Here is a 72089-nt window from a genome sequence, read left to right on the forward strand (position 1 = left end):
ATATCTTAGATATTCCTATTTAAAATTTTTAACAGGGCAAAACAGGTATTTTAAAAGAAAGGAATTTCTAGGGTGTTACATGCGCGCGGCATCCCAGCGCAAGTAATTTAGTTGCGCTTCTATGGGTAGCGCAACTAGATGTCTTGTGCGCGGCATTATTGTAATATTTGATTTTATATTTTTATAAAATTCTGAATCTTCCACGAGCGCATTCTAGCAGTTGCCTTGGGTGTTGCGCACAACCGAATCAGTTGCGCAAGCAAGACCAGCGCGACTCATTGAGATGCGCGTGGCTTTTTCTGTGGCAGCATTAAATTTAACTTAGGGGCCTCTAAATCCGTTATAATTGGGTCTTAAACATGGGCTTAAGCCTAATTATGATCGGGTTTAGTTAATTGGACCTTGTTTTGTATTTGTTTTTTAGTTAGGCTAGTCTTTTTGTGTCTTTGCGGTTTATCCAGTCATCCATAAGTATTCTTCACTTTGATCCAACACGAAGATGGTTTTATTTATCGTCATTGCACTTCCTGTTGGGACAGAAGGCCAAAAGTAGATGTCTACAACTCCCACAGGAGGCGCAGACCGTTATGATCGCGGAAGTAAGTGTCGTACAGGGAGTCGATGGTCGTGTTGCCAGAACTATGGCTACAAACTCTCCCACGACTGTGAATACCTCGCCGAACGCGCTCCGAAATATGAAAGTCGGGTGCAAAATACAGAGTGCGCTCGTCCCACTCTGGGAACCTCCCTAGTGAAGAGGTCCCTACACCGGCGTCAACGGGATTGTCCTCCCGATGAGCCTCCCTAGAACAAGAACTGGAACCTCGTCATCTAGCCATGCTATCTTATGGAAAATAACTGAAAATTAAGGTTCTATAGTTTCTAAGGTTTGCCTAGCCACATGATACTATGTTCGCAAAAAACAAAGTACTAAGTACTAAAACAGAGCATGATTTCAATTCAAGCATAAGTAGAAATTTTCAACAAACAAACAATTTCTTGCAATACTATGACAAATATTGTGACAAATTGGACAAGAATGGCTAGCAAAAATACGAAGAACAAGTCACATTGTTCTCACGAACTCAAGGGGTTCAACAATGGAAATTTGTTCATTTCTTCACCAAATTGAGTAAAATAAGTCTCAAAATGCTCTAAAGATAATGTATAAACATAAGCAAGCAATTTCAAGGTATAAGATTCAACAAACGGAGTGAATTAAGCACAATTGGGTTTGAATTTTTCGAACGAAAACACGAACAGCAACAACAGCCACAGCCAAATGAGGAAGAAAGGGGTTTTATTTCGGAAAACGCGACATCAGCGCAGACGACAAGCTTGTCGCCAGGCGCTGACCTTTGTCGCCTGGCAACAGGGCGAAATCCTGGCGACGGCATGTTCCGGCGTGCTCTGGTGCGGCGACAGGATGTGTGGCCCCCATAAATGACTATTCGGACCTTATGCAGCAATTTTGGGTTCCTTGGTATGCCAATTAGCCCATATGAGAAATTTGACATGATTAAGTAATCGGCTCGATTACAATCACAATAAGTGATCGACTTAATAAATGATCGTCTCACTTAGCTTAAAGCGCCTAAACATTGGCTCATCGCAAAAAGCACCGACATAATGGTTCACAAGCAACAAAATGCACCAACGTACGGGCACCGTGGTAAAGCAAATATCATAGTAGCGAATTTCAAGCGAGCATTGAGGATCAACAAGCGGTGGTCTTCGGTAATTTTCTTCGGAATATTATCACAACAAAACTGAGGATCGTTACAAACAGAATGGTCTTTGATGACATTACCTAGCTTGCGGAGAGTTTTCACAAACAACTAAAGATGGTTGCAAGCGGAGTTATCTTCGACGGCGTGCCCTAGCTTGCGGAGGGTTGTCACAAACAACTGAAGATGGCTACAAGCGGAGTTATCTTCGATCATGTTCCTTAGCTTGCAGAAGATGGTCACAAAATGGCAGAAGATCGATACAAGCGGAGCAATCTTCTATGGTGTTCCCTAGCTTGCAGAAGACTATCACAGCGGAAATTGAAGACGGTTACAAGCAGAGCATTCTTCAGACGATATCCCCTAGCTTGAGGAGGATCGTCAAAGAAAATCAGTTACTTCAGAGACGTGTGCTCGACGGTGCAAGATACGTGTTTCTTAACTTTTTTATTTGTTTAACTAACGCTAGTTTGCAGGTATCGGCGTTACAAGAATTATTTAGGATTGCAGAACGTTCTGAATCATTCTCCATCCCTATCGCTACTTTGACTTTTGTTTCAAAACTTGCGTTTCTCCAAACTCAGTCAAAGTGGGGGCTTTTGTAGTCACCAAAATGTGTCTCCCCAAAACCAAACCCAGTGATGAATACCTTTCACGTCATTTGATTATCGAACGAAGTGAAAGTGTGAAAAGTCTAGTGATGAGGATGTTTTTATTAAAATACTTATTTTTCTGTTTTCAAAAATATTTCTTTTCTTACTCTATTTATGAAAATAGCCAGTGCAATTAGGTTTGGTCCATAATAAGGGTCCAATAATAGTGTAGTTGGATTGGGCTCAAAAAGAGCTTTCCAACGATATATTATAAGCCCAATTCCGATGAATAATGAGAAAGTTATGAATTAAATTAAATTAGGCCGAATGATGTAGAGGATGGCCTATTAATTATTATTCCTAAAGTGATTAGGATTGATTTTAATCTTCTAGGAATATCTAGAAGGTTCTTTTTAATTCTAATGAGATTAGGATTGATAATTATATTTTAAAAGATGTTTTATTTTGAATAAAATATATTATCTGTCACAAATATGATTTTAAATCTGCTTAGACGCGGAATTACCTGTTTAACCGGTTTAAAAGATGATTCCGCTGCAAAAGCGCGTTGTACTTTTGAATCAGCGCGAGACGACAAGTTGTCGCCTGCCGCTAACAGTTGTCGCCTGGCACTGACAGTTGTCGCTTGGTGCTGCTCTTGTCTTCTGGCGCTGACTCCTGTCGTTCGCGACAGGAGGTATTTTATTTCGAATATGACTTGCTTTGATCTTGTGCTATTTTTTCTATAAATAGGGGTCGTATTTCCCCGTTTTTAATCATTCACAACCATCATCTAATTCTCTTTCTCTCTCTAAACCTAGAAGCTTTCTCTCTCTATTCTTTTTCTAAACCTTCCCTCTCACAAAATTTTTCACTCATTAGTTCTAGACACACCTAGCCAAGTTCGAAGTTGCCTTCGCCTTAAACGTGAAAGGTTTGATATTTTTGAGATTTTGGTCCCAAATCTCTATTTCAATTATTTAATTTAATTGTTTTTTTGTTTATTTTCCTTGAAGTTACTAACATGTGTATTTTGTTATTAGAAAGAGGTACGAGGCATCAAAGTAAGTACTTTAATTGTTTTACTGATATTTTGATGTAGAAATCATGCTTTGATTATTTTAATTTCTAGTATCATGTTAGGATGTTTTATTGCTTCCAAATATCATGTTTAGGGATAACTAAAATTTCCAATATCATGTATTTTATTATGATGCTTCCTATTTCTTTCCTAATATCATGTTAGTGCTATATTAGGGCTAATTGATCTTTAATGTTTAGTGACATGCTAGGGTTTGTTATTAATCTTGTTTGTATCATGCCTTGGATCTTACTATTATTATTATGCTTTGATGAGAATATTATTATTATGATTATTATGATTATGATGATTGTTATTATCATGTTGCTTGATATATATTTATTATTGTTATTGCTTGATCACGCTCTTTATGCATGTTTAAAGGGAATTTGAACTTGTAATATAATCATGCTTAATAAGATAATTAATAATCTTGTTTAGGGTTAATATGATTATAATTCAAGTGATCGCCAATAATAGATTTATTTGTGCATTAATATTCAACCAACATAGATTAAACAGGTTTAGGGTTAATCTATTGATTGTATGTTAGTAAAAAAACGCACATGAATACGAGAAGAATAAAGTAGAGGCCTATTTTTAAGGCAAGTTCAACCTCTTTTAGGTTGGATTTGTACCTTCATCCCCGAACTTCCAGTCATGGTTCCAGACCTATTGGAGTTAACGATCTCCTTGATCTTTAAGGGGTGTAACCTTCACCTTGTAATGGTCTACAAGTTCCTAAAACTTGTTGGCGACTCTTTTACTCTAGCTTCCTTCTCTTTGGACGTCACCATGCTTAAGTGTATGATCACAATGGGGCTCAGGTGTGGGATGCTTGAAATATTCCCTGCAATAGGCAAGGATGGAACTTCCAAAGGATGAATTTAGACATCAAAGGGGTGATTGAATTATAAAGAAGTTGATTAAATCACCATAAACAACCACTTTAATGGGAGGTTACAAGAGAATCCAAGAGATGAAGGGAGAATGCCAAAAGATGAATGAATGTTGACATCAAAAAGTCCACTCCACAACCCACTTGTGGTCAATCGTTGTTGGCCACAACCTGCTTGATTTTCTTATAAAGAAGACATAAAAAGCCTACTCCACAACCCACTTGTGGTCAAACGTTGTAAGCCACGACCTCCTTGTGGAGTGAACTGATGAACACTCAAATAGCATGATTTTTCTCTTTTTAATCCAATATTTTACACTAAATTCTCTTTCCAATAATAATATACACACAAGTTAACTAGTCGAAAAAGATTAGGTGAAAAACGGTTTGGTTTCGGTTAAAAGGCTTGAAAAACCAAAAACCGAAATCCAAAACCGAATTAATATGATTTGGTTTCGGTTAAAAGATTTGAAAAACCAAAAATCGAAATCCAAAACCGAATTAATATGGTTTGGTTTCAGTTAAAAGATTTGAAAAAATCAAAAACCGAAATCCAAACTGAATTATGAGTTTATGACCCATATCCAAATTAAACCTTAGCCCATTACTAATTTCTACCCTACACATATAAAGCCAAAAAATAATAAAACTTGTGTTTGAGCAAAAAGGAAGAGGATGAAAAATTTCGGTGTGGTTCGGTTTTCTTTTGAAAAACCGAAATTAAAACGGTGTGGTTTGGTTCGGTTTCAATATATAGTAATATGGTACGGTATGGTTTGAAAAAATCCTAAAACTGAATTAATGTGATTTGTTTTCATTTGAGCTATAAACCATATGGCAAACCGAACTTTCACCCCTATCTACTCATGGTATAGGATTTATGATATGATCAATACCTTTAGTCTAAATTTATCATATTAAGGGAACAAAAAATATATTTACCCTAAAATACGCCAAGTTACATTTTTGCTAAAACAAAATGCTAGCAACAATGTACTTATTCCAAATTATATGAATATATCACTTTGTTTTAGCGAGGATGGAGTTGTATTGCTAGAATCCAGATTTTTGTTAACATTCTCTAGGAATTATGGATTTATGGACCATTAGAAATGGAAGTATTATTAAGAATGACATGGAAGTAGCTTCATATGTTAAGTCAATTGAATCTATGCAAAGTTGGGGTTTTTTTAATAGTCTAGAAGAATGTTGTGATCTAGTATATGTACTTTGGCAATCATCAATGATGGTGCTCATATTGGATGGCATTGGCTCTTGGCATAGATAAATTGGTAATGAAGCTATGCAAGGCTAGTGGACTGGATAACTTCAGCTGGCCTAGGCACTGGTGTTGATTGAGGAGGGCAGTTTGTTGAGCACCGCGTTCGTTGTATGCATTTACACCATTTGATTGATATAATCCTTTAAATTTCAACATATTGTATCTGGAGTCAAAGATATTGTCACTCTAATTTAGTGAATGTATACAGAGATGTCAGATTCTTAGGCCCAATAAAGATTGGATTGTTGAATTTTTGCACTACTTCATCAAGAACGTCTTGCTAAAGGTGTTGGCCAAGCAATTAGAGTGATTAAATCTTTTATCACCCTGTGGAAATTAGTATAATCATGTAAGATAGTAAGAGTGGCAATTCTAGGATTTTTTTGAAAGGAGTTTATCATTATTTTACTAAAACATATTCTATACCCGTGCTAATACAAGGATATATAATTTGTGAAAGAAAATACTCATACAAATTACTAGTTTTTTTTTTTTTTTTTTTTTTTTTTTTTTTTTTTTTTTGGTGAGAACAAATTACTAGTATTAAATAATAGAGTCCCCTTGTTTCAAAAAAAAAAGAAAAAAAAAAAGTCCTTTGGGGAAAAAAAAATGGAAAAGTTAGTGGGATAGAATGATGGATAGTTTTTTTCCTTTTAAAAAAAATGCATAGAAGATGAGTGTGATTTTGGAGGGTTGTGTGAAATGTTTACTCTAGATTTATTATATAGATTTGAGGCCTTGCCCCTCCAATTTTTTTTTAAAACAAAAATAAATAAACATACCGTTTATACTTTACATCACAATTCTTCATTTGAATGCTCTCTCAGAACATCCAAAAAAATGCCCTCATTACATTGGTAAGTGCTTCATTTGTGGACAGTACTTGAGTACTTCCACTACTTTATACAATCTCACAACTCACCTCTCAAAGCTCCAACGATAAGGGCTCGGGGTGGTTTAATGTATGCATCCTTACCTAAGACCCAAAATTACATGAGGTTAACGGAGGGAAATTGATGTTAAATTATGTAGGATCAAAATTTGGCTGCTGAACCCCCAAAGAATACAAAAATCGGGGAAATAATGCTGTACAATGATTGGAATTTTGAAGGAAGAAATATGCATGGATCACTGCTTCATTTAGCATTGAAGATACGACAGCTTTCTGAAGCACTAATATCACCACTATAAGGAAGGGTCAGTCTTGGTGCAATAATCCAGGCTTCACAGACCCAAGTTTAGTTGGCAACATCACCAGCCATCTCAAGTAAAATTTGGAAGATTACGATGACTATCTGCAAATTCACGTACCAAACGTTTCAGTACCCTTCCACCTTTACCTTGCATATGGCCATGCCCATAATCTGTCTTTATTCCATTGCATGTTTTACTTTCTAGATAATCAGAGGCTGCAGCTGCTAGGGCCTTCAGCCAATTTGGGACTAAAGTATCCGCTTCACCTTGCTTCAAGTACTCAGCAGGCATCCCATGTACCTGGTGATTAAAAGCGGTTACAAAGACATTCACATCCAATATGTATGAAGAAATATTCCAATAAAAAAAATGTGTTCTAGTTCTTCTAGATGAGCAGCAATATCAATCTGCATGCTTTCTAAAATATGTCAGAATTTTTCTTACTGGAACATTATATCTCTACTTTATGATTCAACTTGAAAATCTAGGTAATCAATTGACCCACTTTATTTGAAATATTTTCATGTAAAAGAAATGGTACAAATGAATTATTTAGCCCCCAATTTTACTGGTGATCTAAATAAAATTAAGTATTTGTTTTCAGCTGTCTGTAAATGCCATGTCACTTAATCTCCATGTGGTACGTTAGAGATTAAACCATTCTTATACTCTTGACTAGTTTCAAGATACAAGAAGTTCTTATATAAGTTCTATATGGAAAATCAATACGATAATCCAAACTTTTCCTGGACACAAACCATTCCCACCTTTTAAAAAATAATGAATAATCCAATAGTCAGTCCGTACCTTCTCAAATTGATCCTTAACCTTTAGGTGAAAAGCACAGCAGGTAAAACGTGTAGTGTCCTCTCTTCATATTGACCAACCAGCTTTTCGAAAAAAAATTTTAAAGCATACATAATATATTATCCTATCTCCTCCTACTCAGCTCCCTATCTTTCCCCATCCTTCCCGCATCTCCTCACTGAATACAAATGCCCCAAAGTAATGATGACATAAATGATTTCTTTTTATAATAACAAGTTGATACAAATCCAAAGTTTGCTTCAATTGTAAAGTATTAGAGTAGAGATTTGTAAGGAGTCCTCCAAAATTCGATGAGTTGTTCAATTTTGTAATTATGAGGTCTAGCTGTCTATTTCCTCCATTGAAGTTGTTTTAGTTGTATGAAGCAACATTTGTGTGACATGGTTATATTGTGAATATTTATGAATGTAGGTACATGATGGTAGGATAGCGAAGGAAGTACAGGGACCTTAAAAGTATGGAGATGTTGTCATGTGCATTTTGGATGATGACAATTAGTCATTTGGACCCCAGAAATTCAGAAGGAAATTGAAATCAAACTTTGGGGAGTATTAGAGTCGTATAGGCAAAAAATGAGAGAGAAGAAGATTGAGATGGTTCAGTGGGTGGTAACAACTTAGCAGATATCAGGTGACAGTGCTAGAATTTGACCGGCAGTAAGCTTGTTTATTGGTGGTTGAGGGTAGGCTTGTGGTAGAGGATAGGGATCAAAAGAGGGGGAGGGATGATGAGAATGAAAGAACGAGAGGGTGTTCGTGGTTTGTGGACTTTAGGTTGCATTGACGGGGTGTTGGTGAGGTGGTGCCCGACTGAGGCATACATTAGTGGCATTGTGAGTGTATGGTTAACTTAAGATAGGGATGGGCAGTATTTTAGGCGTTTGGCAATAGCTTTTGATCAGCTTTTAGATGCTTTTAGTAGTTTGACATCAGTGGCTTGATCGTGCCAATTCACTACAATTAAAATTTGAGGGTTTTGGCAATGTAGTGGTGAGGGTACTTTTATCAAAAGCCAAAATTATTAGCTTTTGAAAATTAAAGGTAGCTGTCAGTATTTTTTTTTTCTACATCTTAGGAAGAACAATATTTATATGTGAAGATAACTCAGTAGTTGACAGCTGCTTTACCAAAAAACCGTACTTAATTATCTATCTTCAATTCTTCATATCTAATAGCATGTTGACAATTAATAATTACTCACACAACTAACAACTAATACCACAACTAACATCCACCTCTTCAACTAGATTCTTCCGAACAAGGCCTTGTTATGGTGGTCGTGGAAGGAGGTGGAATGGCTTAATGAGGTGGAAGAGTACAAAGACGAAAATAAATTACCTATTAATTACATTTAAGGTTACCAATCTATAATATTATTAGAACTCATGTGTCCGCGTTCCTTCAATATATTACATTAACAATTATAATATTATTTCACTTATAGGTATTGTTTGGGGGAAAAATTGCCCGCAATAATCCGACCTTTTGCTCGTCCGCTGAAAATAATCCCACCTTTGGATTATTTTTTAATAATCCCACCTTTACCCCTAATCTGCTTCCAATGGTCCCAGGTGACCAGTTACCTGTTAAAAAGGTAATTTTTTTTTTTTGGGTTTAAAATACACGTGTCAATAAACAATTTGTCCAAAATTTTTAATAAAAAAAGAAAAAAAACCCTCCACCCCAACCACACCAGCCCCAGCACCCCTAAGCCACACCACTTCAGCCACCACCATCCCTACCTGACCGTAACCCACCACCATCCCCACCTGAACGCAACCCACCAAACCGAAAAGCCACTCCCAACCGACGCCGACCGGAACCCTAGCCTAACCAACCCCAAAACTCCTTCGAAACCCACCAACCCCATGCCATTCGAAACCCCATAAACCAACCCACCAACTCCTTCAAAACCCACCGTGTTGGGGAGGGGGGTAGGGGCGACGCGGCTGGAATTCGGGAAAGGGGAAGCTCGACGCGGCCGGAATAGGGTGAAAGAGGGTGCAGGGGATGTCGGAAAATACATGGGGTGGTTGCGAGGCCGGAATAGGATGAAAGAGGGGGCAAGGGAAGTCGGAAAAGCCGGGATTGGTGGCTGGGAAGGTCAGCGCGCCGGGAACGGTGGCTGGGAAGGTCCGCGCGCCGGGAACGATGGCTGGGAAGGTCGCGGCACCAGGGAACAGTGGCTGGGAGGGAAGGTGGGAGGGAAGGTGGTTTGGCTGGTGGGTGGTTTTAATATTAATTAACTTTTTTTTTTTACTTTTTTCTTTTATTTTTTTTATATTTTATTATTTGGACTAATCGGGTGTCGACACGTGTCAAGTAACTTGCTAAAGCAAGTTAAGTGACCGGTTGGGACCAATAAAAATGATCGGGGGGTAAAGGTGGGATTATTAAAAAATAATCCTAAGGTGGGATTATTTTCAGCGGACAGGCAAAAGGTCGGATTATTGCGGGCAATTTTTCCATTGTTTGGGGGTAAAAATACCCCCTATATATGTGGACCAATGCCACCTCGACATGTGTTCGCAAGCTCAGCGCTCAATGAGCCAATTAGAGCATGACACGTGTCACTCAATGATAGAAGGGTGAAAATGGGCTCTAAGCCCACAACCCTAGAAACCGTAAAACTGTGGGAAGCCAATCTACTTAGGTTAAATAACCTAAGAGGCACATATCCCAATGCTCCACATTTACTCTCCCTTCTCTCTCTAAAATACATTATTTCGGTCACTGACTTGATCATCGGAGGCGGACCTCCGGCCCCCCCGGGGTCCGTTGTTTTGCAGGTGATCGGGCCGTTCGAGTGTTGCATTGCAGATCTGTCTCCCGAGGGACGTACACACCCTCCATTCGGGTACGTACAAAAAACCCCAAAACATTTGGCGCCGTCTGTGGGGAGACACATCTGTAATGGCACAACGGTAGTGGATCACCGACTCAAGAGGGGAGCCTCCTTTGGGAGGCAGCAGGCATCATGAGGCCGGATGTCAAGTACATCAGGCGTCGTGAGGTTGAATGTTGAGAGTCAGGCAGCCAAAAAGGCCTGTCAGACTAAGTCATGCATATTTGAAGGTTAAAGGGCAATGCCGTTTAATCTAAATTTTATTAGGGGAGAGACGGCTAAATTGGCCAACTCCACTATTTTAAACCAACTCATTCAATGAGTCGGCCACATGCTATTTATGATTGATAGTTTGATACTATCAACATCATGGCCGCATGCTATTCATGATTGATAGTTTGATACTATCAACATCATATATATTAACAAATATATATGTATATGAATGTTACTAATTGTATCATACATAATATAATACAATAAATTTTTAAGAGTAAACTCTTGTAATTAGTGGAAGTACATGCGGCAAGTGACATTCACTTCCATACTTCCAAGTTTTTGACAGCTAGCCTAGTCATTAATTTTATTCACTAAAGTTCACTAGCTCATTAACTAGTGGAGTGAGAGATTCATCATTTTTTCATTTTTAAAATTGAGCGGCTTGCTTTTTACTATGGTGGCCGACACTGTGCAAGTAACAAGTAACGGTTGGTTTTGCTTGCAATAGGACAACCAGCACTATATACCAAGCTACTCCGCTATTTCATTAATAAGCTTCTCCCTATTAACATAGGCGGCTTTTCTCCATTTGAGGTAATTTGTGAGCTCCATGATTAGCAATAACTCAGGCGGCATTTAAGTGGATGCCTGATTGATACAACCGGCCTTGCAACTAATATAGCAGCCGCACGAACCCCATAATGCATAGTCATCATGTAATGCAGGCGGCATAAGGTTAGCTTTGCTCCAATGGTGTCAGCCGGTGATCACTATCAATGGTGGCAGCAGGGGCATCTCTGCTCACCAATTATTTGGGCAGCTTTGCTCGTCAAATAAGCCGGTTGCAGGGCTGTTTTCTTTATCAAAAGCCGGCTCAAGTTAATTTTATTAAACTTGATAGTTTACATTTCAGTTATCATGTGTGGGAAAAATAGCCCAAGCGGCATATTAGAGTCAATTATAATGGTAATTGATGATGAAAAAACATTATGAGAAGTATAGCTTGAATTCTACACTTTGGTGAAATTGAATTATAAGCTTTGGTGGAGTGTAGTGTGGACCAACTACTCCACTACGCAAGGCTCTTGATCAACTCCATTAATTTCAGCTCCCATACCCGTCTGACATTGGAATTTTCATCAAGAAGGAGCTCAATCGGCATTCGAGAGTAGTTGCATTTCTTCATGCGACACTTCAAGGCCAAACTATTTTCTTGTGGTAACATACACAAGCGGCCAAGCTATTTTCTTGTGTTAACATACACAAGCGGCCAAGTCTTTTTCTTGCGTTAGCATACACAAACGGGGAGTATGCCAACTCTTATTATAACAGCCGGTCAGAGCTAGCAACGGTGGCAGCCGGTCAGATCAGAGCTATGAACGGCGCCTCAATTAAGCGGCTGCCATGGCTCAACTTCTCATCAATTTATCCCGGCTGTATGGGCAGCTTTGCTCACCAATTAAGTCCGCCTGCAGGGCTGCCTTGTGCCTCAATTGTACCCGGCTGTGTGATGCTTTGTTAATTCTCAAAGACCAGCCGTAGGGGCTGCTTGGTTCTTCATTTAGACTGGCTGTGTCATTGGCTCTTTGAGCTCGATGACAGGGGCTGCTTTGTTCATCAACACACCCGGCTGTGTTGATTCATCATTATCATTTTGGTGAAAAAAAAAAAAAAAAAGGGTGAAAAAAACGCCTAACTGATGTTCTACCAGTTTGTATGTATATACAACTTTGGTGGAAAAAAGGGAGAGCTACTCCATTGTTTATTCTTGCCTTAACAAGTCAGACTCGGCAATTATAGCCAACCAGCGTTGGTGGTTATCAAGGATGGCAGCCGGTCACCGTTATTAATGGTGCCAGCCGGTTACCATCATCAAGCATTTCCGCCGGTCAGCATTATCAATGGTGTCAGCCCGCCTGCGTTCGATTTTAATCTTGAACAAGCATCAAGAAGCGTTTGGTGTGTGCTTGGCCTCAAACGGCTGTGAGTATCAATAGGGTCAGTCGGTTACAATCATCAAGTTATTATTATTCCGGCTGCAGCATTGGCTCATTGAGCTCGAACTTACTCCAAGCCGTCGGGGTCGTAATCAATCAATTTATTATATTTGCACTCCATACCGCCTGGGTTGTAGACAACTAAATCCGGCTGTAGGAGTTGCTTTGTTCAACCTCAAAAACGGTTGTGATGTGAGCTTGCAATGGTAGATAAATTGCGATCATTATTATGATTACAAAAAAAAAAAAAAATATGAGCTTAGTCAAAGGGCAACTAAGCCAAATAAAGCTACAAACTGCTGCTTTGTTTCTTCATTAAAACCGGCTGCATGGCTGCTATGTTCATCATTGCTCAAGCCTATTGGGTTGTCAACAAAATTATCAATAAAATGCTTTGCATAATTGATAATACCAAGCGGTTGCTTTTGACAGCTAGCTTGTTCATTAATTCGCAAGGCTTAATCTACTACTATTTCATTAACTAGTGGAACAAGCTTGTCTATTTTTTATTCATCTTCCTTTTGCAACAGAGGAGCTGCTATGGATGATGGAAAAGCCGTATGTACAAGCTAGCATTATTTTTTCATCTCCCATCTACAAGCGGCATTCTCAATAATTTACGAGATCCGTCTGTATATGTGTCGAAGCCGCATGTATAAATAATTATCAAATCGGCAGACGGCACTTGATCATTGCTCATCAATGAAGCCCGGATGAGGGGCTGCTGCCTGCCTTGATTAAGTCCGGTTGTGGGGCTTTTTCTTGCCTCGATAAAGTCGGCTGCCATGGCTGTTTTGTTCAAGCTTAAAGGCGGCTGCCATGGCTGTTTTGTTCTTCAATCAAGGGCGGCTGAATGTGCTGTAGGGGCTGCTTTGTTCATCATTATTATGCAAAATAACCGCCTGTGTAATCAGTGATTAAAATCATTCTTCAAGCTCAGTTGCTTGACATCCCAAAGCCGGCCAACCTTGGAGAACTTGTGTTCAACCATGTATAAGCTAGCATAGGCGGCAAATTAAGTTCAAGGCAAGCGGCATGAAATGACAAATGCCGCATGGTACTACAATAAGGAGCTTGCGATATCTCCGGCTCCGATTCTTAAGCTTTCAAAGCAATTCAAAGCCGCACCAAGCGTTTGAATATGATACGATTTTATTCCCTCCAATAATATTATACATTAAGATAGTAATGATAGTCTTCATTATTATTGTTATTATTGATTCATTGATAGAATTTCAATATAATTTGACGGATCGTCCAAACTCCAATAATAAACTAAGTTTGAAACTTAGTAGCTAAATTAACGTCCAAGTGACGTGAGGCCAATGGCCGGATAATAAACTAAGTTTGAAACTTAGTAGCTAAATTATCGTCCAAGTGACGTGAGGCCAATGGCCAGATAATAAACTAAGTTTGAAACTTAGTAGCTAAATTAACGTCCAAGTGGCGTGAGGCCAATGGCCGGATAATAAACTAAGTTTGAAACTTAGTAACAAATTCAACGTCCAAGTGACATGCGGCCAATGGCCAGATAACTAAACTAGGCACAAAACCGCTTAGTGGCTATACAGTCGGTCTCAACCTAGACCAGAGGCCAATGGCCGGATGGTTGCTTTTTTCATAAAATCGTATGTCCCAACATGGACAATGGCGTCCGACGACACCCCTCCGGGTGCAATCGTCGCAGAGAGCGGTCTACTTGCTTGCTCTACGTACCTATGCAGACGACAAAGATTGAACGACCAAATTGGTTAACTCATAGCCGTCTGACCAGAACAGTCTAAAGAACGACTAAGTTTTCGGAACACCGGATGTCCAAAAGACATCAGCCGGTGATCGACCAAAGTTCTAACCTAGATTACCTTCCGAAATTATACAAGTCCTACCAATGGGGTAGAAAGACATTGAAAGTATAATTGGATTACAAACACCCCAGGCGGCCATTTGCCTCCTGGCGGCCATTTGCCTCCAGGCGGCCATTTGCCTCCTGCCTTGTGAAGAGTCAGGCGGTCATTTGCCTCCTGCCCCCAGGTGGCCATTTGCCTCCTGTGAATGCCTTGTGAAGAGTCAGGCGGCCATTTGCCTCTTGCCCTGTGAAGAGTCAGGCGGCCATTTGCCTCCTGCCCTATGAAGAGTCAAGCGGCCATTTGCCTCCTGTGAAGAGTCAGGCGGCCATTTGCCTCCTGCCCAGGCGGTCATTTGCCAGGCGGCCATTGCCTCCTTCCCTATGAAGAGTCAAGCGGTCATTTGCCTCCTGCCCCCAGGCGGCCATTTGCCTCCTTCCCTGTGAAGAGTCAGGCGGCCATTTGCCTCCTGCCCTATGAAGAGTCAGGCGGCCATTTGCCTCCTGCCCCCAGGCGGCATTTGCCTCCTTCCCTTTGAAGAGTCAGGCGGTCATTTGCCTCCTGCCCCCATGCGGCCATTTGCCTCCTGCCCCCAGGCAGCCATTCGCCTCCTGCCTTATGGGATGTCAAACGTCTCAAAAATATTCTAAGTCTCCCAAAGGTCATATGACCACCATAGTGGGGCTAAAAGAAATAAAAGTCGTCATCTGTCTAGTTCAGGCGGCAATCATTATTATGATTGATTAACTTAGAAAATATCATACCATTTAAGGTATCAGATTTTCCAAGTTAATCAAATCCCTCTTTTATTGAACTAGACATATGCCGCCCATAGAGCTTTCGAACAAGCGGAAAATAAAGCCTTGATTTCGAAAGGAGTAATTCCTCTTGAAAGAGAAATTACCCCTTCCGAGGGGCTAATGTTTGGGGGTAAAAATACCCCCTATATATGTGGACCAATGCCACCTCGACACGTGTCCGCAAGCTCAGCGCTCAATGAGCCAATTAGAGCATGACACGTGTCATTCAATGATAGAAGGGTGAAAATGGGCTCTAAGCCCACAACCCTAGAAACCGTAAAACGGTGGGAAGCCAATCTATTTAGGTTAAATAACCTAAGAGGCACATATCCCAATGCTCTATAAATACTGATCATTACATCAGTTTAAGGGGATCCAATTCTCTCTCCAAGGGCAATGCCCCCCACATTTACTCTCCCTTCTCTCTACTTTCTCTCTCTAAAATACACTATTTCGGTCACTGACTTGATCATCGGAGGCGGACCTCCGGCCCCCCCGGGGTCCGTTGTTTTGCAGGTGATCGGGCCGTTCGAGTGTTGCATTGCAGATCTGTCTCCCGAGGGACGTACACACCCTCCATTCGGGTACATACAAAAAACCCCAAAACAGGTATTTTAAACACTAACCTTTAAAATTTAATTTTGATCAAATTTACAAATTCATAGTGATCCGAGGCATCGCCCGAGCCAATAACTAGTTTGTCAATTAGTTACCATTAATTAAAAGGTGAAATTGTTTAGAAGAAATTGGACAATAATATAACTCATTGTTTTTAGTAACTCATACAAAAAAAAGTTATCAAGATATTGTTTATCCATCTCATGTCTTGTGCTTTATTATGTTAAATTCTATTCGTAATTCCACATTCCTCCAAAACTTATTTCTACATGCTCCACCACGGTCTGCAACCCCACATTCCTCCAAAACTTATCTTTATCTCTGCCACATAAATCACCACCACAAAGCGACAGTTATCACCAAGGAGTTATGTCTTCGATAAGTGCAATTACTATATCAAAGATCACTATTATGGAGATAATAAGTTCGTTTTTTGGGTCGTCATTATCTGTTGTTATACTATGATCAATGATCTTTGGGCTAGTCAAATAGTCCAAAGCCCACTAGAATGGATTCTATGAGGTCACACACAAAGGTATTGGGTTAAGCAAGTTAGAGGCCCATTTATAGGGCCTCATGAGCAAGTAACTAATCATGAATTGGATTAGGCTAGCATAGTTAGATTAGAGTTAGGTTTTGGGCTTTGTCATGGACTCTTATTTAGAGATGAGATCTATAAATAAGATCCATAGCTAGGGTTGTATGATACAAACATTAACAGTTAATTGTGAATAAAGCAACCAGAAATCCCAAAACCCTCTCACGCTCTCTCTAACCCATGACTCTCTCTCTCCTTCCCCTTGGATTCACGGCCGGTCACTCCTAGTGTCGCGTGTGGTTGTTCGTGGTGGTTCGTGGTTGGTTCGTTACTCGTTCTTCTCCTTAGAAGGTTAATTGAAGGGTTCAATTGCAAATAACTAGCATTAGTAGAGGTCTTAATCCGTGTCCGTGGACCAAGTAGAGGAATCACGTTTGAGGTTCTTTGTCTCCCTTGTTCTTGTTCGATCACACGTGGAATCACGCTACAAAGGTATTAATTCTACTTCTTTATGTGTTATGCATGATCTTAGGATTGGTGCTATATAAATATGATTCATGTTTTCCGCAATCGTACCTATAAACTCCTACACTACCTCCACTACAGCCTCCACTTTTCACAGCATTAGAAGTAGCAAAGGGTGGTTGTGGTTGTTCATGATGGTGGTTGTTCTTGTGGGTATGACAATCTCACTCTATCTTTTCTCCTCTCTTCCTGAATCGGTTGAGGTGCAGTTACGAGATTATTTTTTTTCAGGGGAGAAATGCAAAAGATTTATATTGCAATGATGGTGATAAGGAGTCAAGGGGGTTTAGATGTTATATTTGGTGGCTAGTAATGGGGCTTAAAGGCCAATTTTAGTGTTAGGGGTTGGGCTATGGTGACAGGTAAGTAGTGCTCATGATGGCAGTGGTGGATGGGGTCGGGTTATGGTGGCTAAGGTGGTGGCATGGGAGGAACTTGGCTAGGCTGGAGAGGAAGAGAGAGGTAGGGAAATATAAAAAGAGATGCAATAAAAAAAATTAATTGGTTCAATAGGTTATTGGTCAGTCACCCGGGATTATTTTGGGAAGGTGTCCCTTATAGTTTAAATAATAGTATAAAAACCTATAATTGGGATTAATACAGGAAGAGTGGTTATAATTTGGATTATTGTTTTTCATTCTAAATAATCCTCTCATAGGTTAAGGCTAAAACATTCTCAGTGGAAAAAAATAGGTAAGACTGCTACTAAAACTCCTCATTCATTTAACATAAAAGCCTCATTAGTCATAAGAAATTTAGAAGCATCTGGGTAATGGTACGAGAAGTCAGTTTAATGTTAATGTTAATTTAATTTGGAGAACAAAAAGGGAAAAGGAAAAAAAAAAAAAAAGAGTTCTCTGTATGCAGCCCAAGCAAGATAATGTGAGAGCATAACGGGAAAAGTTACCGCTGAATGAAGCCATCCATGCAGGGTTTCCCAACAAAGGACTGATGACAAAGATGTTCTCTCGCTTAAACAACAAACTGCAGCTAATTGTTGTAAAATTGTTGCAGATTTGTGAACCTATACCAAAAATGAAACGGATTACTAACCTTTGATTATGATGCAATAAGTTGTAAATCATGCAATATATGAAAAGAAATTTACATGTTAATCTTGACTTTTTCATCTTAAACCCTTTATTTTTCTTTATTTCCTTTTAGGGAGTCATTATGGCATGGGAGAGGAATTATCTGAGATATGATACTCTTAGTTACCAGACAATTTAACATGATCTACAAAATCAGCCTAATTCCCTTGGATGAATATGCTAGTCTATTATCAGGAGAACAAAACTCATCCTTCCCCAAAAATCCTACTTACTTCTATAGTATTTTCTATTACTTTAAGAGATGCATAAACAACCAAAATATACCCAGTTTCGAAATTATGAACCTAGCACCTAAATTTTTTTAATAAAAACAACTTTTATATTCCTAAACAACCACACCCCAGCAATTCTTACCTTAATACTAGGGGTGTCAAAAACTTACCCGACCCGAAAGGTTTACTTGAAACCGAACTGTTTTCGAACTGGTTGGACCCGGATATATTTTATCCGAATTCGATTTGGAGTCGACTCGACGTTATCTCAAAACCGACTCCACCTGGTAATTTATGATCCAAACCCAATTTGAAATCGACTCATATTAAAACCGAAACCAATAAGACCCGATAATATAAGATCTGAATTCGATCTAGCCCGAAATGAAATCTACCTCGAACCATTTAGACCCGAAAAAATACCACTTTTTACCCGACCTTTAATTATCCGATTTAAAACTTCCTATGACCCAATTAAAACCGACACGAAATTACTCATAATTCAATTAAACCCAGCTTGTTTTAAAACATATATAACTTTTTGTTCTATCTTGAAATCAAATTCTTTACCACTATACATTTGTGGTAGAGAATGGTTGATGGCTCAACCTTAGAATCATATATCCTTACATTTGAGTTACGTTGTTTGATGAAGTCTTTCTTAAGTCAACATTCAAGTTGTGAATTGTAGAATTTGTAGAGAGAACAAAGAAGGGAGTCATAGAAAAAAATGATAATTGATTAATTGATACGGAGTACTATAATAAAATGGTAAAAGAATAAATAAACAAATGAATAGTAACAATTGAGATACCACAAAAGTAACGCAAAGCAATAAGAATATGTTTGACTCGAGTCAACATTATAGGAATAGTACATTGATCGATATATTAGTGAATTAATCCATGATTTTAGCACTCTTAAGTCAAAAAAATCCTATATTATTATAATATACCATAAAATATACTTCCAAAAATGTGTAAAATTTGAAATTTATAATATAAATATATATGTATGATATATTAATGTAATTTGGTGTGTTATATTCACCTGATTTTGACGAATATGTATTTATTTCAGCTTAATTGAACTTCTAAATTTATATAAAACAATTCTAAATTTATTTGAATTTATATAAACGTATCTAAATTTATCTAAACTCATACTTTGAATCAATTTGAAACTATCTGAATTTATTGAAGTTAGCTGAAATTATTTGAATTTATAAGAAAATATCATAATTATATGAAATAATCAGAACATATATTAATTCATCTTAATGTATATGAAATTATTCGAACTTATCTGAATTTATTTAAACTAATGTGAATTTATCTGAACTAATATGAATTTGTATAAAATTATCTAAAATTATATGATATAATCGATATGAACTTAGGGCCTGTTCACTTCAGATTAATTTCAGCTCAGTTCAGTTCAGCTCTAATCAGTTCAGCTCCTAATTTCCCAAATTCAAATTATTCGACCCAAAACCGAAACTAAAGTATTATAACTGAGAATGAGCTAATAATCGAAGCAACCACATTCAAATTTTAATCGGAACTGAAGTGATTTGAACCAAGATCTAATCGAATTCGAAATAACCCGATCCAAAGTCAAATAAATTCACTTTGACCCAAATAAACCCAATAAAATCCGGATCCGAGTTCATCTTAACTCGATATGACTCGACTTGAATTTGACTCGACCTAATTCGATTTGTATCTGACCATACTTGAACTCAACTTTAACCCGAATCTGATGAAGCTCAACCCGATTTGATTTGGTTTGTAAGATTAAAATGACCCATCATTACCCGACCCAAACGTCCAGACCCATCGTGGGTCAACCCAAACTCCATCTGGGTACCCAATTTAACACCTCTGCTTAATACTACATCAAAGGTCAACTCACAAAATACCCAAGGTGGCATGATTTACCAATCTTATATCAATTAGTCTCTTACCCTTGACATTGCAGAGGTCCCAAGCAAAGCGTACAACACATTTGAGACAATTCCTTCACCACTATTGGATATAACTTGAATGGCCACACCACTGAAAGCTTCTTCAGACATATTTGTCATAGATTCTAACAATGAGGTCAAAGCAGCCTCCAATAAGCCTGTCGTACCATTGGAAAGGGTAAATAATAGAACAAATTAGAAAAAAATATATAAAAGCAAATGCAATGAAAATGAAATAAAGATTAGCTCAGTAAGGGTGCCAAAGATAAAATATACACTACAACGAATAGTTACTTTAGGGAGATAATTCCTAATTCAATAAATTCTTGCACAACAGATTCAAAAGATTCAACAACAAGTAGGCATCACAAAGTACATGCAGGTCAGTCTAGGGCCATTATAGCATAAACTGGAAGTATAAGTATATAACATAATTGTAGAGCGGTAAAAATTGACCTCACCAGGAACGATCCAACTAAACCCGAAGTGCCCCAAACTAGAATTCATTCCGCATGGACAAAGTGATTTAACATGGCTAAAATCCAATTACCAGACCCAATCAGAATGCGCTACACAACTATGTAAATATGTAATAGCCTAAACTCCATAAAATTTTTAATTTGAATTACACAGCCTCTACAGAACAGAGGTGATAAAAAAAAGTTACAATAACACAAACTTTTTATATGCAGTAACACAATAGTAGTAACAGAATCTTGGGCAAAGTTAAAGCAAAATTTAACTCACATGACATGTACGACATAGCAGCAAGAGCAGCACCACGATGCATGGCTGTGCAACATATTGCTGCTTTTTGTATGGATGCTTCTAGTAAGGAGCCAGATGCTGCCAATACCTTCTGCAGAATATATAAAATTTAATAACATTAACATTATTGTTTAGATTATTTTTGTTAGAAAAAACAAATAATAAGAAATGACATTTAAGAGAGAGAGAGAGAGAGAAGAAGACTGTACCTTAGGAGATACACGAACAAAACTAGATGTGAAACTAACAAAGGCCTCTACCAGATCGGGCTCCTGATCACATATGTAAGACGAATTAAGTGCAGTGACTGATGCTGCATTGGTGAATCTCTCAAATGTGCAGATGAATAGAGATCCATATTCCTCCCTATGACCAAATTCTTCAACAATGATGGAAGCTGGAAGATATGATACAGAACTTCAAGATAAAGGAATCAAGGGGCAACTCAGAACATATTTTAACTTGAAATCGAAGCACAGAATTTTAACAGCTTTCATCATCGGCAAAAGGTCACTTTCAGATGAAGCAAGCTTCAATTGTGTCTAAAAAAAAGGGGAGGAAACACCAGCTGCTTCCTAAAGCAAAGTAGACGATAAACAGCACTTGTATCTCTATGTACAGCAGAAGCACATTACTACATGTCCATGTTCACTTTAATGGCCAGTGTGGCTACAAAGCACGAAAATGTTGAGTATGACTTCCTACAGGTTCACGATGAACCGGATAAAGAATTCCATTGGGTGAAGTAGTAGGATTTGTGTTGCCTCAAGCATGTAGAAGGGCTTGGCATTATGACCATCTAAAGTAGAATAAAGTTTTTAGGAGGAAACAGGTTTGGAGGGTTGTAATTTAAAGTGAAGCATTGAGAATGAACATCATGAAGCTCAAATGCAGTGCATATACTGATATACCTCTTTAGTGAGCGAGATCTCTTCTTCTCATAATGTAAGCATAAGAAAATCCAATTGAGGAGGGGCCTTTGTTTTGGCCTGACATTTGGCATGGGGATCAATCTCTAAAAGCTCGATTATCAGATTTTACCAACCTTAAGGAGGCTACTAATTCATAAGTTTTAGAGCAGAATAGTAATCAGAAGCTTTGCAATGTTTCTTTTGGAGACTAACTAATGATGGAGATGTGTCTTCCTGTTGAAAAGGGTCAATTTACAGGGGGATGCAAGATGGTACGGCGAAAAAAAGGAATGACTCCATATTCTACTATGAACTTTTAAGTTGTCCCTAATAAAAAATATCCCATCCTTCTTTGCTATTGATATTTGGAATTATGAGTCAGTTAATCATGTTTTAATCTTCTGCACTTGAGTTCTTTCTCTTTGGCTCATATATTTAGCTTTGTTTGGGATGAGTTGAGTCCAGCCCTGTTTTGTGAAGGATGTGTTGTAGCTTGGAAAAGAAGGATGACGAAAGACTGGCTCGGTTTCAGAACATGGTACATTAGCAGTTTAACGGTGCATGTGGAGATAAAGAAACCAGTAGCCTTGCCAAGGCTTCAAGTTCAGTTAATAGGGCTTTTGTACAGCTGCAGTCATATACTGGAATCTTAGTGACTTTTCACATGTCTGGATATTATGGATAAATAGCTTTGTGATTGCCGGAAGGCATGCAGATTTAATCCTTATCACTCCTTTTGTATATGATGACACCCCTTGGTTAAACATTAAGCATCAGAAACAGAAGTAGCAACTGACAAAAACTGAAGTTCGCCATTATCCATAACACACTGCTGAAATTATTTATCATAGTCCATCATGATTACAGTCATCACATACGGAAATGAGGTAGCCCATGAATGTTTCATAAAAACTATGGAGGGCGTTTATAAATATAACCCAGTAACCCCAAGCTTGCAATAAGTTTATACTAAACAAGGGGACCACGATTACTTTTTGATGGCAATGTGGGTTATGCTTTGTTGTTTTTAATAGCAACAGTCTTGTATAGAGTACTATATTCTAAAATAGTTTTAAGAATCACACTATTCATTACTGCTTGCCGAGCAATTAATGCTGAGCTCTTTTGTTATTCAAATTCATCATCAACCACTAGTATCCATGATACTTGAAACTCAAACAATTACATGGACATTCATACTTCACAGGTTCACCATAGGGAAAAAAAAATGCATTTCATGAAGTGCGTACTCAACTCCATTTTACATTAACATTTCCCATGTTTGACACTTGCAAACAAGTCTGTGTAACACAATGATGCTCAAACAGGAACAGATAAACTCCATTACCAATTTCCCATGTCTTAGGTTGACGAAAGATAAAGGACAGATTACAATTGTGTACCCACTTATGGTTTGTAAATAAGAGTAGATATTATTTGGGTGACTTAAAAGTTGAAAGTACAAACAGCCTACATTACACATCAAAATTCAATTTTTCAAACTGGATTATGACACATAGTTTTAAATAAACTTTAATCAAACTATCAAATCAAGCCACTAAAAGCATTAGTCAAAACAAAATGGAAGTTTGACGTACTCACATAACTCTCTTTTACTATAATACAATGATCCAATTAGATGCACCAATTGTTACACTGTTGTAGACTGCACACAGATACTTCCCAATTCTAAACAAGCCATACACAAACAAACATATTTAATATTGAATACCTGTTCTGATATAACATTCATGATTCTGGAAAGAGATGAAGTTTGTAGATAAGCAGTCTAAAACTGTGGGCAACAGCGCCGTGAAATGTTCGCCTGGCAAAAGAAAGAAAGAGCGACTTTAGACAACAGGTGTGTCTCACTTTTAAAAAAGCTTCCCTTTTCCCCACTATGTTGGGGGGAAACATGGGAAGTTCCTTAAAAAGACAGTTACCTGATGAATGAATAGCTTGGGAAAGTGCTCGGCAAGCAGCTGCTGACAAGCTGCCATTTTCCATGTATTCTGATTTAAATAGTTTCTCAATCATTGGCCAAAATATGCTTAACATTACAAGAAGTGGATCATCTGCAGTAGAGCCAGCAGAAAGTGGTGCAGCCAGATGACTAAGCAGTGTTCCTATCCTGTTTGAATAGCACATATTAGAGGAATGCAGCATTGCAGAAAGTAAAGTTATCAAAATCGGGATTCTACTTTGAATCGGTGAGTGGGGTAGAATCGAATCGGCAAAATCGAATTGTAGAATCGTACAATTCTACCAAAATACAAAATTGGGCTTCAAAATGTAACAAATGACTACATACATAATTTTATATCAATGAGAATGATAATAATATATATTGTTAATAACATAATATTGACATACAAACATAAAATAGTTTTTCAAGTAATTTCGCATGCGCATAACTCAAACAATACACTATAAACTATAAAGTCGGATTATTGGTACACATTCTTAACCATGAGAGTACACAACAGTTGTTGTTAAATTATGAAAAAATAACGTTGTTGACTCGTAAAGTTGTTTTCCCTAGACCCATGCATAATACAAAAATAATCCAAAATGATAAACTAAGTGTCAAGTTAGTTCATTTAACGAGATAGCTAAAGAATGACAACTATAACAAACTCATGTTATAAAAGTGTTTTTTATATGCCCAAAGTTGAGTGCATGAGACTCATGAATACATTCTTATGCCCACAAAATTTAAATGGTTGGATAGAATCTTAAAAGTTATTTAAATTGATGTTTCATAAGCTTTATTATGATTTAGATTGAATAATATGTAAGTCATATACTAAAGTTAGGTTCAACTATGACACCCTTACACTCTATAACATAAATTATATAAATGATATAGGTACGAAACCAATTCTATTAGAAACTAGACTTCAAGAGCTTTCCAACGACATATTATAAGCCTAATTCCGACTTCGAAATCAAAATTTATGGGTTTCGAAAAATCAGGTTTTATGCAGGAGTAGAATCGGCATAGAATTGTAGAATTGGTACCAGGAGTAGAATCGGTATAGAATTGTAGAATCAGTACCGATTCCACCGATTCTAACCGATTCTACCGATTCTATGAGCGATTTTACGACATTACGATTCCACTAGCGATTTACATCGGTTAGGTGGATTCTAACCGATTTAATTCTACGATCTGAATCGCGATTTTAATAACATTGGCAGAAAGTAACAAGGTAAATTTGCACAGGCCTTTTTAAAACAAACCGGGATTAAAAAGGCTGGAGAGATAACATTAATGATAAGATGATAGAAAACTCTACGATTAAGCCAAGTGAGAATGTTCATGTCATGTCACAAGGAAGGTACGTGACATATAGGTACCACATAGAATCATTCAAAGTTTCCATTGCAAGTTATTAACCACTTCATCTCTGAATATGTGTAGTAACTTTAAGGTTTCCTTATTCTTCACTCTACCACACAAAAGTTTTCACTCCATAGTCTGTATCTAGCCATTAACTTTAAATTTAAAAGGAAATTTTGCAAAAAAACCAACTTTTTACAAGATTTTTTTTGCAAGAAACCACCTTATAATTTTTTTTTGCAATGACATACCTTAATCAATATTACTTTTGCAATGACACACCTTAATCAAATATTTTTTTGCAATGACACCTTTTGGCTGGAAAAGAGGGTTTGACCCTGTTTTCCAGCGTTGACTTGACCGCGTGCAAGGCACATGACCTCTTAAACCACTCTTCAACTACCCCAACCACCAAAACACCACCGAAACCATTCTCTCTGATGGCGTTCTGGTGGGTGGCAAAGTGGTTTTAAGAGGTCACGTGCCTCACACGTGGTTGGGTCAACGCCGGGAAACAGGTTCAAACCCTCTTTTCCAGTCAAAGGTATGGCATTGCCAAAAATAAAATAAAAAAAAATTGATTAAGGTGTGTTATTGCAAAAAATATATATCTATAAGGTGGTTTCTTGCAAAAAATCACTTATAAAAGGTGGTTTTTTTTTTTTTTTTTTTTTTTTTGCAAAATTTCCAATTTCAAATAATCAATGTTTAATGAAGAAAGTTATAAATCAAGCTTTTGCTATCATATGTGGAAAAGCTTTTTATAAGAATACTCCATTTTTTTCGAACATGAGAAATGATACAAAGTTGGGGGACTAGAATCCATAAGGCAAGAGAAAAAGGATTTGAATCATGTTGTATATCAAAAAAGGACACGTAAAAGAGAGCCCCACATGAGAATAAGCTCAAAGGAAAGCCAAATAAACCACTCGCTCCCATAAAGTAACTGCAGAAGATTCCAAATACAAAATTAACCACCAACAATATACCTCCACTCCCCTTTCATGAGAGTTACAAGAAAATAGACTCTAGGATTAAAGTTAGTCCCACAAATGAAAATTCCAAGAAAAGTTACCACCATCACAACAATAATTTTCATTTTAACTTCAATAATTCAAAACTGAAGATGAAACTTGGACCAAAACCTCATTAATCGATCTTGCCACTCTTCCTTCTCACCCACGAGAATAGAAAAAAAAGGACAATGATGTGCAATCAACAAACAATAAAGAGAGGAGCAAAAGCATACTAAATGGTTGCAGTGCTGCACCCCTGCCTAAAAATTATCCTAAAACACAATGCACTCTCTATGCACAAACATATAGAAGAATTTTATTAATCAATCAACTATGTATTACATGAAATATTTTAAAACTAAGCATAAACCATTTATACTAAAAGACAAAAGGCATGTTTGTTACTCCCTTGATTTTTTTTTTCTTTTCATTTTAAAAATCATGTTTATTATTGCCCATCTTTGACCATTAGTATCTTTATTGCCTAAAAGTACAAATTATAAAAAGTTGAAAATTTGATATTATACATTGAGACAAATCCAATGCATATCACAAAATAACATTTATTTTGATACATTAATAGGAGAATATGGTCAAAGTAAGACATGTCAATAATGCAGAAGCTAAAGAACGGTAAATAAAAATAAGGAGTAGGGAGCACATATCAATCCGTATAACAATAGATAGGATACACATTAAAGTTCATCTATTTATACCAAAACTACTCAACACAATAATGAGATCTATATCTGACTAATCATGTAACCAGTAATTAATATCTTAGATATTTAACAACAATAAGAACACCTATGGTCATTCCGTATTCTACCGACAGGCCATGTTTGCTAGTAGTATCTATTTAGAGTATAGACCATGTCAAAATTCTAATATATGAGAATTAGCAGTGTTTAGTACTGTATTGTTTGACGTATCTTCTAGCAGTATAGAAAGTGTTTGACAAACAATCTAAACTTTAATGTTCATAGTCTGGGGTAGCACTTCCAAAATCCTTCCAAAATTCTACCCAAATTATAAATCAATTTTCTTTTTCCAAGAACACGCTGCAGGCTTCTGCAAAATTCTCTCTCTTTCACGGTTCTTGGCATAAAACGGAAAAATTCTGTCTTTCAGAAAATAAATTAGGTAAAGTTACAAATGGGATTGATCTGTGGTTCCTCCGTGTCTCACACATTCTCTAATTTGCTGCTTTGAAGATTCAATATGAATAGAAGGTTTTAGCCCATGTGAGTTTGCTCCTTTTAATCATTTATAATGTTAGATTCCCATACTATTCTTTTATTCATCTTTTCTTGGTTCTTGTGGAAATAGAAATTGTCAATAATATTAACAAACAGCTAAATAATATGCGAGTCACATTTGTCTCTTTTTTGAATTCCAAACACTATTTCTACACACAAAAAAAATAAATTTTTTTTAAAAAAAAATTAAAAAAAAAAAAAAAAAAAACCTAATACCTCCAATGGCTACTTGGACAGCTAGCCATTAACAGCTACTAGTTGACAGAAAACCAATACCCCAATAGTTAATAACTACTAAAAAAACTAAAAGCTGACAGCTACATCTACCTTTCCTGAACAAACACAAACATCTATCCTCATATGATTTACCCATGAAGTCACATAAATCCTAATGAATCCATCTTTAAAGGAACTTGTTAAATGCTTCTAATCTTATCTATCCTACTCATCAGGTAACACAAAATACTTAATAAAAAACCTACTTATAATTAATTAGGATTTTAATTACAAATGGATCATGGCACTATAACTGACAAAATAATTTTGCCTTGCTGGTGCCCAGACACGAGGAAAGGTGTGTGCATCATGCACATGAGGCACACTTTTATATAGTTGCATGTTATGTTATCTTCTAGGAAAAATTAGCCGCAACAACACCAACTATGATAAAGGTGTGTGTAGCAGCACAACCTTTTAAGGATGCGGTCTACAGCACAAACTATGTAATTGGATGCACATATTAGCATAAATGACACTAATAACTAAGGCTCCATGGAAAAAAGTGGAATCTTTATTATGTTATATAATTGTTTAAATATTATTTAAACTTATTTGATTTTCCATCATGCGTGATTAAATTAGCCTTACCTTCTATTTATTTTTTCATTTAAGCATTTCTTAACCTCCACCATTATATCAAGCGGATTCTTTCAAAAAAAAATTGTGCTATTATCTTCCTTTGTTCGCTTCTCCAATTACTTTTTCAAATATCAATCTCACATGATTGACTTAGTTTCCTTTTCCTTTCCACTTAGTTAAATACTAAATTAATAATAAAAAAAAAAAATTTTAAAATCATTTGAATACCTTTATTCTACAAGATTTCAGGATACATAGGTAACTTTCTAATACCAAATCCCACAAAATGATTTTAAATACTTAATTCAAAATTAATTTTAGAATTGGATTTTTAGGATATGTCAAATTGATTTTTTTGTTTTTGATGTACAACACTTAAATTGTGGAGGTTAAGAGAGAATAATTTAAAGTGAAAAAATTAATTATAATGGAAGAGGAAACTAAGTCAATCATCACATGAGATGTAAAAAAAAGTAATTGAAGAAACAAATGACAGAAAATAATGGCGAAAACTTTTTGAAATAATTCAATTTAATGGTTACTTAATTACATGAGATGGAAAATGGAAAATTAAGTAAAATGGAATTAATCAAAAATATTTTTAAACAAAAAAGTATTAAAAATATTTAAGATTTCACTTTCGAAAGAAAGCTAAATTTTGCCAATGTCATTTATGTTGTTATGTGCACCCAAGTGCATAGTTTGTGATGTTGAGTGCACCATCGAAAGGTTGTGCTGCTATACGCACCTTTGTCATAGTTGGTGTTGTTGCGGCCAATTTTTCCTATCTTCTGAGGACAATTGAAACATATAGGACGGGGGACAAAGATGTTTATTAAGTTGAATATGTGCCTCCTATATGCCTCGGTGAGCAACATTGTCCTTAACGTGTGGAGGGTTGCTTAAGGCAATAAGGCTTGCTCTAAGCACTAAGGCACACTTTCAATCTATAATTTGGAGTATTGGACAAGGTAGCATACATTGAGATCTTCAGGACTTATGTTGTAAGGATTTATATTAGAATTTCACTTGTGTGATTCTTGTCATTGAAGAACTGGGTCAAAAGCAATATTGTGAGCTTATTTTCTTAGGGATAATCCATTCAAATAGGAAAAGTCCAATAAACAGGAACCACTCATATCTCACCCCCCCCCCCCCCCAAAAAAAATAAAAAAAAAGAGGTGGATTTCAAAATCATCTCAACAAAAAGGAGGGAAAAAGGGAAATATATATGATAGATGGAAAGAGCAAGTTTCAGCTCATACTATTCAATAATAATACAAAACCTCAATGGCCCAAAAACCTAATAACTAGTTGTGTTCCGAACTTTAAAATATTTCCATTCAACATGGCACTTTAATCCTAAATGGCAAGGACAAACCTATGCAATCCCCTGGAGGCAGAATTCAAGATTTGTGTATAAGCAGCTGGGTTCTGCCTCAATCCATGCTTCTCATCATTAACCTGAAAATTTTTCCCCACTCAGTTTTTGCATACATATAAATGATAGTAATTAAGAATGAAAACATAATATGCTGTCACGTAGGCATTGTGGGCCCCACTAACAGATTCCATCCATGAATCAGTTAAGTGGTGGTAAAAGCCAATTTTTTTAAAATTTTGTTGTTGTTAAAATAAAACTTTTATTTTTTATATTGTTAACATCCAATTTCGTGTTTTTTTGTGGTGTTAAAAATCAAATTTTCCTTAAAATAATGCATTGACAACCATTAAAGAAGAAGTGCTGCATTAAATTATTTCTCTTTCCCCATGGTCCCCACTCTTACCTTCATTATTATTTCTCTCATCTCACATCCTTATAAATTATTGTTTTAATTAAAAGGTTCAAAGGGAATACATATATGCTTATTAGCTCAATTTTTTTAATCCACGTTATAAACTGCAAGAGTAATAGTCTAAGAACCCTATGATTAAAATATTTAATGTTACTACTTATTTTATAGGCCAATAATAAAAAGTAATCATTTGTAGTATGGAGTTGTTTTTCTGCAAAACAGTGTCTTTAGGAAAATACATTAAGGTTGTTCCATTTTTAGGTTTTTTATCATAAGGTTATTGAATGAAACTTTAAGACTTATATAGACATTGAATAAAGAGGTAGTATATCATACAGAGAAAATGCAAGACTCAACTCATTATAAACTACTTTGCAACTCATTACAGATAGATGAGGAATATAAAGCTTACAAGTTTCCCGATGACATCATAGCAAGAAGAAAGTAATCTAGTCAACACGTTGTTCTTCAGCTCATTACTAGGAAGGAAGCCAACAACAAGAGCAATAGCACCAACAACTTCTTCCTCATCTTCGAGTGGTAAATGCTGCTTTTCCAGACCCTGATGCAATCGCATTATGGAAAATTGTGAACAAAAACTATACGGTGGATTAGGCAACTCAAAATGATACAGTGCACCTCAAAAAAAGAATGTAACATAATTATATAGGCAAGGTTTCCAGTAATATGTCCATAACTTTGCACCCAGCAAGAATGCAAGATGAATTATGTCATTTTCTAGCAACAGATTCTGCTCAAGAAAACTACCAAACTAATTTTCGCTATATTACCCCCTGGTTCCTACTACGTCAGGATATTTCTATGAATTTGACTCTAATCATTGATTCATATCCTACTATTAAATGGATCTGAATTGTTGCAATTCAACCAACTGAAAATTTTAAGAATAAAAGATAATGTTGATACATTGAAGTTAATCTCGACTTTTTCAGATGAAAGGGGGATGCACCATCTTGTGGGGCTGATAATTTTATACAACAAAGTTTTCGATGGTGGAGATGTAGAAGGCAGCAATGAAAAATCTGGATGATCTCTTTGGTTTTGTAGTAGTAAGTTTCCAGAGATGAGAAAGGTCTTGTGGTGAGTAACAAAGTAGCAACAAAGGTGGGGGGTAGTGGTGTCTACCGTGGCAATGGAGTATATGAAGGCGGGGTGAGGTTGAGGTGGCTGACTGGTTTTTAGTAGATGAAGGGTGAGGGAGTTGGGTAGGTAGGTATGGGTATTGTGGTCTTTTGTCAATGTATCTCACAACTCCTTAATGTGTGTGCCAAAAAGAAAAGTGTCATATGTATTGGAATGGAGGAAGTATATGAATAGCAAAAGTCAAATTCTAGTGATATTTTTTTTGAAAGACAGATTCTAGTGATTTAATAGAGAACAAAGTATTTTTCCAAAAATTAATACTTCGTATGTAGTTGTTGACAACTTTATCTAATAAATATTTAATCACATTGCATGATTATAAATATATCATCCTAATAAATATTGCAACACCAATCTGCACATACACACACACACACACCAAAAAATAAATAAATAAAAAGTAGTAAGCAATACAAGCAACCTTGAAAAGCATGATAACTCACCTCTCCAATCCAGATTAATATCTCCAAATTGGAAGGCTCAAACATTATTGCAGATGCATCTTCACATATTTTACGCAAGGCAGATGCACATGCACTAGCAGAGAGAGGCTGTGAAATCCCAGCTGCAAGAAACAATCTGAACAACGAGCACAAGTGCCAAAAAGATCAAAAACTTCATACATTCATAGTTATATATGCTTCTTCGAACAGAATCACACAACTATATACCCTATCAACATCATAAACTAGAAAAAGTTTTTGCATTTACTTTAATACTATGTATAAAAAATAAATTAAAAAAAAAAAAAAAGAGTATGCCTCTCCAATGTACTAGGATTCACAACTCTAATTGGTGACACAAGCTTAGAAGCACACACTATGTGTGTGCAACTTAAGAGCATATTTAATTGTTATAATTTATATCATATTAGATTACATTGATATAATTTGTTGGTTCTCTTAATATTCTGTTTTACAATAGATAGAGCCCGTTATTTGCATGAAATTAAAGTGAATGTCGAAGGAACTTTTACCTAGAAGCTTTTGATATGGTATTGGCATATGGATGCAGCCATGCATCGAAGAGGCTTACTGAAAGGAAATTTGGTTTGTTAGAGTTTTGTGTGACTGTTAGAATTGTGGGGAATGGCAATAGTGGTTTTGTGTTAGTAGACCCGAGGAAAAAATTTTGTGAGAAAGGAGATCTACTAAAAAGGGTTAAGAGATTAAACAGTATAAAAATGGAACACTAGGATTTTTTTTTCTCAAGCTAGGTGACATGAATTGGAGCGAGGGAACTAATTTTTAGTATCATTCCCCTCTATTCATTTAATACACATGTATTTTTTTTTATTTTTTTTTTTTTTTTTGGGAAGGTATGAAGTGTTTATACTATTATCTTAATTAAATTGTTCTAGTAGTTAACTAGTTAGCTCCTTATGGGAAGTCATATTTATTTCTTTTCCCTACTTCCATTGTATTTTCAGGTAATTATGAAATGACTCTTATCATAAGTGGTTAAATTTGATTTTCCTTATTTTCATGGCCTTTTATTTTTGGAAGTGATTTGCTATGAATTTTAATAATTAGTTATTTAGTGATAATGAACGGGGCTATTATACGGAAATGAAAATTTTAATGCCACGGGGTATCAGCATTAGATATGTATAACATAGATCTCCACAGCAATAAACATCAAACACACAGCAGTAGAATAAGGAAAAGAGCTCACAGAAGGGGTCTAGTATTTGTTTGAAGAGTGGATATCCACTTTGAATAGGATCCAATAACATCAGCAAGTGATCTGTACACCTATAACAGAAGATCACGAGTTAAAAAAATTATAATTATAAAAACAGACAGCCTCAGGACTCATCGTATCCCTTGAAAATTAAAAATTAAAGAGAGAGGATATTTGTACGCACAATACACATGAATCCTTTAGGTTCATTAGATGTCCTGTTGGATAGAATTGTCACCAAGTGCATAATAACAGAGAAATCGAACTTTACACTCTCCTGTATGACCACTTCAGCAACCTAGAAGAAGAAAAAAAAAAAGTAATTTTTATCACTTTGGAAAAAGTCAGGTATGATAGTCAGCATATAGGGATGCCTGAAAATGTAATGGAGCCAGCTCATGAGCATGAGAAACCAGAGGCTCGGCCTAGAAAATAATTTTCAATTATATACTTAAGCAATTTTCAAGACATAGATGAGATTAATCAAAGCAATATATGCTGTCATTGGCCATCACGTTTTGGATAAATAATTATGGTTCAATAAGACTCAAGCTTATCATTCCAATACAATAATCTATTCATCTAGCTAAATTAATGCGTTAAGAAGGGAAATTTAGGCAAGGAAACCTGAGTTAATGGACTCAGCTTAAGTATAATACATAGACGATACCCCTTTGGTGCCTATTTAATACGAAGTATATACTTTACTTTTTCAGAACTAAAATACCTTCATAGATTCATCTGTCACAATAGAAAATTCTCCAAAAAAAATTCCAACTTTCATTCTAACAAAACGCTCCACCACCACCCATCAAAACTTCATGAGATTTCAAAATCCAATAAGGGGGAATAAGTTCAAGACATAGTGATCTGGGAACAACATGATTCCTGGGTTTCACAATTTTGATTCTTTAGATGAATGGGCATCCACCTTAAAACAGTCTGGAATCCGTTTTATTATTGAGGTTAAACCTCTATAGAAGCTGTGTATTCCTCAAACATGATGAGCGAAACAGTTGTTATATAGAGAAAGTGGTGATGGAAGATGAAGATAGCCAGATAGGAGACAACATATATGAAGAGAAGCAGAGTGACAAGGAGAGTATTTGCTGGGTAGTAAAGCAATTAATAAATCCTTTCTACCCTCGCACTTAAAAGAGAGGGAAAAGAAAGGGCAAAGCCAACTTAAACTCACCTCAGGCTTAATTCAATAAGCAACTGTGTTGGTTATATGAGATTGGGATCCCAGTCCTACACAGAAACCTGTACTTCTGTCATACAGAATGCAAGCTAAGTTTTCCAAGCCTACTTTGACAGTGAATGTAGTGTGCTTCTGCTTTTCATTAGCAAAAATGGTACTTTAGGGTTGATACAAGTTTAGTGAGCAAACATATGCCAAATTATAATTTTGAAATAATCAGCAAAATAAAGAGCTATTTCAGACTTTTTGGCTTTCTATATCATGTGACTTGATAAAGCAGAAATATCATCAAAACAAAGGACTTTTTGGGACTTTTTTGCCTTCCTATCTTCAAGCGGACTTCTATGGGATAAAAATAGCACTTGGGACACTGCTTAACAATTTTTTCTTGAATGGAAAATGCCAATGACTTTGTGAGTGTAAATACATATTAGTACATACTCCCTTTCTCCCCTTTAATTTGCTCCATTGGGGTTGGATAACTTTTTTTCTTTTGGTTGAATAAAGTTGATAAGAGACAGAATTGGTGAGACCAAATAAAGTGAATGGAAGATTAAAGTGGAGGTCCCTAATAATCATAACATCATATTCAATTTTATGGGCAATCTTTAAGGACAGCCTAAAAAGGAAAATGAGAAGCAATCGCCAATTTCCATAACCAATTGCAAAAGCAATCTATAACACTAGCATAAAAAATTCTCTCCTCCGCATATTAATTCCCTTCCAAGTTCTCACACATGTCTTTTCTCGCTGCCATATCCTGAAATCTAACTGCCTTCTTTTCCAATCAATTTATCAAAATCTCTCTTCAAAAAATTAGGTAAAAATGATTTCGAGTGGGTTATGATGCTCGCTGCTAATTCATTGATGAAATAGATGTGAAAAGAAGCAGAACTTATGAATGACGCATGTAACCATTGATGTGGTGGTAAATAATACAAGTCGAGAGCAACCATTAATGGTGGTAAATAATTCAAGTCGGGAATAACAAATAGATGGGAGATGAAAGGTAGAAACTTGATAAAAGATTGACGAGTGACTAAATCATGCAACACGGGAGAGGTGAGAATTAATGACATGAACTCATTGTAACCCTCAGATTTGATAATATATGATTTAGAATTATTCTCATATAAATAATTGTTGACTCGTCTCAATTAAGTGCTGGATATAGGCATGGTATCTGTCTTCTTTCAATTAAGCACTGGATATCAGCATGCTAATTATCTCCTCACAATTAACCGCTGGATGCTAGCGTAATCCAAAATAGGGCACAGAGTCCCTCTCAATTGTTTTTTTTTTTTTGGAGGCTTCATATTAAGCTAATGTATGATACATAATGAAGTTTTCCTTTATTATTCTGCAAGACTAGTAAATTTTAATTTATTATTATATGTAAATGAATTTTTTTTTACTTTAATTTATTGGCTGAATATTTGGTCTGTTTTGTTTCAACTTTCCAGTACGGTTCTTGAATTATATTCTAGTTACCACAATTAAGCTAATTTGTTACTAATTCTCATTCTAGAATATTTTGGCTTGTTTTGCTTCACCTTTCCTTTATGGTTCTTGATAAATATTCTGGTTTCCATAACACCATTAAAGCAATATAAGGAATAAAAAGAGAAAGGTAAAAACCACAAAGAACATAAATGAAACACATGCAAGAATGTCAATATAATATTTGCTCACCGCATTAAGTGCGAACATTTTGGCTTCTATCTCCCTCCATGGTATGGGCATGTTTCCTGACATCCAACCACCGAGGAAAACCTATAATGACATTGGAAACAAATATAAAATAAAATATAAAATAAAAGATATGTATATTACACAAATAGGTGAAACCTGTAATAGGAATGAAACTGGTAAGAATGAATGAGTATGGCACTATGGCGTCAAATCCGTCAACGATGGTTTCACTCAGTCAGTAATTAAATGAAACCAAATCTATGACTTCCGCTCAAAATATAAAATGCAATAGCGTGATATCAGTATAAATCTTTTTATTCTATGTTTCACAATTTGGGAATGATGCAATTGCTGGGATATTTTTCCTATTTGCAATTGAAAATGGTCGATTCCATAGTTCAATTTCCCGGACTCTTCAAACAGTGGGTGTAATATGAAATTTTGAAATCCCAAATCGAAGTGTTTCCCAAACACAACATATAAAGTTGAATTTCTTAATTCCAATTCCCGGAATTGAAATTAATGAATTCAGATGAAATTAAGATTACCAAACACTACCTTAGGAAATTCCCATGAATTTGATTGTGGATTTAATTCCCATAAATTAGATTTTCATGGGAGTTTCTAGTTCCTATGTTAATCAAACGACTGCTAAGAGGACAACGTATACTCCTTTGAACAAGTAAGCCAGTCGTATTGGGCATCAAAAAGAAATTTTATTAAAAAGAGCTACCAGGTACCACAAACAAACCATATAAAAGTATACTAGTATAGTGCCTCCATCCATTTGCCTAATTACAAAGACGCAATCATGAATTACAGCTGAAGCACCCAAAGCATATCTGCACACATCAAAAGCACATTCTGATGGAACACATAAAACTAATTTCATAAAAACGAGCCTGAAATTTTTAACATGCATCCTTGCACATCAGCTTTGGCTAGAACCTTGTGCCTTGAAGCACTAGCACTTTGTAAAGTTTACAAGGCATATGACAACTATAATCTAAGGTAGGGCTGCAATTTCCCTGGGAATACACAGGCAAAATATACCTTATTTATTCGTCAATATGATACACTTCTTTAACTTTCAGCTAACTAGGGAAAAGACTTCCTTTTAACAATTGCATCTTACAAATGAGAGGAAAGTACACAATGTTTATACATAGTTGCATAACAGTGAAGGCGCAAATGAAGAGCCAAGATGATTTCGAGTACCTTTTGTATGTATGTAGCTGGTCTTAAAAAGTGACAAATTTCCATCAGAAGTTCAGCCAAGTTCATTCTGAAATTTGCAAGACCATCAGGCAACTCACTGCTTCCACCATCTCCATCATAAGTAGATTCATCAACCTGTCGATAACAAAAAGACACTTTTGATTGGAGTCATTGGACAATTGACAATTCCAAATCAGCATATACTAGAAGGCTTGTTCATAACCTAAGTGTGCAAAAACATACTATTTCAAGCACTGCCATTAAGATCATCCAACCAAAGGCAGTAGAACCAAGTGTCAATAGATTTATTGAATAGACTAGAAAACCAAGCATATGTAATAACGTACATGCAAATTATTATAATCAATCCAACCTGTAAGAAGCTAAAAGTGAACTGCAACACAGGTCACTAGCCTCAATACAGCATAACAGAAGTGACTAGCATACTGAACATGAGGTTCATAAGGCCAGAAAGTAACTAAATTTGTAGTAAGCCCAGCAAAAGAGTATCAAGTAAACCTAAGAAAAAACATTTCCCTAAGTTCCCTTCTTTTATGTCATCCAGACTAAATAGGAATACATGAAACGATGAAGATAAGCTGAGAACATGTAAAAGTAAAAAAAAATAATAATAAAATAAAACCTGATTGCGCAGCAGCAGTGCATCAAGTAAGGCTGAGAACACAGGGAAAAACATTTTATCTATATGTTCCCTTCTTTTTCTCTCATCCGCATTGATAGCAAGTATATAACTGGCAAGGCTACCCCTGAAATGTATCGAAGGAAAATGACTAGTTTTTAGACACAAACAAAACTGACCCACCCCCACCATCTCCAAATAAAATAAATAAGAAACACAAAAAAAAAAATATATATATATATATATATATATATATATATATAAGAGAAAAAAAAAATAAATAAATAAAGCTATACCAGAACTGCAATGTTGAATCTGCAATGTCCCATTCTTCACTAGGAAAAGCCACACAGCTGCAATATATAACGATATTAGTAGTTCTATGTCGAAACATAAATTTCTACATTATTGAACAAAAGGGTTTCTTACACAGTCCACACACAGTCACACCCACAAACTAATGGCAGCTACAGCTACAGCCCTTCAATCAATCAATCAAAGCCTAATCCCATAAGTGGGGTTCGCTACATCAATCAATCAGTCACACCTCCATATGGTTTTTATTGATTTAGAGAATGCCTATAACAAGGTGCCAAGAGAGGAACTTTGGTGGGTAATGTAATACCCTAACTTTTTCTAACTCTAAGTTTCGGGACGAAACTTCTTTTAAGGAGGGTAGATTGTAATACCCGTATATTTTACGATTTGATAAAATATATATATATATATATATATATATATATATATATATATATATATATATATATATATATATATATATATATATATATATATATATATATATATATATATATATATATATATTTGTTATTGTGATAAAATTTTATTAATCTATATTTTATTAAGGATTTTTTTTAATCTCTTTAATGAGAGGGTATAAATACCCCCTCACCCTAATAATCTTTAATAAGAAATGCTCAGCCGTAAGTTTAGATTAACCCATAAAACTTTTAACAAAACTTTGTTATTTTTTTTCTCATGGTGATGTCATGCGTAGTAAGCTTACATGTATGATCATATTGTTGGTTTGCTCCATCGTCAGATACAACCATCGTCTATTATTTTGAAGCTATAGCATAGTTCATTGTTTCATGGATCTTTGACTGTGTTCAAAGTATAAGTATCGATCATAAGGTAATAACACGGATTTACTTTTGTTTGTATAATTATTTTATATTATTATTGTATGATTTGATTTGATTTGAATATCATATTATTTTTGTTGTATATAATTAATTGTACAATTATTTCTAGGGTTTTTAATGTTGTTGCTATAGGGAGTATTGTTCTTGAGGTTTTAGAGTTATTACTGCAGAGTATTATATTTGGGTTGTGAGTTGATTATATTTGGATATTAGTTTTATTGCCCTATAACAGTTGAGATATTAATTTCATGAATTGAGTTAATCTTGTTATATTATTTGGGAATATGTGCAATTGTTGAGTTATTATTATTAGTTTGTGAATGATTATTTGATCAAAGTATGACATCAAAAATGTTGAGAATGATTATTTTGTTCTTGGTTTGAGGCTCAGCGTTATATACCTTAGTCCTTGGCATGTTGGTAAGAGGATGATAATCATGAATTAAGAATGAGGTACAATCTTTATTATTTATTTTTCTATAGTCCCCTACATTGGGAATTGGCCCGTATGTGGTCTGGTTCAAGGTGTTTTCGGGTTATTGAGAGTATTCAAGTTTCTTACTTATTGGTTTGTTATTCAAATTACTCATGTCCAACTAGGTATAAAGCAAAGAGCATGGCACATTTATGGGACAGATGAGTTAAGGTTCGTATTATTTTTTGGGGTTGAATCAGATAAAGTTTATTTTCAGAGTACAATGTGTAATGTAGTTTGTACTACATTGTTTAATTGATCTAGTAATGTTAATTATTATATAATTCTTTGTATTTTGATATGTGGTGATTACTCAGCTTTTGCTGACGGGTGTGTTGTTTTGTCGTGCTATTTGTGTTTGCGGCCATGTCTTTCTTATGGTGGCCCTGCGACAATCTATTTTGGAATTTGTCCTTAAAGGTGAGCATTCAAGTTTGTCTAAACAAGTTGATCAATTGGTCGTAGCTAAAGGAGCTCAAGTGTTTCGATTAGTTTGTTATAACAAGTTTTAAAGTTGTATAAATGGCTCAACTAGATTTATTGAGTTGTACAGTTGGGATTTTGTAAGCCTTAACACTTTGACAGGTTGTTGAGTGTGGCGGTAATACCTCCGATTTAGGTATATGCTTCCGCAATTTTATTCAAAGGTTGTTTATTTTTCCTTTAATTCTTGTTTATTATTTGTTAGTAAATCGGGGGTGTTACAGGTAATGTTGAAAAAAGGTATTCTGCAAAGGTATGTGGACCTGGTTAAGGATATGCATTGGGATGTGTCAACAAATGTGAGGACATGTGGCGGATTGACAAAAGATTTTCCTATTACAATTGGATTGCATCAAGGGTCTGCATTAAAGCCCTTTTCTGTTTGCAACAGTTCTAGATGAAGTAACCATGCCAATTCAAGATGAGGTACCATGGTGTATGTTGTTTGTGAATGATATCATTTTGGTGGTTGAAACTAAAGATGGGGTTAATGCCAAATTGGAGCAATGGAGGCAAAGGTTGGAATCTAGTGGGTTTAAGCTAAGTCGGAGTAAGACCGGATATTCGGTATGCCGCTTTGGTACACGGAGGGGGACAAGCGATGATGAGGTTGGACGAAAAGGATATGCCCATGAGTGAGTGTTTTAAATATCTTAGGTCGATTAAGAATGGTGACATTCATCAAGATGTGGCCCACGAGATTAAGTCAGAGTGGCTTAAATGGAGAGCATCCTCGGGATTGTTACGTGACCGAAACATTCCTTTACAGTTGAAGGGGAAATTCTATAAGACTGCCATAAAACCAATGTTGCTTTATGGAACGGAGTTTTGGGCTTCTAAGAAGGAGCACATAAAAAAGATGAAGGTTATAAAAATGTGCATGTTAAGATGGATATGCGGGAACACTGTAAGAGATAGAATCAAAAATGAAGTTATTGGCAAACAAACTAAGGAAAATCGTATGTGTTGGTTTGCGCATGTGACAAGGGTTCATCGGTACAAAGAGTGGAAGAGTGGAATCATGGAGACCTCAAACGAGGTAAAGGGAGACCGAAAATGACTTGGTTGGAAGGAGTTAGAAGGATATGAAGCAAATGGATTTGCATGACAATGAGGTATTTGACCGCAAGGGATGGAAGACAAAGATTTTTGTGGATGACTATACGGAATATTCACTTTTGGTTCATATAGCCGAACCCACTTCTGGGATTAAGGCTCTGATTGATTGATTGATTGAATATTCAAGTGACTAGGTTACAATGTCTTACTGATTTAAAAATAATTGCTTTGCATATAATTAAGCTTATTCTACAAAGAACTGAAATAATCACCCATATAAAGCTTATCCTAAAACAAATTGAGATAAGCACCCTTATAGAAGCGTATTAAGCCTCCAACAATCTTTCAATTCCAACGGACACTATACACACGAAATAGAAAAAAAGTAAGCTCCCTTTCTTCATATAATTTTACATAACAAGCATCTTATCGTCTCTTATTGTTCAGCAATTATCCTTTGAGCTGCAGCTTGTTCCATACAATGAATGCATGCTAAGAAGGGAAAAAAAGGAAAATAAGAAAGAAGCTTAAGAGGTCTTGTGTGCATTGACATTGGTGGTATAGAACCTACTAGTAGTAAAATGACATTCCATGCTCTAATGCATTCCAACCCAAGGAATTAAATCTCGATCACGTGACCACATGTCCACATCACAATTGCATTGTAAAGACTTTTGAGCTTACTACGATCATGAAAGGGCACTGAAACTACCTACCATGTTTTTCTAGAAAGAAGTTCAGCACTAAATTTGCAAAGCAACAGCACCTAAATTAAAACCCTGTTCCTAATTTGCTGAACCCTTCCATTTTTTCAGTATTGTTAGCATTTATGCATTCACCATCTCAAACTTCATAATAACCTAGTTGACTTTAAAAAAAAAGGAGGGGGTTTAATGGACAAAATCCATCGGGAATAGTTATAGGTCAAGCAGTGCATTGACTGAATAAAAAAATGAATGCTTAGGATAAATAATTGAAACATACAGAAATGGAAAGGACAACAAATGACACACAAATAAAGTATAAGTGTTAATAACCTTATCTTGCAACACCTTAATAACCATAAAAGCTCTTTTTCATTTGAAGGCATAGTTAGTCAATTTTGCTAATTGAGGATTTGCATGTACAGCATTCAAAAACAGATAGGTAAGATAAGATGAGAGTGAACTTTAATAAGAAAGCAAGTGATGTCATTGAAGGGACAATTATGCAACTACAAATAGTAAATTGCAAGATGCAAATCACCTCCTCTGATTCTAAGAGAAACAAGTTAATAAATGCACCAGACCTTAACAGTGCATCTGCTAAGATCAGAGACTCTGAACTTGCATCTACGATCAAAGACGGTGCCTAACAGAAAACAAGGTGAGGAAAAAAAAAATTATCAGTGGTTATTTTCTACAATATTACCTTTAAAAAAAAGACAAAAAATTCGAATTAGACAAGTCTAGACTTTTAACTAAGATATTGTCAACTTACAGCCTGACCAATTTCTGACATCAAGCATGCAATTCCACTAATAATTTTTTCATCTCCGTTGCCTAGAGCTGGACAAAGTAGAGCATCCTTTAAAAACTGAACTCTACACAATAAAACCTGAGGTAGATCCTACAAAGCCAAGTAAGAATAAATTAATTAAAATAACCAAGAATTACTGGAAATAAAAGGATTGTTGAGTATAGTTAGTAGCTGCAGTACAAAAGCCTCTATCAACTTGATAAAAGAAACAGAAACGATTCTGGAGGACCAAAGAACCTTTTAACAAAAAAAGAGGTAACAAAAGCAAGCTCATTAAAGCGAGAGAACCAAGATATAAGCATGTAAGACAGCCAAAAAGGCTTCTTAGAACTCCCTCAGCAGTCAATGGCATTAAGAAAAACAAGCCATAAAGTTGATCAATCAAAACCAGATCCACAGCAGTACAGCATATGAATCTGAATTCTATTATTATCTTTTCAGTCATAGCTCATAAGCATATTAAACTGTCAAAGATACTATGCAAAATTGCTCAAATTCCATATCTATACTGAGCAAGGGATCAGTAAAAGGGTTAGAAGACCAACATATCACAAAAAACAGGAAACATGATACATATTCGCACATATAGATCATAGGAAGTACATTAATAAATCCTGATGCTTATTTTCTTAAAGCAGGCTTTAACCAATATTGGCTTATTGCAAATCATACAAGTCACACGTTGACTATCAAAAAAATAAAATTCATTGGCTGATTGAGTGAATGTTTTAAATATCTTGGGACGATCATCCAGAGGAAAGGTGACATTGATCAAGACGTGACTGACGGGAATAAGTCGGAGTGGCTTAAGTGGAGAGAAGCCGCGAGAATGTTATGTGACCGAAGCATTCCCTTCCAGTGGAAGGGAAAATTCTACAGGACTACCATAAGACCAGTGTTTAAGAATGTTAGCTTTCTAAGAAGGAGCACATTAAAAAGATGGAGGTTACAGAAATGCACATGTTAAGATGGATGCGCGGAAACGCTCTAAGAGATTGAATCAGAAATGAGGTTATTCGCAAGAAAGTATGGGTGGCAGGCATTGCAGACAAACTAAGAGAAAATCGTCTGCATTGGTTTGAACATGTAAGATGAAGACCCGATGGTGCACCGGTACAAAGAGTGGAAGAGTGGGCCATGGAGGGGTTAAACGAGAGAGAGGAAGACCGAAAATGACTTGGTTGAAAGGAGTTAGGAAGGACATGAAGTATATGGATTTGCATTAGGATGGGGCATTAGATCATAAGGGATGGAGGAGAAATATTTTTGCCGATGACTACACGAAATAATCACTTTTGGTTCATGTAGCCGACCCACTTATGGGATTAAGGCTTTGATTGATTGGCTGGCTAATAGGCCCATACATGAACATAGACAATTATATTATGTTAATAACTAATATTGCTGGCACATAGCCCATTAGGTGAAAGAAACAATCCTTATGGTCCACTTTACATATCTAGTCCAATATAAGAAAAGCTAATAATAGTCTTACACTCTAACAAGCAACCAATTCGCTACAACATGTAGCGTTATTGTGGACCACATAGATATAAGTATAGAATATAGAATAGAACCAGACAAAGAATTGTGAGGGTAAAATTCACCCAAGAGAGGAAGGCTGAATCTCGTAAACAAGAACTACAAAAAATGACAAATAAGATAAAATTTCAGCAAGTTTGAGTACACACTCTAGAAGTACACTTGACAATAGTGATGACAGCCAAATAGAGGAGGTCGGTGACTAGTTTCCCGGCAAGTCGACCGCAACAAGGTGCATACACTAGAGAATCAAAAAAGGCGAGGCTTCGAGAGAATAAGGTCAGTGAGGTCTAGGATTTTTTTTTTTTTAATGTTTTCTAGTGATGAAAAAGGGAGAGTATGGATTTCACTTCCATAATATTTGCTCTGTTATTAAATACTTGCTCCACTTTCCATTTCCGGCCGTTTTTACTTATTTGCTCCATTTCCTTATTTGGAAAACTTTTACAATATTTAATTAATTTCTCTCAACTAGTGAACCCAAAAAAAATCATATTTTATTAATTTATATTCTCTCTCCTCCAATTTTCTCAATTACTTTTGCTTTTTACAATTTTATATTCTTTCACCAACCCCACTACCTCCATATTTTATCACTTTCTCTGATTTCTCCTAAAACTCTACGCAAGGAGAAATGGAGCAAGTATTTTAAAATGGAGGGAGTATTGGTCTAAATGAAGTATCCAAGTGTCATACCCATGTCCGAGAGATTAAATGAAGAGTCCAAGTAACTTAGGATCTTCGAATGGTGACTTTCTAAATTCTAGGTACTCCATACCTAGGAGTCTTAATCAAAAATATATCAGGGGTATTTTACTAACACTGAAGCTCTATTATAAATCCTATGTGACAGGAGAACAGGATGAAACTGACATGATAAAAACCAGAGTAGCATTGTCAAAACTAGAGAGAGTCGGAAGCAGCAGCCACATGCGTGAACATGAGCCCCCATTTCTCTTGACATGAAAAGGTTTTCTTAAAGCTGGTAGGAAAAAAAATCAGGCAGGAAGGGAGTTTATTACAAAAACTGGGTACTAGTCTTTCACAGAGTTCATCAAAAGAAGCAGCAACAGCCATCAGAGAAGGGAGAGCCAAAAAACATATATGCCTGTCAATGTTAATACTAGTCCATTCTAAGTTTTTTTCCCAAATGTTAGAGAACACAGAAAATTCAGAAGAAATTTACAATAAAACGCATGTTCTATTTCCAGGGGGGAAATTCATGGGCAAATGATGTGGTATTGCATAGATCATAGGGTAAACTTATTTGAAATATATTAACTCAAAATATGTCTATGGTACGTTTTTCAAAGAAACTCTAACCCCAATGATGGGTTCAAAAGATATGGTAACCTGATATTTCCACTGCTGGAAAAAGAAAACAAATCACATAAGAACCATAATTCCCTATTAAATTTAAAATATTATTTAAGTACCCCAATTTCTCATAATAGAGGTTTAAAGATATTAAATTTAATATGGATAACTACTTATATCAAAAGAGCACCTAAAATAAAGCAAAGAGTTTCCCTTGTATAAGAAACTGCAATGCTAGCATACAGTAAGCACATTAAAAAAACACATTAGTTACCTAAGTACAAACTTCAGGCTTGGATTATCCTGTATATTATGCAATACCATCATGTTATCTCATGAATTTTTCTTTTCTTGGACATCAATATTTTTTATAAAATGAAATTCTTCTGGATACAGATTCATAATCAAAAGTTGTATCCACCGCTTAGTAGCTTACAATGACTTAAGATCAAAACTTAAAAATTTGTAACAAGAGTTTCAACATACGAAACCAAGCCTCTATAAGTAACCTGACACAATAGTGTATGTACTATGGTATTTTCAACCAAAACTTTCTTCTTATTTTAACAAGAATTTTCAACAAGAAAAAAAGTCTTAAAACCAACAAGTTATATCCAATTCAAATATAAAAAATCAAGTTAGATTTCGACACAATTTTCAGCAGTCTAATAACCAAAAAAAAAAAAAAAAAAAAAACCATAATTACAAGTGCAATATACCTCATGGCGACTCACAAGCTCAACAAGAACTTCAACAGCCAGATCAAAGGAAGATGAAACCTGGGAAATGAAGAAAAATGACATTAGTAGAAACCTCTGTGTTAAGTATATTTTTCCCCAACCTCTTTTTTTAAGGGACAGGTGAAATAAATAAGCACATAATCTAACAGCACCAAACATAGAACAGTTAAGGAGCTGACTAACAACCTGTAAAGAATTGAACACAAAATTCAGAAGAGGATGAGAAGACAATGAGCCAGAAGGAATTTCAGAGAAGCATCCAACTCGGACCTGAAAGTGAAAACAAAAGGCTTGATTTGACTAACTGCAATGGATAAGCAAAGCTACATGGAAGTTATATGTAATAATAACCAGTAATAACTCATCCAAAATTGGCCATGAAATCCCAGCTTAATAGCAATGGTCAGATTAACTACATATAATAGAAAATGGATAGAGCAGCTTGGTCCGGTCACCAAAGTTTCATTGGTGGAATATTTCACAACATTGATCTTACCCAGCTGAGTAAGCACCGCAATATCTTCCTATTTCTTTCATGCATCTGGTTGGTATCTTCGAACCTTATCTCTGATTGCTGCCTCAGGAACTCAAGGACCATTGAAGTATGTGATAAAAGCTGCATTTCATTGATTCATAAGAGGCAAGACAGAAAGTACACAAAAGCTAATGCTATGTCAGTTCAGACTGAGGAAACACCTCTCTAGTATACTGAGACCTCTGTGCAAAATTTATGCTACTATCAGTACTTTGATCCTCAACTACTTCTTCCGGCAAAACAGTCAGCATTTCCAGAACAGCAACGTTGCCGTTTTCCTGTGTTTGAAAATTTTGAAGATTGTAGAAAAGTTGTTCAATTGGTTGCCTATACTCTGCTGCACGGAGCACAAGTGCAGAGAGTGCCAAACATATCTGAGTTAAAAGCTGCCAAGAAGAATAGGGCTGACAGTGAATTATATTGCCAAGAAAAGACCCAAAAAAAAAAAAAAAAAAAAAAAAAAAAAAAAAAAAAAAACATATTTACAGCAAATATAAGAGATATCCAAGAGCAAACTTACATGAAACTTACAAAAATTATTTGATAAAACCTAACATTTTCCTTGAGAACCAAGACAGACAAACAAATTTAAACTAGAGAGATGAAAAACCTGTGGAGGTCCTGAACTAAATCTTCTAGCAGCCACCAAAAGAGCATTCAACAGCGCATCCTTTGCTCCCGATTGTAAGTAGTAACCCTCGTTGTGTATCTGCCAAAGAAAATTATTAGTCAAATTAGTGTAATCAAACAGCAGAAACTTTTGGATCCACCACAAATTCCAGCCTACAAGTTTTTGTTGTCTAATCAATTTTAGCAAAACTAATTTTAAGGTTCTAGATTCTATATACGTGGATTCAAATCAAACTAACATGGTCTATCCGCATAAGGTATTTTGGTATATGTTGCTTTATGGATGAGACTAAAGTCAGGGTTAATTTTAAGATGGATCAATTGAGCCAAAGAAAATATGAGTACATTGAATGCCAATTAATTACCGAAAGGGAGCGTCAAAAGGATTTAGCGACATAAGACGGTAAGGGAGTTAGCCCTGTTTAATTACCTTGGTAGATGTTGTAGAAGGATTGAAAAAGTGACCAAGAAATCATTCACATTAGTTGATGGCTCAAATGAATGAGCAACCATGGAATACCATTAGAGTTACTGGAAAAGTATTCTATATGGATGTGGATATCGAAGAAAGAACACAGATATAATAGAAATGTATGATGAGAATTTGAGATGGGTAAGGGAGCACCTTAAAGTATAGAAATCGAAATGAATATATTCAGGGTAGGTTGGAGTAGAACACGTAGCAGATAAGATAAGATAGAACCGGCTACATTGGTTTTAGATATATGCAACAATAACCATAAAATGTATTGGTAGCCTCATTAGCATCTCCAATCTGAGACAAGAAATTAGTGCGTTTGGAAAGTGGTGAGCAAAGGATATAGGGATTTTAGAAGAAGTTGAAAAAGGTCAAAGAAGACTCGGATAGAAGAAACTGAGTTAGTAATAGCATATAACCCTCATAAGAAGTGAAGATAAAAATGTTAATTCATGTCGTTGACCCCATCCTTATTTGGATTAAGGCTTTGGTTTATAAAGAAGTACTAGTTCATTTAAATATTATCTTTAGCTTAATCATTTACTATCTACGCCTAGTGTTAGGAAAAGCATGCCTGATGCGCGCTTGGGCACTAAGGCTCCATGAGTTAAAGGTCATGCGCTTTTTGTGGTCTAGGGAACGTGAATTTGCTGAAGCGCACAACAATTTTTCCACAAATTTCAATCCTTTATAATATGAGCCTTACTTCAAGGAGTTGCACCAAAGCACACTAAGGTACGCCTAAGGCACATGGAACTAAACACCTTGGTGAGGCTTGTGCTTTTTTATGCATTGTCTACGCCCATAACAAATTTAACAAAGTGATTGAGCCTCATAACACTAATAGTTGTACTCTAGTGGACATTGCTTTCTAGTGTAGCGTGAACACTTTACAGAAGATACTTTGAAGTTGTGGACATTACGTAATATCTTTCTAGTTATTTATTTTGAGCTAAATGGATACTTAGGATCCTTACTAGAAAGAAGTGGAATGATATTACAAGGCCATGGGCTTATTTATATTATAATCCCTTTTGTATATTATCCTGAAATATTGAACCTCGTAATCCCAAACAGGCAACAACTTCAACCTTTTTAACCTCTATTAAATCCATGGGTACTTTTGCTAAATCCATGGGTAGGGTACACTCTATCAATATACTCCAAGGACTTAATTCCGGCCAGAAGGCTCCAACATCATTCCTAAACTAATCTTCAATCAAAAATCTCAAAGGGGCTTGGTCCTTGTACAAATCTCAAATTATAGTACTTTACTTCCTCCATTCAAAATCAGATGACACTTTATTTTGGAACACTCTTTATGGAGCAGTGGCAAAGAATAAAAAACATTAAAAAAAATAAAAAAAAATAAAAAAAAAAACCACCCCACTACCCACTGCCCATATAATTATATTTCACAAATTAAGCCCACCAGCATTGATTGCACAGCCACCACAAAATTTACAACACCACCACCTACACAACCACCCTCCATAATTGACGAACTTAAGATTGGTGAAAACACCAAATTAAGGTAATATTGTACATAAATAAGAAATGGAGGTAGTAATTTGGAATAGAGGAAATAGATCATTATCACCCCTTTATAAATTACATTGAAAAGTTTGTTTGAATGGTTGAGTAGCGCTTATGTTAGCTTACAAGTATTTGGGACGGCTTTATAAGGAAAGTGTTGTAAGTAATCCGAGAGAAAGGGAGTATACAAAAGTAGAGGGCAAAGAGTCCTTTAGAGAAGATCTGTAAAAGAGCATTGATTGCCTTCCACATTTTGCTCACACCTTCAAAGTATGTCCAAAAAGAAGCAAAGCATAGATGTATCTTGTATGTAGTTTTAAACTTCTGATCCTGAATGTGAATGTTAATATAATTTCATTACAGCCACAAACTACAAAAAAAAAGGAAAGCACGCCTAAAAGTTTTTCCCATTACCCCTCCTTAAAGGTATTACCTCCTTTCTTTTTTTGTTTCTATTCACTTACTATTCATTGGGTCAAACTTTAAAGATTTGACCTTCAATTGCTACTTACATACAAAACGAAAATCCTCAATTGGCATCTTATTAGATTCATTACAATGCTTTGGTTCCAAACATCTAATTATCATAACTTACATTTGTAAGTAATTAAAAATATAATTGGTCAAACATGTGTGTTGAAGACCATGCAATACAAAGAAGCAGCACAAAAAAGTGCCAAGTGAGTACATAAAGTGATTGCGCTTGTAAAGCATTGGTGAACAGAACCAATAAGCACCCATGCTTTCGATATACATTTCCAGCAAACAATTGTACAATATAAGTATTCCCCGTCTCGCAACTATAAGTACAAAGCACAAATACCGGGAAGAAAGCAATCTTTTATGCCACAATGTTTTTGCAAACTTTAACTTATGATAAAACATTAAACTCTCTCCAAACAAAGTACAAGCCAAAGTTCTTTGCATCTGCCAATTTTGCTTTTATTTTTTGTAACTGGAACAACACAATTAACACACAAATAGTCCAATTAGAACAAAAAAGAACAGTCATTCTTCTATATGGCCTTAATACAACACCAAGTAAAGATAGAGCAGACACACATCTAATTTCAGTCGGCGAGGAAAGCACCCAAAGCAATTCACCAATCAAACTCAAAAAAATCACTTCTTTCTGCCTTAGGTCTAAAGTGGGAGCTAACCATTCCTTTAGAGAACACCATAATCATAACAAAAGAATTCGAATTCACCAAGCTGCATGTCCTAACTCTTCCAATAACTTAACTATAATAGAACTCTGAGTGAATAAACCACAATGTAACTACACCTACTTCCACCCACAAAAATTCTATGAAAAATTTCTTCATTATCAAAAAAATCATTCATAAAGTAACTAAAACAATCAAATTCCATAAAACCCATTTGACAAAAATGCAAACAAATTCCACAAAACCCATTTGACAAAAAAGCAATCAAAAGACACCCAATTCATATCTCAAAATACCCATGCAACCCAAATCAAAATACCAAATAAAAAGCCAAAAAATGAATGAATGAAAAAAACAAAGAAACAAACCTTGCGTTTAAGAATCTGGGCAGCAAAGAATTCGACTTCGAAATCGGAGAAATAAGGCGGGAGGTGAGAAGAAGAAGTGAGAAGAGAAGTGGCAACCTCCCAAGCAGCATCGGATTGTTGAAATTGAATCAGCCATTGATTAGCAGCAACTCTATTACAAGATTGAGAATCGTGGTTCAATACATTAACAGCTTGTGCAACCTGGATTTGAAGTTCATCCATTAATAATAAATTTAGGGGGTGTTTGTTTTTACAATTCAATTCAAAAAATTGAAATTGAAATTGAAAATGAAAGAGATTATAATCATAGGCGGAGAAGACGACGCATGTAATTCTTAGGTGTGATCTGACGGTTAAAGGGTGCTAGCAATTCTATTGGGTTATTGAGTTTATGGAGAGGAGCTGACTTATTGGTGGTCACTGCCTCACTAATGCTATGCTCACTCAAGTGAGAAAAAAGTTTTTTTTTTAAAAAAAAACTTTTAAATAAATAAAAAGTTGGTGTAAGAAGATAATACAGATTATAAAAATAAATACTACTAAGTACCTCTGTTTTTTTCCTCTAAAAAAAAAAAAAAAAAAAGTACCATTGTTATTTGACACGTTTTGACTTTTTTTTTTTAATAGCTAAAATATTTCATTAATTAAAAGTCATACGACATTTACAATATAGATTTGACGTTTACAAATACATAAGATATTGAATCAAATAAAATTTTCCTTCATAAAAACTATGATTGTCGAGTAGATCTTGCATTGTGGAACATCTCCCGCTTAAATCGCTGGAAAATACAGCCTTATTGGAGAGACAATCTAACAATCCTTTGTAATCGCCATGATGTTTTCTTTCTAATTCATCTGTCAGTATTCGAAAGATTGATAATTTTTTTACCAACGAAATAATTTCACAACAATCCATTGGATGTAATATCATGGATTCAAAACTAAGAAATTTCTCCCCCGAAAAGAGGAGATAGGCCTTGTCTTTCAAAGGAGGTCGCAAACCCCTTGTCTTTCGAAGGAGATCGGAAACCCTTTCTTTCGAGGGAGAAAAGTTCCTCCTAAAAGGAGGAAGCATTATTATAAACCTAAAAAAAAAAAACTTTAAAGAAACAAAATTTGGGGTTTTCCACCGGTTAAAACCGATTGAAGCCCCTTCAAAATTCAACAATGGAAGCTAGGGTTTTAGAGAGAGGGAGGAGTAGAGAGTTCTTTCTTTTCTTTTGACACGTTTTGATTTAAACACTATTCATGCACTCCCTTTTAACTGTTTTATGATTTGTACATAATGAATAGGAAATTTTAGATTTTAACACCTAAAAAAACCCGAAAATGGTTTTTAACACCTCCATAAAAAAAAAATAATAATAATAACACCATAAAATTTTTCGAAAATTTTGATTTTACCACCACTTAACAAATTACGTCCATGAATCTGTTAAGTGAGGTCTACACTGCCACGTGTTGCTTTGTGGTTAGTCAACAAATAAAAAAACAAAAAAAGAAAAATTAAATAAAAAAAAAAATCTAAACTACCCGCCTCCACTACCTCCCTATTTTCTGCCCTGACTTAGCGCAGCCGCTGGCCCCTGCCCCACCGCCGCCACCGGAACCTCTTCCAGCCTAACCCAGCCCACCAGAACCCAAACCCCTCCCTTTCCCGCAGCCAAAACCGTGGCAGCAGCACCAGATCGCACCCCCTTTCTACAAAAACGACCACGATTTCGGCCAGTGACCAGTTAAGGCCACTCAACCCCAAAACCGACTTATCCGGACCATTACTAACTGATTTCATGGCCGGGGAGGATAGTGGGTTACAGTGGTCAAGGTTGGGGAGGGTGTGGGTTACGATGTCAGCGGGTTGAAGCAGTGCGTGTGGGGGTGGGGATACGATGTTGATGGTGGTGGTGTTTGGGTGGTTGTAGGTTTTTTCTTTTTTTTTTCTTTTTTTTTTAAAAATTTAAACCAATAGTATAACAACACGTGGCAGTATGGACCCCACGTAACGGATTGTTGGACAGAATTTGTTAAGAGGTGGTAAAATTAATTTTCTTAAAAATATTTTCGTGTGAAATTATTTTTTTATGTGAGTGTTAAAAACCATTTTGAGTCTTTTTTCTGGTGTTAAAATCCAAAATTTTCTAATGAAAAATATATTCATGTGGGGTTTTGTTAGATTCGTCACGATATATATTTATTTTCATAATATCAAATTTTTGTATTTTTTGCTTATCGATAATTAAAGATATTAATAGTTGAATATGTGTATTGGCAAACGTGACTAAAGAAACGTGTCAACTAAAAAGAAATAGAGAAAGTATATAAATAAAATAAATTCACCAAATACCCCTGTGCTTTAACTTAATTTATCTAATAACCACGAAATTTAATTTTTTAAATTCACTATATACCAATCAATTTCACAAAAATTGTCACGGCATGTCTATTAGTCATCAACGTTAATTGTGCTACGTGGAAGCTTGTAATTTGTTTTTAATAATATTATTAGTTTAGTTAACTAACTTTTAAAAAATCATTAATTAAAATTATAAAAAAAAAAATTAAAAAAAACCAACCCAACCACCGCCGCCCCCAAGCCCAGACTCCCACCCCCACCCCTACCTGGGTGGCACCCATCCTCCTTCCCCCGCCGGCGACAACCCCACCCCACCCCTCTCCCTTTCCCCTGCATGCCCTCTCCCCTATTTCCTCAACCCGATGCCACCCTCTCCCCTATTTGGCCCACCCCGGAAATGGCCCACCCTCTAGGAAACTATTCTCCCATTTTTGCTAGCCCCAAAAACTAGAGTTGTTCATGGGCGGGACGTCCCGCAAAAGGGCAGGCTTGGACAACCTTTTTGAAAAAAATTGGATATTTGGGCGGCCTAGGCCCGTCCCGTTAATATAAATGGACGGGTATGGATAAGAAAATATGTATCGTGGGCTAGCCCGCCTGGCCCGTTTATTAAAAATAATAATAATAATAATAATAAATAATAATAATAATAATAATAATAATAATAATAATAATAATAATAATAATAATAATAATAAGAAGAAGAAGAAGAAGAAGAAGAAGAAGAAGAAGAAGGGTAATTGTAGGCGCACTTCGGGGTAATTGTAGGCGTCGCTCGAAGTGCGCCTACGTTAAAGCATGTTGTGAATATGCTTGGCACTCTTAGGAAGTGGGAATTGATGTATACGATTAGGGACAAGGAAAGTAGGGAGCCGCCAACAAGTTTTTAAGGAACTTGTAAATCGTTCACGGATCATAAAAGGCAACCACGATAAGGGACAACGAAAGGCAACAACGATTGACCCGTGAAGGTTACACTCCATTCATAATCCATGAGATTACTAACTCCATATGGTTCGGAAACACGAAAGGAGGATCGGGGATGATGGTACGAAGTGAGTCATGGAGTCACATTCGCCCGTATTGGCCTCTACTCGATTCTTATAGTGAAAAGTGATTCCTGCGATCTCAAAGGCATACAAACAAAATATTCAATTTGTTCCAAACTATTATTAAGCTAAATTGGTTGAATATTAATGCAACACATAATTCTAAAATATTGTGATCACTTGATTTAATAACAAGAATAAAAAGGAACCTAAACCGGTTGTCCAAATTATCTTATTAGGCGTGATTTTCAATTACATATTCCCTTTAAACATGCAATATGGTGATCATAATAACAATAATAGAATAAACATTAATATTGGAAGCAATTTAGCCATAATTCCAACAATATAAAATCGTTAGAAAAATAATAGAAATAAAAGGAACATAATTCTTAATTTGATTCTGTTTGTTTGCAACTACAAAATAATAAACGAGTAAGTAACTTCAAGGAAATAATAATAAAACAACAATTAAATTAAATTAAATAAAGTAGAGTTGATTTGGGGCCAAACCCTCAAACAGTTCTACCTTTCACGCCTTGGCTTAAGGACAGAACCACGAGTAAAGTATGGACTCCTTGGAGTACTTGAAGAAGAAATTTTGAAATAAGAAGGGTAGGCTAGTGTTTAGGCTAAAGCATAGAAGAGAGAAAAATCAACTAGAGAATTAATTGATGCCCCATACATCAGAAATGAGGGGGTATTTATAGAGAAAATGTGCTGAGGGAGCACACAGAACCCTAAAATGATAAAAACCCTAAAAAAGTATCCCGCGACACGACAAACTGTACCGTGACATGGGAAATCCCACCGTCAGACGGGAAACATTTCCGTGACACGATGCATTTTTAGTGTGATGCGGGAAATTTTCAGTAAACGGGGAAGAAAACGCGTTAAGGGTTTACGCGGAAAAGACACGGAAATTCCCGTGTCACGGCAGATCTCCCGTGTCACGGGAAATCCCACCGTCAGACGGGAATGATTCCCGTGACACGGTGGGTACCTGCCGTGGCGCGGGAATTCCCAGCCCGTTTTTCCGTCTAAATACGTTTTTAACCCTAATTTCGTTCAGCATTTTAAGTGCCGATTGATAACTTCGGGCCTTTTTCTGATTTATTATTATTTGGGCTAAAATAAGAAAATAATTAAAAAATAAATAAAAGGTTTGGGCCAAAAATAAATAATAAAACAATAAATAAAAAAAAGGTTTGGGCTAAAATTAAATAATAAATTTGGGCTGAAATTAAAACTATGCTTTTACCAAACATCAAGACTAATCCATGGACCGTTCAAAAATATGAATTTAATCAAATACGACTTTTTTAAGCACTATCGGGATTAAATACTGAACCCGACCAATAGTGGCGGTGAAAGGTTGTTCATCATCGGGTTTGGTTTTGGGGAGACATTTTTAGGTGTCTACAGAAGCCCCCACTTTGACTGAGTTTGTAGAAACGTCAGTTTCGAAAACGATAGACAAAGTAGTCGATAGGGACGGAGAATGATTTAAGACGTTCTGCGATCCTAAATCACTTTGTATACGCCGATACCCGCAGAAAAATGTTAATTCTACAGATAAAAGAGTAAAAGGATAGAATACGTATCTGGCACCAGTGTATCGGTGACTAATGAGTTTGGCAGCTTCCTATGCTTGAAGGAATCCACCGGATAACGTTCGTGAAACGTTTTCCATGCCTGAGGAAAGCCGACTAAGGGACTTGGTAGTTTTCTAAGCCTGAAGAAACCTACCGGATAATACTTTCCATGCTTGAGGAAAGTCGACGTATGAATTTGGTGTCATTCTATGCTTGAAGAAATCCACCGACGATGCTTTCCATGCTTGAGGAAAGCCGACAAAGGAATTTGGTGTCATTCTATGCTTGAAGAAATCCACCGATTATGCTTTCTGTTTAGGGTAATTTTACCCCGCCACGTGGTCCAATCAGAGGATGACACGTGTCAGCCTCGGGATGGCCCAAAGTGGACCAATCCCCGATTGACACGTGTCACTCCAGAAATTAAGGGAAAAAGGCGGCCTTCAGGCCCAAATCCCGAGAAAGCCGCAAAGCGGCGCGGCCCGCCAATGATTAGGGTTCAGTGACCTAATCAGGGGCAAAATTCCCAAAGACCCTATAAATAGGGAGATGTCCCTCTTTTTTAGGGCACGTTTTACCATTTATTACACTTGCATTCTCTCACATCAGAGAAACACCTGAGCTTGGAATCTAAGCAGATACCCACCTAAATTTCCGTCCTCTTTATTCCTTTTCAAGCTACTAACTTGACCGTCGGAGGCGGAGCTCCAACCACCCAGAGTCTCCGTTATTTTGCAGGTACAGCTCAGCCGGATCAGACTTCGTGTTGTAAATCTCCCGAGGGACAAAAACACCCAAAAAATTTGGCGCCGTCTGTGGGGAGAGTACCTCAAAGATGGTTCAAGAGTCTGTTCCACCCCCTAACCGTCTGGGCGAAGACCCAGAAGTCTTTACAGACCATGAGGATGAAGATCCTCAGCTCGAAACCTTTACAGCCGAGGATGGCTCGCTCAGAATCAAGAGCATCCGGCCCAGAGATATTCTGGAGCGGGGTGCCTCCCAGGCGGGTCCAAGCCGACCCACTGGGCAGCCGGAAGGGGAGACCCAAACGGCCGCTGGATCAGCCCCTGTCACCCGAGACGAACTCATGAGATTCATGACAAGTTTCAAGGGTGAAATTAAAGAGCTGATCACCAAAAGCCGGGCTGGCCCAAGTAAAGGTCAGTCGGCGAAGAAGACTCCTCTAGAGAAGGGGAAGTCAGTCAGAGACCGGCAGCCTACTCCTCATCCAAAGGAGAAGGCAACCGGGACCATTGATTGGTAAAAAATTCTCCTTCCTAGGAAGAACACCAATAACACTCGCCGGAATCAGCAGCCGATGAGAAGTAAAAAATCAACTCTTGATGCCCGGGAGATCATCAACCGAAAGAGAAACCAATCGCTGTCTGAGTCGGCTTCAACGTCGAACTTTCCAGACAGCTTCAACAACATTTCTGCAGGGAGTGCACCCTCTTTGCATGAGAGCCAGACAGGCGGTAATACCGTCCATTCTAGCCCTCACATGATTGGAGCTGTACCGTATGTGCCTACTCAGGCTTACGGACAGTATCCCCCTCACTTCATGCAGCCGGCCTTCTTTGGAGGTCAGGCGGCATATCCAAATGTCCAGCCATTGGACGGGCAGCTTCGTCTGCTGCGCCTGGGTGAACAGCCTTCTGCGTTCACCCGGGAGATAATCGAGGCGGCCCAGCCGGCCAAGGTTAAGAATGTGTTGGTTGGTACACTAGGTGAAAAAAGGCAATTGGCAGCGGTTCAAACCCGGTCTAAGGCACCGGTTTGAACCGCTGCCTATTTGAGGGGTGCCAAAAACATGGTTTTTGGCACCGGTTCAAAACCGGTGCCATAGGGTGTAATAGGCACCGGTTAACCGGTGCCATAGGGTGGAATAGGCACCGGTTAACCGGTGCCTAATACTGCTCTCCCGCCATTTTTTTTTGGTGGTGGATAGTTTAGGCACCGGTTGCTGCCTAACCGGTGCCTTTTATGGAATTTTTTTTTTTCGTTTTTTTTTTTCCATCGTGCAATAATATTTTAAAAAAAAAACCTGCAATAATAATAACCTGTAATTCCAGCAATTATATTAAATATAATAATTAATAATTTTATTATTATAATAACTAATAATAATATTATTAATTATTATATACAAAAATATACAAAAATAATATTAGAAACAAGAATTCAATTATATATATAGATATAAATATTCCCAAACGCAATACAAAAAAAAAAAAGTTGCTTACATATACAAATAATAGTAAGTACACATATATAATGAATAATAAGTTATATAGTTCAAAAGTTAACATAAAAAGTTTACAATTATAATGCCATTTACTTGGAGATTTTTATGTAATTTCAAATGACAAACACTTATAAATATGTGATTATGAGTTTTTTTGAGATGCAAGGAGTTTATAAGTTGAGAAATGAAGAAAATAGCCAAGTGAGTAGCCATTTCGGCTCAAAATGGCTTTATTTTGATGAATTGGACCCAAAAACTTAAAACTTGGCGATTTTTATGTAATTTCAAATGACAAACACTTATAAATATGTGATTATGAGTTGTTTTGAGATGCAAGGAGTTTATAAGTTGAGAAATGAAGAAAATAGCCAAGTGAGTAGCCATTTCGGCTCAAAATGGCTTTATTTTGATGAATTGGACCCAAAAACTTAGAACTTGGCGATTTTTATGTAATTTCAAATGACAAACACTTATAAATATGTGATTATGAGTTGTTTTGAGATGCAAGGAGTTTATAAGTTGAGAAATGAAGAAAATAGGCAAGTAAGTAGCCATTTCGGCTCAAAATGGCTTTATTTTGATGAAATGATGAAAATTGCTTGAATTTTTTTTTTTAAAAAAATGCAACGGCAGCTGCACCGGGACACCCGAGGGAGCCGCCCCCGCTGCCGGAACAGCGAAGGCAGCCCGTGCCGAGGCCACAGCAGCCCCGAAAGGTGGCTGCCAAGGCTGTAGCAGCCACGACAGGTGGCTGCCAGTCTGCTGCAGCCTTGGCAGCAGCCTGCCTGGGCTGCTGCTGCCTCGACAGGCGGCTTCCATGGCTGTAGCAGCACAGGCAGCACCTGCCGAGGCTGCAGCAGCCATGGCAGCCGCCTGTCGAGGTTGCAGCAGCCCAGGCAGGCTGCTGCCGAGGCTGCAGCAGTCTGGCAGCCACCTGCCGTGGCTGCTACAGCCTTGGCAGCCACCTGTCGGGGCTGCTGTGGCCTCGGTGGGGCTGCCTTTGCTGTTCCGGCAGCGGGGGCGGCTCCCTCGGGTGTCCCGGTGCGGCGGAAGTTGCTTATTTTTAAAATAAAAAAAAATTGAACTAGGCGATTTTTATGTAATTTCAAATGTGAAACACTTATAAATATGTGATTATGAGTTGTTTTGAGATGCAAGGAGTTTATAAGTTGAGAAATGAAGAAAATAGGCAAGTAAGTAGCCATTTCGGCTCGAATTGGGTTTATTTTGATGAAATGCGCCAAAAACATTAGAAGTTTGCTTCTTTTATGCAATTTCATGTCACAATCACTTATACATATGTATTTATGATATGGTTTGAGAATGTATAAGTTTATTAGTTGAGAAATGAAGAAAATAGACAAGTGAGTAGCCATTTCGGCTCAAAGTGGCTTTAGTTTGATGAATTGGACCCAAAACCTTAGAACTTAGCGATTTTAATGTAATTTCAAATGAAAAACACTTATAAATATGTGATTATGAGTTGTTTTGAGATGCAAGGAGTTTATAAGTTGAGAAATGAAGAAAATAGGCAAGTAAGTAAATAATTTACCTCCTTATTAATCAACTTCACCCATGCACGTGGCCAATCAACGAAGCTACCTACAGCTTGCCAAAGCGCTATTATCTCAACCTCCTCTATCGGTACGGGTAGTGGGATGTCTTCGAACCCCGCAACCACTGAATCGATCCCAACCGAGTAATGATGTGGCCCCGCCGTAGCACCCGTCGTCGGTTGGGCACTACCATACGCCACCAAACTCAACACGGTACTATTTGCATGCCCCGGGGCTAGAAGTGCACACCGGGTGTCTTCCTACACAAGTATATATATAAAAAGAAGATAGTTAAATAGGACTTTTACAACAGCATAGATATAACAAAATTCATTAAGGTAGAGGGTTACAAATCACCTGTAACTCTGGAAATTCATGCGGTGTTTTCAAGCTCCCTCGAGTCCGCATGTGTAGGAGTAGGAACCTGCAACAGTACATCAATCATTGCACCTAAAATCTCAATTAACTTGGTATTTTAAAACTTTTAATAACCCAATTGATTTTACCTCAGGTGGCACATCTTCACCACGTATCTCATCTCCTCCATGTCTATCACCTTCTCCTTGTCCTTTTGGTTCAGAACATGAGTCGACCGGGGTACGAGTGAGGAACGACAAAGTCGGTAAGTTCATCAGCTTCGCCCAAGCATTCAATTCACCAACTAACTCGTTGCGTACTTGTTCCTTAATTGATGCCACCTTGGCATCCAACTCCCCCGGTGAGTTAACACTGGCTCGAGATCTACCCGATTTTGTGTATTCGGGACCCATCACCTTATTCCATCCAAGCAATGACCCTCCCGAACCTACTACTCGTCCTGGATGGTATGGCCTTCCCAAAGCCATGGTGAAAGGGTCATTCTCCACACTTGGTTCAAATTTGCCCTCCACCATCTCTTGAGTGTGCTCAAGCTATAGCATAAGGAAAAATGAGGTCAGTAAAACAGTTAATGGTTTGTACAGTGATTAGATGCAAAAGTGACTTAATTTCAACAATTCATAGGTAACTTACTAACTTATCCGCCAGTTTTTTGGCTTCCGGACCCTTGATGAACCATTTTCCGGTTTTCTTATCAAACGAATGGAGAGAACAAAAGAAATCACCTGCACGACTCACCAATGTAGTGATCGTGGAACTAGAGGGTTCCTTCAATGCCACTAGAAGCGCTTTAGGGTATAAACCCGAAGCGGCCCACTCAGGTCTCTTTTCAGCAAAAGTCTTAGGACCCATACGATGGACGTATTCCTTCTTTTCTACATTCGCTTGATTTTGCTGTCGAAGTTCCTACAAAACAAAAAATGTTAGTCTCATTAATACAAAAAGTGTCAAGCTATTATTCAATTGACATCTGATTTACACAAACTTACAATGGCTTTCTTTTGACTCTTCATTCTAACGAACTCTTCCCAATCATCTTTTGACACGGTCAACCATATTTGCCACGGGAGACGGTCATCCTCTTTGGCATTCTTCTTCTTTGTTTGCACCTTCTTCTTCTTATGGATCCACCGATTAGTCAACTTGGTCTTAAAGCCTCTTAATCTTTCCCCTAATAAAGAGACAAACACCCTTTTCTTCTCGGGATCATTAGGAATAGAAAACTGCCTCTGCAAGCACAAATTAAAACCGATTATTAGTTTCTATTTAAAAACAATCATAAGGTTAAGGTATCTTAAATTGTCTAAATGTGCCAAAAACACACTTACCCTTGTATCATCCCAAAATGCTTGAATCAAACCCGGAGGTACTTGCCGCATTACAAGTGTAATGGGGATTTTCCGCGAACATAAGCCAACTTGATTAGCATATTGTCGACGCTATTTGGGCCCGGGTTGGCCTTTGTTGTCATACTCCAAGACCATGGGACCGTCCGGTTTCTTAAAGCTTCTCGTCGGACCCCTTCTTTTTCTTTCAGCCAGTGCCTTTTCCCCCCCTTTACCACCTGTGTTGTTTTCATCTTGTCCTTGGCCTTGACTTTCAGGAGTCGGGTTCTCACCAACAATCTCACGTGCTGTATTTACAATGGCCGGTGCACGTTCAGCTGACATTTCAAAATCGTCAAGCCTACGCTCGAACTCATCTTGAGCCTGATCCTCTGGCTCACCCAAGTCATCCTCCTTATTCACATCATAAGGAGCATGTTGAGTCACTTAAGGTTTTGAGTGATGACAAACAGCTGACTAGCTGGTTCTTGTTGGTTTTATATTATATCAACTGACATTTTGAACAGGAACAGCTATCCCAAGTACTTGAGGCAATATGAAGTCCTTTTGAATCAAAGCATTCAAGAAATATGTATCAGAATGTTCTATCAAGGAAGGCCGTCAAGACTTGAAGATTATGAAGTCTCTCAGATTAGGATAGTTGATCTTTGTAGTCTTTATAATGTTAAGTGTGCATGGATGTTTGTACGTGAGCTATCTGTATCCCTTACTTAGAATATTTAGTGTTGTAGAGATCAGGAAAAGTTGACCTGATCTCTATGATACTAACAGGTTAGGAAACAGCTGCTTCGTAGCTTGTTTCATGAACCTGGACATTAGTTCAGTAAATATTTTCTGGAATATATATTTCCTATCCTTAGAAAATATTTACTAAACTAATTGATTCAGTTTATGCAGAGTTGGAGATGAATTATTTCGCATATAACTTAGAATATATTATTCTACCCATTTATGGAAAGTAGAATAATATCTTAGAATATCTCTTATTTACAAAATAAAAGATATTCTATTTACCTAAGTTATGATCTGAAAAGATCACGAAAGAATTCATCTCCCAACCTTATAAAAGCATAAACTCGATCAGAATTTCGAGTGAGCTTTTCTGAAAAACTTCTCCATCTTTGAAAGCTCGAAATACACTCTAAGGGAAATAGTTAGTTCATCTCTTACAAATTATTTATGCACACAGTAAGGATTGTTTTTATCTCTTGTAAGCTTTGAGTAGGAAGCATTTAGAGGGAAACAAAGGGTTTGTATTGAATCACTAAGAGGTTAGTGATTGGGTAGCATTTACGAGTGTGAGTGCAAGTGCTTGTGAGTTCAAGTGCGAAGTGACACCTAGAGTTAGGTGTGGGGATCACGAGTGTGATCATTTGTAATTGCTTTTGTTTTTCAGAGTTGATTAATAAAAGTAATTAGGGTAGTGGAGGACGTAGGCTCAGAGTTGAGCTGAACCTCGTTAAATCTTTGTGTTGATTATTTATTGAATTTTCTGTTTCCGCTGCAGGACCAGTTCATCACCTGGTCCCCCTACATAAATAGAGAAGAAAATCCAATAATTCTTAACACTGCCCTGTACTCAATTCAACCCCCCCCCCCCTTCTTGAGTACCAGCTGCACTTTCAATTGGTATCAGAGCCTCGGCTTCTTGTAAGGGTAACACCTAGAGAAGTAGATCATGAGTACTCAGGAAATGAATGCTATGGGATATGACAACAAAACACCAAAGTTCAATGGGAAGAACTATGCATGGTGGAAGAACAGAATCAAGAATATCATCATTGGCATTGATTATGAATGCTGGTTGGTTGTTAAGAATGGTCCCTTGACCATTGAGAAGTCTGATCCAGAAGGGAAGCTAATCCCAAAGACTGAAGATGAATACATCTCCACTGATTACAAAAAGCTGGAGAAAAATGCTAAGGCTATGTCAATACTGCAACAGGCCATTGCTGAGAATGAGACAAACAGGATCTCAGCATGCACCACTGCCAAGGAGATCTGGGATACCCTTGAACTTGCCTTTGAGGGTACCAGTGAGGTAAAAAGGTCTAAAATTGATTTACTTATGTCAAAATATGAATCTTTTAATATGTTTAAGGATGAAGATATTAATACTTGTTGTGGTAGATTCATGACTATTGTAAATGATTTAAAATCTCTTGGTAAAAGCTTTACTGATGAAGATCTTGTTAGAAAGATTTTGAGAAGTTTGACAGGTGAATGGACTCCCAAGGTTACAGCCATTTATGAGGCAAAGGATCTTTCAATTCTATCAGTTGAACAGCTGATAGGTTCCCTCATGACCCATGAAATGCTGGTTGGATCTAAGTCAGAGAAGGTACCAGCAAAAGGAATTGCACTAAAGGGAACAGTCGAAGATGAGGATGATGAAATAGGAATGATGGCTAGAAGGTTTGAAAGAAGTTTCAGAAACCAGAAGGGAAAATTCATCAAGGGTAAGTTTAATAATGCATCAAATAAAAAATCTAACAATTTCTTTGCAACAGGATGCTTTAAGTGTGGTGAGAAGGGACACCTTGTGAAGAATTGTCCTCAATGGAAGGACAACCAGTCCAAGGAAGCAGACAAGATGGCCTACAAAAAGGCCATGGTTGCTGCTGTCTGGGGAGATACAGACAGTGATGAAGAGGGAGATGATTCAAGTCAGTCAGATGTATGTATGACAGCAATACTGAATCAAAGTTCAGAAGAAGATACCAGGTACAGCAGAGGAACCAGCTCAGATGTCCACTGCCTCATGGCAAAGAAGCACCCCTTGGATCAACATCAGGTAAACATTGATCAGATCAAAAAGGATATGCTCTTTTATGATAGAGAAAACTTGATGGAATGTGCTAGTAGTGCTTTAGATCAATGTTTAGAACTTGGAATTGCTTATCATGATTTTAAGAGAAAGTTTAAAGAAAAGTCTAAAGAATATGATATTGCTAATTCAAGTTGTGATTTGTTGGAAAGTGTCTGTGCTAACTTGAAACAGGAAGTAGCTGAACTAGAGATTGCTTTAGATAAAAGCAAACTTGAAATTCAGAGAATAAAATCTGATATGGGTTTATGTGATGACAGTGATGATGAATGTGAGAAACAGTTTACAAGTTGTGTCATTAACGTGCTTGATTATAGTGATGATGACTTGTACGACTTTGATAGTATAAAATCTAGGGCAAGTGCTCTGAATAGGTCTAAACTGTTAGAAGGATTCAACTTGTTAGTTGATGATGTAGAGAAACTATATAAAGCATATGTCCTAGTTAAGGACAGCAAAAGTACTGGTTCTGAAACTGTTTCTAGTAATATGCATGATGAATGTGAAGCTAAAATTTGTAGCTTGCAGGTTGAGTTAGCCCAGCTTAGAAAGACTAATTCATGTGATCCTGTAGTTTTGCATGATTCAAGTATTTCAAAATTGCAAGCTGAGCTTGAAAGAGCTAAGCTTGACTTTGAGATAGTTGTTGACCAGAATTTATCCCTGCATGAGAAAATGAATTTAAAGGACAGAGAGTTCATAGAATTTAAGAAGAGAATGGATAAAGTCCTCCAATCCCAGAACTCATTGAACCAGTTAACCTTAACTGCTGGAAACAGTGGTAGAAGGGGACTTGGTTATACTGGGAAGGGGAACAGGAGGAACTGGTCTCCCAGAGATACTACATGGTTACAGGAGTATAAGAAAGGTAAGTATGTCTTAGCAAAAGACATGCATGTGTGCTATCATTGTGGCAAGAATGGCCATAAGAAATATGAGTGTAAAGACAGGAAAAGTAGATTGGATAAAAATGAGAAAAATGTTAAACAGATTTGGGTTAGAAAAGACGTGCTTGAATCTGTTGTTGGAAAGGGACCCAAAAAGATTTGGGTTCCTAAAGCTAATGTTTAAATTTTTCCTGTGAAGGCTGAAGTGAGAGACAATACCTACTGGTATTTGGACAGTGGCTGCTCAAGACACATGTCAGGGGATAGGAAACAGTTTCTCTCACTTACAGCTCATGAAGGGGGAAAGGTGACTTTTGGTGATAACAGCAAAGGTACCATTCTTGGAATTGGTAAGGTTGGTAAGTCACTTTCCCATGCTATTAGTGATGTATATTATGTTGATGGTTTACAACATAATCTCTTGAGTATTTCACAATTATGTGATAAAGGTAATAAAGTTGAGTTCAAAGACAACCTTTGTCACATAGTGAATTTGCAAACAAATGAACTTGTCTGCCAGGGATTCAGACATGAAAACGTTTACATTACTTATTTAAACCAAATCCCTGAGAACAAGTCCATCTGTTTGAGTGCTGTTTCTGATAGGGACCAGTGGCTTTGGCATAAAAGGATGGGACATGTCAGCTTTAGACTTCTTAACAAACTCAGGTCTCAAGAATTGGTGATAGGCCTGCCTAACATCAAGTTTGAAGCAGATAGAGTTTGTGAAGAATGTGCTAAAGGGAAACAGGTCAAATCCTTTTTTAAGCCAAAGAAATTTATCAGTACCAGCAGACCTCTAGAACTTATTCATATTGATTTATGTGGACCCATGAGAGTCCAAAGTAGAAATGGTTCTAGATATGTGTGTGTCATTGTTGATGATTATTCCAGATACACATGGACTCTATTTCTGTCTTTTAAAGATGAAACTTTTGATGAGTTTATTGTATTAGTAAAGCAGGTTCAGAACAAGATCAATCATCAACTGGCTGCCATAAGATCTGATCATGGATCAGAGTTTGATAACTCTAGCTTCATAGAGTTCTACAGGGAACATGGAGTTTCTCAAAATTTCTCTGCCCCAAGAACTCCTCGACAAAATGGAGTAGTTGAGAGGAAGAACAGGACTTTGGAAGAAATGGCAAGAACAATGCTCATTGAGAGTTGTCTCCCCAAGTCTTTTTGGGCAGAAGCTGTAAATACAGCTTGTCTCATGTTAAATAGGTTGATGTTAAGGCCTCAAATGAAGAAGACTCCATACGAACTTCTTAGAGGAAGGAAACCAAACATAGCATACTTCAGAACCTTTGGTTGTAAGTGTTATGTGCATAATAATGGTAAGAACAGCTTGGATAAATTTGATCCAAGAAGTGATGAAGCTGTTTTCCTTGGTTATTCTTCTCACAGTAAGGCATATAAAGTATTCAATAAGAAAACTTTGTGTGTTGAAGAAAGTGTTCATGTAGTCTTTGATGAATTTAATATGTGTTGTGAGAATGTGCAGGTTGATGACTTAGATGAGATAGGACTTTTGTATTTTACAGGAGAATCAACTGATGTTTCCTTAGAAAAACCAGGTTCACATACTGGTTCACCAGATGCTGCTGGTGAAGGACTTGGTCACAATGAAGGAGATCCTCAACAAGTGGATACTCATGAGGATGGAGATGAAGGCCCCCAAGTAAATGGAGAAAGCAACACCTCAGGGGGAACAGAAAACTTTCAGGACAAGTTTTCCACCCAGGTAAGGGAGGTAGGGGGAACATCTCAGCATACTGGTCCATCTGTGCAAAACCAATTCGATGGCACAAATGAACCAGGGATGCATGATGGTTCTGATGGATTAAATGAGAATGCACCTAGATCTAGCATTTTTAAATATAAATCTTCTCATCCTACTGAACAAATTCTGAGTGATATCAGTAAAGGCATTCAGACTAGGAGAGCAGTTTATGAAAACTTTTGTGCATTTTTCTCATTTTTATCTAATATAGAACCAACTGACTACAAGATGGCTTTAAAAGATCCTGATTGGGTTTTGGCTATGCAAGATGAATTAAATCAATTTGAAAGAAATAAAGTGTGGCATCTTGAGCCAAGACCTGAGAACAGGTCAGTCATAGGTACCAGGTGGGTCTTCAGAAACAAATTGGATGATCTGGGTACTATAGTCAGAAACAAAGCTAGACTGGTCGTGCAAGGTTATAATCAGCAAGAAGGCATTGATTATGATGAAACCTTTGCCCCAGTAGCTAGACTTGAGGCAATAAGGATCTTGATTGCCTTTGCTGCTCATAAGAACATTAAGCTCTTTCAAATGGATGTTAAGACAGCATTTCTTAATGGTTATTTGAAAGAAGAAGTATATGTTGAGCAGCCCCCTGGCTTTGCTGATAGTCAATTCCCAAATCATGTATATAAGCTGGACAAGGCACTCTATGGTCTTAAACAAGCTCCTAGAGCTTGGTATGAAAGGCTGTCCAACTTTCTGATGGAACATGACTATAGAAGAGGAACGGTTGATAAGACCCTCTTTATCAAAACCAGGAATTTTGATTTGATTGTAGTACAGATATATGTAGATGATATAATATTTGGTGCTACTAATCAAATTTTGTGTAGTGAGTTTGCAGATCTGATGCAAAGTGAATTTGAGATGAGCATGATGGGAGAACTAGGATTCTTCCTAGGATTGCAGATCAAGCAAACAGTTGATGGGATCATGATACATCAACAGAAGTATCTAAAGGAACTAATCAAGAAGTATGGATTGCAAGACAGTAAATCATATGCAACTCCAATTCCTACAAATGCAAAGCTAGACAGTGATGATAAAGGAGAGAGTGTGGAAGCTACACTGTTTAGAGGTATGATTGGTTCTCTTCTCTACTTGACAGCTAGTAGGCCAGATATAGTGTTTTCTGTGGGATTGTGTGCACGTTTTCAAAGCAATCCCAAAGAATCTCACCTAAAGGCTGTCAAGAGAATATTTAGATACTTAGTAGGAACAGATGATCTGTACTTGTGGTACCCCAAAGGTGGTTCAATTGAACTATTAGGATACACAGATGCAGATTATGCTGGATTCCTAGTAGACAGAAAGAGCACATCTGGTATGGCACATTTCTTAGGTCCCTGCTTGATTTCATGGGGATCAAAGAAACAAAATTCTGTTGCTTTATCCACAGCAGAATCTGAATACATAGCTGCTGCAGCTTGCTGCTCCCAGCTGTTGTGGATAAGGAACCAGTTGAAAGATTTTGGTATTTTCTATGAAAATGTACCTATTTTATGTGATAATACAAGTGCTATTAACATTTCTAAGAATCCTGTGCAGCATTCCAGGACAAAGCATATTGAGATAAGACATCATTTCCTAAGAGATAATGTTGAGAAAGGTCTTGTAGAGCTGAGTTTTTGCAACAGTGAAGAACAAATTGCAGATATCTTCACTAAGCCATTGGGTAAAGAGTCTTTCTGCAAGTTTAGAGTCATGTTAGGTCTGACTAGGTCAAACTAAGAGACCTCTCTCAGCTGTTTTCCCCAATGATTGGCTAATTAAGTATTCTTTAAATGTGTGCGTGCATCATACCTTTGCAATCTGTCTATTATCTCAATGTTAATTGCTTATCTCTATGTGAGCAATATTGCAGCTAATCACTTTCAGGATTGAAGGCCATATTGAACAGATAAGCAACTGTTTCAGTAACCCTACCAGCAGAGGAAACAGCAGCAAATACAAACGGATTAATTTTGAAATTAATTTCAAATTAAACCGTGAGAAAATATTTTTTTTATATTCTTATTTGATTTTAAAATCTTTAAAATATGGCAGTTATTTTCCTCCAACGGCAATTTGTTCTGACAGTTGCAATTATGGGCAGTTGTTCATTTATGGAAGTTATTTCCAAATTAAAATAACTTCCAAATATCTTCTGATCCTCTGATTTTATTCCTGATTGTCTCTATAATTCCTCTTGCTATATATTTGCTTCCCTTTCCTTGCTCCGTGATTATTCATCATTCATCAAAAATTCTCAACTTCTCTCTCTACACAAGATCAATTCTTCGAAGCTTAGACAAGCAACAATGGTGAGAAAGGCTGGAACTGGAAGGAAAGGAGGAAGGAAAGGAGGTTCCAAAGCAAGTTTGGCTAGTTCCCCCTCGTCAAAATCTCAAGAAACAATCAAGGATGTTCTTATGAACGTCTCTGAGCAGACTCCTTCACAAGCAACACCAGAAATCAACCCCTCTGAAACTGAACCCATCAAGGCCGTTCCCTTGAGACAAACTCCTTCAAAAGAGAATGTCTTGAAGGAAAAACCTGCTTCACCATCAAAGACTAAAACCTTAACCCCTTCTCCACAAAAATCCAAATCCAAAAAGGCCCCAAAAGAGAAATCCATCGAAACCCTCACTCAAATAACTGAAACCGTTTCTTCAAACCCCAAATCACCTTCTGAGGGGGAACCTGTTAAAAAGATAGCCAAGAAACTTGAAAAACAGTTAGAGGAACTGGCTGATGAAGGATTGGATGAGGAGAAGGAGGACAAGAAGATGGAGGAGGATCTAGATGTAGTGGTGACCAAGGTGGTTGCTGGTACCACTACTGGTTCTGTAAGGAAAAGGCAGACTAGGGCTGCTTCAAAGGTCATTAAGGGCTCAGAAGAGAAGGAGACTACACCATCTGAGCCTAAGAGAGGAGAGAAAAGGAAAGCAACATCATCTGTTTCCCGTATCTCCAAGGCTGCTAAAGGTAAACAACCTGTTAATCCCAGTACTGGTGCAACTTCTTTAAGTTCTAGGACTGTGTTATCTGGTTGTGGTGTTGAGAATGAATATTTTGATATTCCTGCCTTGAGTCAAGTTAAGGAACTTCTTGAGTTCCAAGGATGGATGTCTCTGTTTAATGATTTAAATGATGCTTTTGTTGGTCCTGTTCGTCAGTTCTTTGTTAATCTGAAGCAAAACATTGATATGTCTGTGGCATCAACTGTTTCTGGTAGTATTGTACATGTTTCTGAGTCTGTTTTATCTGAGTTGCTGGGTATACCTAGAGATGGTTTTGGTAGATATAGCAGTGATGGGTGGCCCCTAATGGGAGGAGTAACACCTGCGGAGGTTACTCAGTTTTTGTTTGGAAAGAAGGAAGAAGCTGGTTCCCCCAGTGACTTTAGGGAGGCAATTATGTTGGTTCTGCACTCCATGTGTTTGAAGGTCTTTCTGCCCAAGGGTCAAGGCAGAGGTACTGTTAGGATCATGGACATGGTCCTGATCTATCTGATCCTGAAAAAGGTTAAGGTTAATCTGCCAGCTCTAATGATGGAGCACATGCTGTACTGCCATGCTTCATCCCACAACTCCCTGCCTTATGGTTCCTTTATCTGCAAAATCATCAAGGAGCAGAATCCCAAGTTTTCTTTTTCTGGTGAGGTGGTGAGTCTTCAGTTGTTCTCCAAGAAAATACTCACTCAGAAGAAGATTGACTACTCTGGAAAGAGGCTGACTTTTGTAGGTCAAGAAAGTAGCCCAAGGGATGCAGGGAACCAGGAGGAAATCACTCCTGAGGATGTGGCAATGCTTCTTGCCAAGTTGGAAAGGCAGGATGAGAGGATCATAAAGTTGGCTGCCAGTCTAGTGCAGGCTGAAGAAGAAAGGAAGCTTGATAAGCTTATGAACAACAGGAAATTCCTCACTATTTGCAGGGTGATTGATCACCTATTGCCCCCAGAGTCTGGGATGCAGTTTGACTCTACACACTGTAGGATCATTGAGACGGATGATGAGGAATCCTCCAGTGAGAAGGGTCCTGATGCTGAAAAAGGAGAAGGTTCTGAAGAAGAGGAAAATGAATCTGATGAGGAAGAAGAAGAAGAGACAGAGGAAAAGGAGAAGAAGGAAGAAGAAAAGACAGCTGAGGAAGGTTCTGACTTCGAGGAGGAGATCAACCCAGAGGATGAAGAAGAGGATGAAGATGATGATGAATGATCACTTCAGTCTCCCCCTCCCCTTCCATTAACTGCCATAATATTTGCTGTTCCCCCACACTGCTAGACTGTTTTTCATGCAGTGTGGTTTCTATTATGTTTCTAACCTTCTGGTGTGTAATCCTGCACAGTTTTAAGCTTTTTCTGTTTTATGTGATTGAATAACCTGTTTGTGCTAACCTGCAGCATTGAGATTGATCAGTGGTTGAAACTACTGATTTTTGGCTTACTTGCGATATTTTGGTGTGCAATTCTATTTTTTGAATGCTTTTTAATGATGCCAAAAGGGGGAAAAGCAGGTTGAAGTTTCTGAAAAGGCCTTGTTAGACAATTAGATTGAGTCTTTTATTTCCTTGAGTCAGATAATCACAAAAACAAGTTAAAATAGAGAGAACAGTTAGATTAACTAACTGTTTCAGTGTCTTTTTCCAAAAATCCAAAAACAAGTTGTTTCTTTTAAATGAAGATGGCTATCCTGGTCAGTCATCAGTGTCATAAGTCTTTTACACAAGATATCCCCTGTGTAGAAAGTCTAGTAGAAAGTCTTGTCTTCTTAAGTGTAGATTAGAACTTTCTTTACTTTGCTGTTTCTCACTAACGTGCAGGTGCAGGAAACTTCAAAGTGTTTGTCATCATCAAAAAGGGGGAATTTGTTGAGTCACTTAAGGTTTTGAGTGATGACAAACAGCTGACTAGCTGGTTCTTGTTGGTTTTATATTATATCAACTGACATTTTGAACAGGAACAGCTATCCCAAGTACTTGAGGCAATATGAAGTCCTTTTGAATCAAAGCATTCAAGAAATATGTATCAGAATGTTCTATCAAGGAAGGTCGTCAAGACTTGAAGATTATGAAGTCTCTCAGATTAGGATAGTTGATCTTTGTAGTCTTTATAATGTTAAGTGTGCATGGATGTTTGTACGTGAGCTATCTGTATCCCTTACTTAGAATATTTAGTGTTGTAGAGATCAGGAAAAGTTGACCTGATCTCTAGGATACTAACAGGTTAGGAAACAGC

General features: G+C 36.9%; 1 protein-coding gene across 1 annotated transcript; it reads right to left on the reverse strand.

Annotated features, from left to right (window-relative positions):
• Positions 1-6297: 6297 nt before the first annotated feature.
• LOC145643053 (transportin MOS14-like) lies at positions 6298-51223 on the reverse strand. The gene is made up of 24 exons (XM_081694214.1): positions 50841-51223; positions 47273-47371; positions 46824-47048; positions 46624-46743; positions 46314-46397; positions 46107-46166; positions 42490-42618; positions 42299-42360; positions 38124-38180; positions 37831-37954; positions 37188-37322; positions 35970-36050; positions 33261-33374; positions 33068-33147; positions 31837-31972; positions 30642-30791; positions 29815-29897; positions 23901-24088; positions 23690-23782; positions 21256-21443; positions 21026-21137; positions 20279-20436; positions 17896-18012; positions 6298-7075 (listed from the first exon to the last, which is right to left on the reverse strand). The coding sequence occupies exons 1-24, from the start codon at positions 51060-51062 to the stop codon at positions 6845-6847; spliced, it is 3048 nt and encodes a 1015-aa protein (XP_081550340.1). The 5' UTR covers positions 51063-51223; the 3' UTR covers positions 6298-6844.
• Positions 51224-72089: the final 20866 nt, after the last annotated feature.

Source organism: Chenopodium album, chromosome 1 (assembly GCF_948465745.1).
Source record: "Chenopodium album chromosome 1, dcCheAlbu1.1, whole genome shotgun sequence".
NCBI classification, from domain to species: domain Eukaryota; kingdom Viridiplantae; phylum Streptophyta; class Magnoliopsida; order Caryophyllales; family Amaranthaceae; genus Chenopodium; species Chenopodium album.

Coding starts and splice junctions, on each gene's coding strand:
- LOC145643053 (XM_081694214.1), bottom strand. CDS start 51,062: ATGGATGAACTTCAAATCCAGGTTGCACAAGCTGTTAATGTATTGAAC. Junction 33,148..33,260: donor CTAAAGGATTCATGTGTATT/GTGCGTACAAAT, acceptor CTTCTGTTATAG/GTGTACAGATCACTTGCTGA. Junction 7,076..17,895: donor ATGGATGGCTTCATTCAGCG/GTAACTTTTCCC, acceptor TTTAATCACCAG/GTACATGGGATGCCTGCTGA.